The sequence below is a fragment of the Nothobranchius furzeri genome, chromosome 16 (assembly GCF_043380555.1).
Source record: "Nothobranchius furzeri strain GRZ-AD chromosome 16, NfurGRZ-RIMD1, whole genome shotgun sequence".
Classification (NCBI taxonomy): Eukaryota; Metazoa; Chordata; class Actinopteri; order Cyprinodontiformes; family Nothobranchiidae; genus Nothobranchius; species Nothobranchius furzeri.
The window spans coordinates 51,829,179-51,901,267 of record NC_091756.1 but is presented as its reverse complement, the minus strand read 5'-3'; the positions used below and the strand labels follow the sequence as shown (position 1 = coordinate 51,901,267).

Here is a 72,089-nt window from a genome sequence, read left to right as displayed (position 1 = left end):
GTGAACTCATTAATGTTTAGGGTTGGGCATCGAGCATCGATTGGAACCGGTTCCAACTTTTAGTTTTTCCCAGAATCGTTCAAAGTTTTTTATTTCGATTCCTAGAATGCCGACCGGAAGAGGAATCCGCGGCCGATCTCCGTGAAAAATAAACGTGATCTGCAAATTGTGATCAACGCTTTTCAGAGCTGATCTCACCAGCTGTCTGTGTGCAGCACCGAGTCCCCCCTCCCCCCACCCGGATATAAACAAACGTGTCTGCCGAACTTTTACTCCGTAATGTAAACTTTAATTCCTGCAGTGTGGAGGAAACGTGTTAAAATATGTCATCACGGTGGATTTAATAGAAGCTTTAAAGAACAAACTCTGGACGGTGTGAGGAGTTTGTCTCACTGCAGAAATAAAAACACACACGCAGCGTCAGCAGTCAGACGCAGCCGCTCACCAACACTCATGTGTGTGTGTGAGCGTCAGAAGGCTGAACAATAACCTGTAGAATAATTAAAGTCATCATGTTAGAGCAGCTTCTCTGTGGTGGACCACACCAACTTCTGCCACAATAAATAATAATAATAATAATAAATCACAAACAAAGTTGTGAACATTGTAATTTCCATTCTGAACTATTTCTGTTGAGTTTTAATGTTTAAAATCTGTTAGATTGTTACTGACAGCAGCTACATTAAGTTTCACTTCCTGTTCTGACTGAATGCTGCTGCAGCATGGAGGTGTAGTTCTCAGTCATCCTGGACATGATCATCCTGAGAGTTTTAGCTGAAAACAGCTGGACGTTCCTGGACGTGTTGGAGACATTTAGCCTCTCATCCCAGAGGCTTCTTCCAGACTTTGGTTGTGGTCAGAAACAAACACACTGGTTGTGCTGCAAGTCTTTTTCTTTTTTTTTCTCCAAAACATGTTTTTGTCTAAATGAAGGTGATGTTGTTCATAGAATAAAAATTCATGTTGAAGTTAAGATGATTTCATCAAGTAGGATCTGTGGTTAGCTAACTCCTGTAAAACACGTCATGTCTTGAAATAATCAGAATCGGTAATCGATAGGAACTGGAATCGAAACGAGGAATTGGAATCGGAATCGTTCAAAATCAAACGATGCCCAGCCCTATTAATGATGAAACACATCAGATATTTTAGGATGTTTTTGTATTCTATCATATTGTTCAATAGTAAAGGACAAATCAACACAGATGTCCATAAACGGACATAGAAGAGAGATCTGATTGAACAAGACTGAAGTTATTGTCTTTTTGAAATAAATGGTAAATGACCTGTATTTACATAGCACGTTCTTAGGGTTCTACAACCCCCCAAGGTGCTTCACATTACAATTAGTCATTCACACACTGATGGGGATGAGCTACATTGTAGCCACAGCTGCCCTGGGGCGCACTGACAGAGGTGAGGCTGCCAAGCACAGGCGCCACCGGTCCCTCCGACCACCACCAGCAGGCAAAGTGGGTTAAGTGTCTTGCCCAAGGACACAACAGCAGCATTCTCTGGTGGGAGCCAGGATCGAACCTGCAACCTTCCAATTACTGGACAACCCAGTCCTTCAATCCTATATCCTTCCTATCTCCTGAGCTAGTAGCTAAGGAGATAGGAAGAATATAACAAGGATAGGATGGAGGTTATTGATCATCTTGGCTCCAGAGGAATAAAGACAAAGACCCAGGTTAGAAATCTTGGTGTCATAACTGATTCAGACCTGAGCTTCTCTGGTCACATTAAGGCTATAACTAGATCAGTGTTTTATCACCTTCATCAAATAGCAAGACTCAGGGGTCTCATGTCCAGACAAGACCTATAGAAACTCATTCATGTGTTCATCCACAGCAGGCTGGACTATTGCAGTGGTCTTTTGACTGGTCTTCCCAAAAAAAGGTGTGAAGCGACTGCAGCTCATACAGAATTTTTCTGCTAGAGTCTTGAGAAGAACCAAGAGAACCGAGCACACCACTCCTGTTCTTAAATCTCTACACTGGTTACCAGTAAACTACTGAATCTATTTCAAAGTGCTTCTACTAGTTTATAAATCACTCAGTGGCATGGGACCAGAATACATGCTGGATCTCCTTCCTGTATAAACGCCCAGCAGGGCTCTGAGATCCTTAGGCTGGTAGAACCTCGGATCAGAACCAAACAGGGTGAAGCTGCTTTTAGCTACTATGCTGCTCACAGATGGAATCAGCTTCCTCATAACCTCAGATGTGTCCCAACGCTGGTAACTTTTAAACCAAAATTTAAAGCCTCCATTGCCTTTGAATGATTGTTTCTTGTGCTGCACGTTCTGCACTGTAACTGCTCAGCCTTTAGCTTTTTCTTTTATCTGATTCTTAAATCCGAATGAAAACTGTTGTATTTAATTTGATCTAAACTTATTTGTGTATTTTATTTATGATGTCATGCTGATTTTGCTGTTCTTGCTCCTGTGTATGAAATGTGCCATGCCTCCCAAAGAGCTTCTAATATTGACAGTGTTGATTGTTCGTGGTGACATAAAGATGTGTATGACTTCATATTACATCTGACTGGAACTGCCAGGCTGCGCAGTGGTTAGAGCTGTTGCTTTGCAGCGAGAAGGTCCTGGGTTCGCTTCCCGGCCTGGGATCTTTCTGCATGGAGTTTGCATGTTCTCCCTGTGCGTGCGTGGGTTCTCTCCGGGTACTCCGGCTTCCTCCCACAGTCCAAAAACATGACTGTTAGGTTCATTGGTCTGTCTAAGTTGTCCTTACGTGTGTGTGTGTGTGCATGATTGTTTGTCCTGTGTGTGTCTGTGTTGCCCTGCGATGGACTGGCTCTCTGTCCAGGGTGTACTGATTGTCCATTGACCGCTGGAGATACCCCCCCCCCCTCCGCGAGCCTACCTGGACAATTGGGTTCAGAAAATGGATGGATGGATAGATGGAACTGCCAGGTCATTGTACCGGGACACTTCTTCTCTTCGCCATCTAAGAGACCGTTTAACTGTCGTTCTCTCCTTCTCAGGTCAGTGATGCCACCAAACTCCGACCGAAAGCAGAGTTCTGCTTTGGTAAGATGTTCCCACTTTCTCCCACACACATCTCAGTTTGCTCTTGGTTTTTCTTTTCACCCCTCCTTTACTTACCGCCTCTTTACCTACACTGTGCCACCAGTGCGTCCATGTCTTATTTGCTCTGGTCATTGTAGTGTAATGGTTATTGGCTCTTTTATTAAAGAGGAACCATTCTACATATTAATTTGAGATATTAATTTTAATAAATTAATAACCAAATTTTATAGAAATAAGAAGACTCAAAGGTTGTTTTCATCGATAAACTGATGATCATATCCGTGTGTCTGTGTCTCACGCTACATCATACTTAATCTACGTATCCCACAACGGAGAGATTTCAGTTCTTTCCTGGCCATCACTGAGACCCGAGACCTCTAAATCCTTGTTCCCCCATCCTTCCTCGTCATTCCACTTCCGTTTTTTCTTCCCTCCCTCCCTTCCTCCCTTGTTTCCTCATCTGTAGAGTTTATTTCCTCCCTTTTGTCCTTTGCTACTTGTTTTTCCACTGCTGTGGAACAAGAGCTCTTTGTCGCTCAATAAGAGGAAACTGTACAATGACAAAGACCAGATCTTTGTGTAAGTATATACTCACATGTGTTTGAATCTAGATGGGATGTTAATATTGAGCCACACATCCTTTGGCCCCTGAGAAACCAGAAACAAGTTGATATTTTTAGACTCCTGTGAAGCTGAGCGTTTTCCTACCTAGGAGAAGTGACCTTTCTCTTGTCTGGTGTCTCTCTGCAGTTATAAATGCAGGAATGAGGAAGATCTATCTGCAGGCCAATGACCAGCAGGATTTGGTGGATTGGATCAGTGTTCTGAACAACGCCACCAAGATTACTGTGAGCCTCACACACTTTGCAGTACACACCGATCAATATTTGACCCTGTTGTTCTTGTTGTTGGGTGACACGTTGTGCGTTCAGCCTCGGGTTATGGCAGATGGAAAATTGCTCATCAGACCAGAGACATCAAGCTCAGAGCAGGGTCAATACAGCGTAAAGGATGACATCAGGAACGCTACAACCACTGTGTTCTGAAGTCTTTGGACAGGTGGCAGGATTTTAATAAATACATGGTTTGTGAGCAGCTTTATTTTTTTTACTGATGAGTAGAGGGGAAAAAGTCAAATTTAACATTTAAGGCTAAATCTTCCCCGCTTTCAAAGAATCAAGTGCTGATTATCCTACAAAGACCTTTCCTGAAACGATAAGATTTGTCAGAGCTCAAAGTGAAAATAAAAGCAAATGGAGTTTTTTTTCCTGTAACTTGTCGTCAGGTGTCACTGCGTAAATATTTCAAGTTTGCTAATTTATATGACAAACAAGATGCTTTAACTCAAATGATGCAACAAAAAGGAATGGTGTCTGGAGTTCAGCCAGAATCTCTCTGGGCTGCAACATGTTGGAGGTACACATACTGAGAAAATGTGAAATATCCAGTTGAAATCAGACTCGAAACAGGTTCCAGATGTCTCTAGTGACTTTGTGACTATTGTAAGAGAAAAGATGGTTGCTAAGTTTTCCTGCAGTGAACGATTCAGTCTTGAATGAGAAAACTGAGAATTCTTGACTCATTCGCTGCCAGACGTTTCCTGGTCGGTAAAGCCCTTCGCTGCCAGCGTTTCTCACTGTTTTTTTAAGAGTCACAGAACGTTGCGCGCTAGGATGATGTCGACGCCAAAACAAAGCAGAGACTCACCTCTTAGGATGAATCAGCGCGTTTTGAGTGTTATCCGTTCTTTGATAATCCGTTGTTGAATTGTGATCGGCAGAAGCGTTTCCGGTTCGCGCCTCACTTTTTTTACAGCAGCGGCTCAAAGCGATCTCCTAACACATGGATTTTCTGTTTCCTGATCACATGATGTGTGACTTATGCAGATGAAGATCGGCTTTAGAGCTGAGATGTTTGTTCTCACGGTGCGGGGGCTCGTTCCGATGCCCACTCAGTAAAAAAAATGCAAATGACGACTTTAGTCGTTTTGTAGTTCGCTAGGCTATCAAACATCAGAAGTGAAATAAAATTCAAACTCTGAGCTTATCTGGTGTTTTTATGAATTTGGTAATAATGTCCTAACTATTTAAAAACAGCTGAGTGGAGGCATGAAATTAGTTAAAGGTGTGGAACTCCTCTGATTATAATCAGTGACTCTGAGTTTCACATGCAGGCTGAACATGAAAATAGTCTCCTACACCTATCTCCTGCATTAGCTTCTGATAGAAAATAGACGGTGAAACTCTAGGATTTGAAAATCCTGACAGATCTACGTCACACTGTCACTTAACATTCATGGACTCACCCATATTGACTGACGACGGAAGTGCTGTTGGTTTAGTGTTCAGGAAACAGCAGAGAACATCTCGACTAGTAGAAGCTAACCATTAGCAACTTAACCACACAGCAGAACTCCTTCAGGCTTGTGTTATTTGTAGAGATAAAACATTGTTGCAGCGCAAACAGAGTCAGTGGTAGGGTCATTAGCCAATCAGAGGCGAGATGTACAAATATCAGGAAATAAGACTCCAAAACCTGTCGTGTTCAGCTCACCTCTGATGTGTTCCAAGTTCCTGAAACTGGCACACCTGGGCTTCTTCCCTCAGAGTAGGACTTACAAGGCATTCATTCCTCCTAGAGACCACTGCAAATGTATTGATTAAACGAGTGTCCCACACCTTAAAGATCAGTCCTAATCTGTTGTCATCGTAAATGAAACCAACCCTACAGATTACCAAGTGGGGCGGCCATCGCAGCACAGCAGAAAATCCCTCTGGTTCCCAGTATAGAGATGATCTACTACATGTTTTCCTCTTGTCATGATTCAGGTGCCAAAACCTGGAGAGGGTCATAACACCTACGTAGAGACTCCTCAGGATGTTCCTGGTGCCATAAAACAAGTCTCTTACAAAACCGAGATCATAGGTGGGGTTCCCATCATTACAGCCACACAGGTGAGTCTGTTCAGCAGCAGCAGGTCCAGTCTTGTCTCTGCTGGTATGCAGCTACAGATCTCACTCAATAAACAGCAAACATATTTGATGAAACAGACTTTTCTTCTAGCTGCTGACTGTTTATTAGTTATCTACATAAACTATAAATCAGTTGCCTCTCCAGGTGCATTGTGGGTTATGTGTGTGATGTTCTGTGACAAAGATGAGACATTATTACTCTGGGTTTACTGCTTAAATAGTTAAGTTATTTCACAACAACATCATCTTGTGACACAAAAAACAAACAACAACGTAAAACATCAGTTTTTCTGTAAAATGCTTAGACAGGATGAATTATGGGATAGTTGCCATGGTGCATTCTGGGAAAGAAAACTGCTACATTTGACTTTGGGGTAATTGATATATTTTTAAATTGTGCTAAACACTTTTGATATCTGATCTCAAGAGGTTTCTAACATTGAAAAGCATGCTGAGGATGGAATTTGTGATGTGTGTGTGTGTGTGTGTGTGTGTGATGTGTGTGTGCGTTGTAGGAGCAGCCTGAAGGGCAGGACGCATTGGATCGAGGGAAGCGGGCTCAGGGCAACTTCCTGTCTAGAGGAGCAACAGATCAGAGTTTTATAAAGGCTGGATACTGTGTTAAACAAGGAGCTTTGGTGAGCGAGCGAGCTAATGTGCTTGCGCGCACGCACACACACACACACACACACACACACACACACTTTTATTTATATGTTTGTGTGGACCTCCAATGACTTCCATTTATTTTAGTAACTCCACTATGCCTTTTCCTAACCCTAATCTAAACTAACCTAAACTCAAAGCTAATTCACACCATATCTCTAAACCAAGCATTAGGGTGCTTAGCATTGTGTGGACCAGCAAAATGTCCCCACAATGTGGAAATGTCTACACACTACAGGTTAAAGTCAAAATGTGTCCACTTAAACATATAAACACACACACACACACACACACACACACACACACACACACACACACACACACACACACACACACACACACACACACACACACACACACACACACACACATACACACACACACACATACACACACACACAGAGGGAACCTTTGATGTTTTTCTGTTATTTGTCAGATGAAAACCTGGAAGAGGAGGTACTTTGTCCTGGATGAAAATGCTTTCAGCTACTTCAAATATGACCAGGTGAGAGAATCAGATGTGCTGCTGCTAACACGAGTGTTTAAACCTGTAATAACACCAGCTCCAGATGTGATCCAGCTATTCCTCTGGAGCCATGTTACAACATTACTATGATGTGTTTGTATTTTATATGTGAAGGAGTGTGTGTGTGAGTTGTTTTCCCTCAGGCTGACGTGTCTACACGCGTCCTGAATCTTTCCTCATATGAGCCACGTGTGGACACATTACTCAATATTGTTGCAGCTACAGCCTGTCTGAGCACATGTGGACACACCCTGTGTGTGTGTGTGTGTGTGTGTGTGTGTGTGTGTGTGTGTGTGTGTGTGTGTGTGTGTGTGTGTGTGTGTGTGTGTGTGTGTGTGTGTGTGTGTGTGTGTGTGTGTGTGTGTGCGTGCGCAGAAGCAGTCGTGTAATCTGACTGATGAAATCTGAACATGTTGATGTTTGGAGACAAACTAAAGTTTAAATTTCTGGTTAATCTTTATCAGGGTTGTTTTTGATGTGGTCTGTAATTTATGGTATGATCACAGTAGGACTCCCACATTAATGAATAAAAACATTTAAGGAAATTTGGGATTATAAATCAGGTAAAAGGACTGACTTTGGATTCTTGTGTAGATAATTAACCTTTCAGTTTGATTGAATGTTTTCTGGTGTAAAAAGATCATCATCAGCTATGAGATTTCTTTTTTCCATTTCTTACTGGGGATGTAAGAAAATATTTTTCCTGCAATATTATATCGATATTCAAAAGCTGCGTTTCACATTTTTGGAAGAATTTACATGCAAACATTTGTCTATTTTTTGTGCAATTCAAAGGCTGGCCACTAGATGGCAGCAGTGTGCAATGGGTTTTGGTTTCACCGTTGAAATATAAATCCCTCCGTCATTTATTTATTATTAACTTATATTTTAGAAGGATCAAACCACTTGAGATGAAACACCTCGTTTACGAGTGGGTCCTCCTATCATAGAGAAATGAAATGCAAGAAGACAGAGGCAGTACACTATAGAATGAAACAAACACAATCCAAAAACCATTAACAAATGACAACTGAGAAAATTAATGAATAGATAACTAAAGAAAAACTGGACAAAATAAATAAGAATAAATAAATAAATGTAATAAATCCTGCTTTGGTACAACAAAAAGAAAGTCAGACAGTGGCTTCAAAACAATTACAGATCGGTTTCACATACTCATAGAGAGAGTTTTTAAACAGGCAAAAAGAGGAAGTGGATCTTATATGAGCAGGTAACTTATTCCAGTCCCAAGGAGCTTTAATGCAAAAGGCAAGTTTCTTAGGTGTGTTCTTGCTGTGTCTTTCTAAATCCATGCTTTCGTTCTTTTTTAAACACAGAAACAGTTTGTAAACAAAACTGTTTCTGTGTTTAAAAAAGAACGAAAGCAAAGGCAAGTTTCCCTACTTCTTTTTTAAAACGAGGAAGAACAAAGGTTAGCTGATCATTTATCCTGGTATCATACACAGAGTTGAAGGGTATTAATAACATTTTCAGGTAAGATGGAAAAATCAAAGAATATACATTTAAAAATAAATAAAAACCAGTGAAATTGTCACCTGGCATTTAAAGAAAGCCATGCAAGACAATCATACATTTGACTGTGGCGTGTTCTTAAAGGTCAGTGTAAAACAAAACGACATAAGCTATTGAATATGATATCAAGGGATTGAAGACATGTAACTGTAGAGGTCTGGTAATGGTTCAGATACCTCATGTTAAACATGTATCAGTTTGGACTGTTTATTTAATTTTCCTACAATAAATTAATTGTAAAGAAATCGCTAATATCGCCTGGTAGAATGTATCGCAATATATCGTGATATATCGTATCGTCTCCCCTGTATCGCGATACGTATCATATCGCCAGAATTTCACCAATACACATCCCTATTTCTAACTAAGTTTATTTATCTGTCGCTTGTCCTGCTTCAGGATCGCGAGGCGCTGAGGGTGATCTCGCTGAAGGAGATCCAGAAGGTCCAGGAGTGCAAACAGAGGTCAGAGATTCTGTTGGAGCTGCTGGTGAGCCTTTTTCTGACAGGGTCAACTAAACACGGTTGGGTTCTGTCCTACAGCGAGCTGATGATGAGAGACAACCTGTTTGAGATGGTCACCACCTCCAGAACCTTCTACATACAGGTGACACTTTTCAACTTCTTAGGTCATCTTCAAGTGAGTCAGGTTTTATTTTCTGTTTTAAATGTTTTTGTTGCACATTAAAGGCTGATAAGCAGTTCATCTGTAATCATTTTGATCATAGTAACGCTTTTAAAGAGAAAAACAAATAAAAAACAAAAAACATGGTAATGTTTAAGTTTTTTAAATTCACATATTGAAGTGTCATGTTGAAGAAAGATTACAGAAAAAACTTTTATCCAAAGTTCTACTAAACCAGTAATAAACAAAATCATTCATTTAGGTTTAAAATAAAACGGGTTTTAAATGAAATGAAAAAGTAAAGTAAATTCTAAAAAAAAATTCGCTAATATCGTCTGGTAGAATGTATCGTGATATATCGTATCGTCTCCCCTGTATCGCGATACGTATCATATCGCCAGAATTTCACCAATACACATCCCTATATGTAAATGTGTTCAGATGAACTGCTTATCAGCCTTTAATGTGCAACAAAAGTAAAAGTAAATGAGACGGATCCTTGTTTTTGTCTGATGTCAGGCGGACAGTCCAGAGGACATGCACAGCTGGATCAAGGCCATCTCCGGAGCGATAGTGGCTCAGCGTGGTCCCGGACGCTCGGCCAACACGGTGTGTATGCACACAGGTGGAGGTGTGCAGCAACTGTAGATAAACTGAGAAAGGGTTGGATAACACCAGAATGTCTTCAGGTTTGAGCAACTGATCCTTTAGTGACTTTTAGAAGAAGTCGTGCCTCCTTGTGGCAGAATGTGAAGTAAAAGGTTTTATTGTTGAATTGTTCCGTTTTTGTTTGTGTCTTTCAGTTAAAATTAATATCCACATTCTTTTATATTTACACTTTTTGTAGATTTACACTCTTTCCAAACAATTTTCAGGATTTTTGTGGTTTTATCTTTTTATTGTCTTGATAATGAGAGATGATGATTAGTGTTTTACTGTCCCACATCCTGTCTCACAGTCTGTAAAACCTCTCCCTTATTTTAAAAGAGTCCCCTTCTCTTGTGTGAAAGAACTGAAACTGCAGGTTGTCCTAAGGAGTTGCCTTTTGTATTTGTGCCGTTTAATTGCAGTAATCTGCAAACTGAAAGTTTTGGACATTTCTTCAGATATGAATGCTTCATGATCAGACTCAGAATTTACATTCAGCAGGAATCGGATCCGTTTTGTAATGGATCAAAACTCAACACTTTTGAACTGTTTATCTTGAGGAACCTGTTAAAGTTCAAGGCCGTAATCTGAGCCTGAGATTCACATGAAGGCGATGTACACCCCCTGGTGGTGGGTGGGTGTATGTGTCTCACCTCTATGACTCAGCTGTAAACTGTTATTTTCAGATCCGTCAGACCCGACGGCTGTCCAGCCCCTGTATGCAGAGGTATACTCCGTTCTGCAGCACGTATGTGACCCCGAGTCCCTTCAACACCCCCATCCCTCTCATCCACCGCTTCTCCCCCTTATTTAACCCAAGTTGGTTCCTGGTTCCTCCGCCACATGAGCTCTCGTTAGTTTGTATGTAAACAGAGCAAACACTGCAGAAAGCTGAAAGGCAGGAATGAAGGATGCAAGTCGATTACTTGCTTTGGGTCATATCTCGAAAGCTGCCTCCTGATGGCTATTACTATAATTATTTATATATCATAACCGTATACCAAGTCAGTGACTCAAACAGATAAAGCGGTATCAGGTGGTTCCTCCCCAGTCCGAGTCCAGCTCTTTATACCACATCCTCCTCTCTGTCCGCTCTGCCATCAACTCAGCAGAATTACTCCAATGTTTTTATTTAGATAAGTCTTAATAATGCTACTTAACATTTTAACATGTGACTTCATTTAACCCGACAACCGGTGTCTCCCTCACAACATGTTGATTTTCTCATGTCTTTGTGTCTTTGGTCAAGCTTGAAGGACGCTGGCAGTCAGTCCACCCCTCAGCTTGATTTTACAGAAACAAACTCATCCTGAGCCTTTTCTGTCTGCCTGCTAACCCTCTCTCATGTCTGTTTTTTCTCTCTGTGTGTGTGTGTGTGTGTGTGTGTGCGTGCGCGCGTGCTCATGGGTGGGTACATGTGTTTGTGTGTGTGTGTGTATGTGTGTTGACGTGTGCATCATGTATCCAGAAAGTGAAGTGTGACAGTGACACAATAACCTTACCCCAATGAGTCCTGCCACCCGCTTCCTGTCCCTCCCACTGCTGCTCATCGTCCAATCACCAGCCCCGCAGCCTCTTAGCTTCCTCACCAATGCTGCTTCATCCTGCCCTGCTCCCTGGCAGCTACAGCATCATTCCTTTGTACGTGAAACTGCATGAGACTTACAGCTGAGAGTGGTGTGTGTGTGTGCGTGTGTGCGTGTGTGTGTGTGTGTGTGTGTGTGTGTGTGTGTGTGTGTGTGTGTGTGTGTGTGTGTGTGTGCGAGCGAGCCACTGTCTCAGACAAGTTGTGCAAAACAGATGCAAAGTGACTGTGATCTTTCTGGATACACGTTTTTTATGGAACCACAAAATTCCTGATTAATTCATCAGAATTCCGAATAAGAAGTTTCACAAAGTTTGTTGTAAATAAAATTTGAGTTCTCATATCTAATTTAAACAGATTTCAAATTTGTTTAATGTTTAAAATTTCCCTACCTTTAACTGTGCAACCGCACATTTAAAATAAAAGTCTCTAAGAACTAAAACGACTGATGACGTGTCAGACAGCCCCCTCTCTCCTCCAGCAGTCAGAAAATCGAGCTACATTTAATGAATTTTATTTTATATCGTGTTTTTACTGTAAACTCTGAGTGTCAGAACAATAACTGACATTTACGTGATTAAATGTAATCTGCTGGAGTTCCATGTTGCAGAGATTTGGCTGCTTTACTTCTCCGCTAATATGAAGTGTTCAGAAAGGTCTCAGGTCACAATCTTTCCTTAAACTACTCTTTGGTCACCAGCAAACATCAGAAGGACAATTCAAAGCAGTTTCCTTTCATCTGTTGTTATTTCGATCTGCTCTTGGTGTTTAGTAACAATCAGAATTGCACTTTTAAACACATAACATTTATTTTTCTAAACTTAGTACAAATATTTACGGTTGAGCACTCTTGGTTTTCCACGTCACATTGAGAGATGGACTCGCCCATCTTGGCTTTTGACTGGGGTGCCTGTGGTTGGTTTCGCGTCCAGGAGAGAATAGAGTACATCTTGGCAAACTTCTCAGCAGATTTGAACCAAACAGTTGAATCTTTCTGAGCTTGCTGGTGAGCAAAGAGACGTTAAACTTCGATAAATAAACCAGTTTTTCTGCTATTTTCTTCAAAAGTTTAAATCATCCATCCCTCCGCCCATCCATTCATCATCCCCATCCTCCTTTTCACCTCACTTCCTTTCTCCTCTTTTTGTCTCCAGGAGCACAGGGACCCCCCCACTCCCTCCTCAGCTCCCCTTTCCACCTTCTACTACGACTTGGAACTACAGCACCCAGAATCCTCAGCGGGTGCTCAGCCTGACACTGGACACTCGCCACCAGGACAACTTTCTGGGCCTTCTTCCGTGGAGGCTCAGCAGTGTTCAGCCCGTGATTATGCCATTTCCGTCGGCACGTTCCCGCCTGTCGCTGCAGGAGACGCTTCGGCCCTCCAAGTGACGGAGGATCGGAGACGCTGCAGCAGTGGTGAGGACCAGCAGCAGCATTCTGAAATGGTTATTACCTTTATGTGAGGACGAACATGGTGGTGGTTAATAAAAAAGCATCCAGACAGCTCAGCTGGTCCGTGGGCTCGGCTTCCTGGGACCTCTGCTCTCTGTCTTCCTGAGTTTTTGTACCGGTGTGTGAATTCATGAGAGAAAATGTTCTGACGTGTTTCAGCCAGAGCTCGGTGATGAGAAGATGTTGGATTCATGTTTGAAACAACCAAAGTTTTGCAGCTCAGATGTTGTCGTGATCTGAAGTTAGAAATGAAATCTTTTCTAAAGACAATCCTGCTTCTGTGTGTTCACATTTTAATCCTCATCTTCCACGACTTAACAGAACGCTTCCACGTTTACCAGAGAACATTCAGAACATTCAGCCGATTTATTAAACGTCTGAAATGTCTTTTTAGTGTCACTAACACAACTTGAATGGTTTTAAATCACATTAACTCTCCCACTGTCTTTATGGGTGTGACCCCGCCAGGAAAGTTGACCATTGAGCAGGACTGATGGTTTATCCCTTGGGTCCATGTGGCAGGGGTGAGGAGTGAGCACCAACCTCACCCCTGCCATGTGGACCTCAAGGGATAAACCATCAACCCTGCTCAATGGTCAACTTTCCTGGCGGGGTCACACCCATTAGGACAGTGGGAGGGTCAAAGCTGCAGTCTTTGGATTCACTTCTCAAGACTAAAAAGTTCCTTCATCTGGGATGTGTTTGTGTTTCTGGAGTTTTAGGAAAATAACTGAAGCTAAATATGGAAATGCAGATCAGGGAGAACCTAATCGGACAAAAGCATTTGGCATTACGAGCTTCTACTGAAAGGTTCTGGGTCTTTTAACAATCTCACATCTCCAGGGACCATGCTGTGGGATAAAACAGTTCGGTGAAAAGGAACTGAATCCCTAAAGAACCCAACCTGGATGAAAGCAGCACCATGTAAACATTCTCTCAGATGGATCGGTTTTATTTTCTTCCTGCTCTCCTGCCTTTAGCTTCATGTTTCCTTGTCACGTTAACGTTTCAGCCGTGGGCTCGTGGGACGTTTTTGGACTCGAGCCACTCTGCAGGTTCTTCCCCCTGCTGGCTCGCTGGTTATGGGTGTTTTTTAAGTAATAATATGTATGATATGTAACATGTATGATACTGACGTTTTATAAACACATGACCTCCCACCCCAGTTGTTCCCCGTGACACATGAGCTGGGTAAAGTGCCTGCATCGATCTTTCTAAGAGGAAATTAAAGATGATCCTTTTTAGTGTGTCTGATTCTAAAACCATGTGCTCTATTTATTAAAAGGTATTAAAAATGATTCACGGTGCTTTTTTCTTTGTGGAACTTTCTAAAATAAAACGTCTTCTAGTTCATTAACTCACACAATGGTTGCATCGATGTCTGTTGATGTTGGAATGGTCTCCACGGTTCAGACGGACGTTACTCAGTAAAGCAGCAACATTTAAAGGAATTGTTTGCATTTCTCAGCATGTGTTGTGAATGTTCAGCTAAAACTAGCTCCATAGCTCTGATCAAAGCCATGTTTGTGTTCACTAATGCAGACAAGCTGTGTTGGCCATCTACATACACACTGAATATAAACAGTTAAATATTCTGAATGACTCATGGAATCTGTTTGTATAAGTCTGAAAAACATGAAAGCAGGAAATTAAACAATAAAACTTAGAGATGCTGAGTTGTTAAACACACAAACAGATGTTTCCAGCTGCGTCAGATGCTCTGCAAAACAGACTGAAACTCCACCGCTATGTCATAGATCACAATTGTTTTTCACTTACACAGTTTTAGCGACTAATCCTTTAAAATGGGCTTCATTTCTTCTGCTCAGTCTCTCCTGACAGGTCTCTCTGAGGCAAAAAACAAAAAGTTCTGACTGCATCTTTGTTTTTAAAACACTTTTACCTAAACAATCTGAAGTAATTTTTTACTTTGCTCTGGTGTGGACATATAATTTAAGCTTCACGTACTTGATCCAAATAAAAAAATGTGTTTAGGAAAAGTTACAAAATACAAATATACAAGTGACTTCAAAATCCATAAAAACAAAATGCAAACCGCTGAAAACCTCCATGTCGCAAAAGCAAACTAGTCTTTAGTTTATAGGTAGAGCCAATAAAAGTCAGAAAAGAGCAATTAGAATATTTGACAGTTTAAATGTTATTTGAATTATTTTATTAAATGTAAATCACAATTCTGTAGAACAATGCAGATGCTTGATCCTGATTATTGGACTTCACACACACACACACTCCTACTCCCACACAGACATCTTCTAAATGGCATTTGAGTCTCCAGGAAGGATTCCTTGTCCAACCGGAGCAGACAACATTTCCTCTGAGACTCACGTTTGTTTAGATCAGCTCAGTGTTGATTCTGACTCCTACTACACAAACGACTCACAATAATGATTTTCTGCTCTGATGTGGATGAGAAATTATTTTTGCTGCTTCTTGTCATTTCACTATTTTATTACTGTTGAAAATGCGCAATTAAAAAAGGGCAAATTGTTGGAATTTCACCGAAAATGCATCAGCACAAGAAATCTTAACGTTTTCTGTTAAACGAAGTGTAAACTTGATTAAATAAAGTGAAGCTTTTCTCTTTTCCTCATCCAAAATTTGCTCAGTGAATGCTTCTCACTGTCACAGCAGGAAATGAAACATCTGTGAGAAAACAACAACTCACTCGCACCTTAGAAACCATTATATAACTGAGCTAATGCTAATCACATTGAAACGTTTAATCACTGCCTGCAGCTGGAGCCACTTCCTCATGTTGCTGAGCAAACTCCTAAAAGTTACTGGAACTAGAACTTCTCGCCAAAGCCAGATGTAAAGCTTTTCTTTTTAAAACAACTATTAGCATCAAAGAAATTTGATGAAGACTCATAAACCGGACTAAAGAAGTCATGCTACAGGTTTGAAATGATTATGTTTAGTGATCTACTTGAACAAATGTACTTTTCGTCAACAACTAAATTAATCCTATCAGAGGATCTGATCCCAATTGACACGTTGAGAGCAGGAGGTTAGGACCCAAGGTGCAGGAAATCCAGAACACACAGGCAGGAGCGGTTGAAAAGTAAAAATCCTTTATTTAGGAGGAGAACAAAAAATCCAAGGGGAGAAGGCAAAAGCCCAATAACTAAACTATAAGACCAAAATCCAAAAGCTCACTTTCTGAGTGAGACCCAAAGACAGAGACTGGAGACAAAACAACACTGACCAAGACAATGAACCAACAACCAGAGAGTGACAAGACAAGGCTTATTTACACATGGAGAACAATTAAGGAAACAGGAAGCAGGTGTGTGGAGTGAGGGCTGGAGGGAAGGCAGGTGACACAAATTATCTAAATGGGGAAAACAGAACCAGTGGAGGGCAGATAGACCTAAAACATAAAACTAAACCTAAGACTGAGGGAAGGACACACACACACACACACACACACACACACACAAACACTGAGCAGGGGACAAAGAGGCTGGAGCTACAGAACGTGAAGGAAGACCTGGAGGGCTGCGGATGAATGAATGACACAGGACCTGGGAGGAATTGACTTTAAAGGGCTACAAACATAAGACACATAACTGAGACTCAGACACATGACACATGAGGGCGCTATGAGACACAGAAGGGAATCTAGAGAGGGATGGAGAAACATCAGGAGGCACATAAGGAAGGGGCAGACGCAGACCATGACACCAATAAAGCCATTTAATAAACAAATTACCCTGATCAGTTCTTCTTGAGAATAAGACAAGACTTCCTTTAACAGTTAAATGTCTCACAAAAACCCCAGGAGAACCTTCAGAACCCCAAATGTCTCTGAAACTCATCAGTTGGTTCTGTTCAGTCTTTCACAGTGGGCTGGTTTCTGTACTGGTCCTCGAGAGCTGAAGGAAAGTTTCCACTAGGGTGGATGATAAAGTTCTATTCTATTCTGTTCTATTCTATTCTTGTGCACAATAAAATGAAAGCCAGTTTAAAATTCAAACAGACTTATTTTAATGCTTTCCACCCATGAGGATGTTTCACCAGCAGAAACATTCTCAAGCACAGATGGATTAGCCTGGCCAGCCAGCCCCATGCTTCCTTATGGGAAGCATTCGTTCTCTGTGTGTGAGTTGAACAAATGAGTCTGGCAGGCCAGGCTATAGATAGATGTAATTACTCAGACCACATGTTGGCCTGCAGCGACACGACAACAGGTCGGCCATATCGGGAGGGGAAGGTTTTGGGTCAAACAGCAGTAGCTGCACTTTCAGCAGGTTTTAGTGTGGTTTTGCTTTAAAACATTTCCGAATGACATCACAGGAATGAAACGTCCGAACCACCCTGTGATCTGAATATTTAAACATCTCATCATTGTTTTCAGATTTGTGAAACTGAACAATGTCGGACCTCCTCACACTCCCGCTGCATCCAAGAGTCACAACAGTTAGTGAGTTTTTGCATCACTGACACAGCTCCCCTTGAGTGTGCTTCCATGGTGATGAGGTGACAACAGCAACACACAGATAATGAGAAATGGAAATCCCCTCCAAATCACTCCGTTTACTGAGCTGTATGAGAGCCTGGTCCGCCCTCAGGGTTCCGAGTCAGAATCAAACTGTGGACCCGTGAGAGGCTGAGCAGCTCATTACATCACTTCTGTGTTTCATCAACTCAAACTGTGAACAGTGTTTTCTTTTAAAATATCTCATTTAAATTTTTATCACTCACATTTATTCTAGTTCCTTACACACTCCCTTCAGGGCCTTGGACTCTGGGTGGGTTCCTTGGACTTTTCTGCTGCTGAACACAACAGATTAGTCTGGGTTGGGTCTGATGGGAAGGCTGCATCAGACTCAGAGGCCAAACAGAGGGATCTGACATTAGTAAGTAGATGCACAGATAATTAAAGGTCAACTTCACTGAAAAAAAGCATTTCTGATTATAATCAGTTGCTCTGAGTTTTCCATGCAGGCTGAACATGAAGCTAGTCTGCTACTCCTGTCTCCTGCATTAGCGTCTGATAGAAAACAGACAGTGAAACTCTAGGATTTGAAAATCCTGACAGATTTACGTCAGACTGTCACTTAACATTCTCACCGATCTTGACTCGTGTTGGGGGAGCTGCTGTTGGTTTAGCGTCAAGCTCCTCGGTGGCAAGGCTCCGGGGGGTGGATGAAATCCACCCGGAGTTCCTTAAGGCTCTGGATGTCATAGGGCTGTGTTGGCTGACGCAGCTCTGCAATATTGCGTGGACATCAGTGGCATCTCCATGGGATGGCAGACCGGGGTGGTGGACCCTTTATTTTAAAAAAAGAAGGGGGGGGGGGGGGGTGCAGGATGTGTTTCAACTACAGGGGGGTCACACTCCTGAGCCTCCCTGCAGTTCTTCTCGGGAGAGAAGGGTCCATCAGATTGTCAAACCTCAGATTCAGGAGGAACAGTGTGGTTTTTATCCTGGCCGTGGATCACTGGACCAGGCTCTATACCCTTAGGGGGGTCCTGGAGGGTGCATGGGAGTTCGTCCAACCAATCTACATGTGTTTTGTGGATTTGGAGAAGGCGTTCAACCGAGTCCCTCAGGAGGCCCTGTACTTCAGGAGTGTGGGGTACCAGACCCTCTGATATGGGCTGTTAGGCCCCTGGATGACCAGTGTCAGAGATTGGTCCGCGTTGTCAGCTGTAAGTCGGAGATTTGGACTTTGGCAAGGCTGCCCTTTGTCATCGATTCTGTTCATAATTTTTATGGACAGGATTTCTAGGAGCAGCCAAGGTGTTGAGAGGATCTGTTTTGGTGGTGGAGTTCACAGCCGAGTGTGAAGCAGCTGGGATGAGAATCAGTTCCTCTAAATCCAAGACCATGGTCTTGAGTTGTAAAAGGGTAGAATGCCTTCTCCAGGTCAGGGATGAGGTCCTGCCCCAAGTGGAGGAGTTTAAGTATCTCGGGGTCTTGTTCATGAGTGAGGGAAAGCTGGAGTTTGAGATCGATAGGTAGATAGGTTTTTGATGTGTCTGCAGTGATGCGGGCGTTGTACAGATCTGTTGTGGTGAAGAGAGAGCTGAGTCAGAAGGCAAAGCTCTCGATGTACCGGTTGATCTATATCCCTACCCTCACCTATGGTCACAGGCTTTGGGTAGTGACTGAAAGAACGAGATCAAGTGGCTGAAATGAGTTTTCTCTGCAGGATGTCTGGGCTCCCCCTTAGAGATAGGGTGCGAAGCTCGGTCATCCGGAAGGGGCTTGTAGTAGACCTGCTGCTCCTCCACATCGAGAGGAGCCAGTTGAGGGAGGCTTCCGTGACCTTTAAAGAGCAAGTCACCCCCAAATCAACTTTTTTTTGCTGATAAACTACATAAATGTGTGTCTAATTGTGCTGCAGACACGTGTAGTCAATAATTTGGTACTTCAGTGCATCTTAGTTAAAATTTAAATATTCTGCCTAAAACTGTCAGTGTTGCGCTGTTGTCAGGTAAAAGCTCTGCACTGCATTTGAATTTAAATCTGCCACTGCTATTGGCTAAGAGGTATGCTATGATGTCATCTGGTACATTATGATGCCACAGTGCCGTTGTGAGCCTGTGTGTGTGTGTATTTGTCAGTGGCTCAGCCCTCTCGGTCTGCTAGGCAACAGCATTTGTTGCATTTTTCAAACATGAAGAGGGAGTGAAGTAAGTTTCTTGTAGGGGGTGACTTGCTCTTTAAAGAAATAATTTACATTTAAAAACTATAGTTTTATTCATGTGGTTGTTGAGGTACAAACATGTTCTTTAGATAAACCACACTCAAGACAATACTCGGACTGTCCTTCCCCAAAAAGTAAAACCAAAACAAAGTAATAACTCAGAATTGAGTCTTTTTTAAAATAAATATTTCTAAACAAATGCAAATATTGATTTAAGTCAACTTATGGTGGTTAATGTTTAAAAAAATTCAAAGTTGAGTTATTCAGGAAGTCTTTAACACGTTACATAACAAATGTTTAAACTGAAAAAAATAGGAACCATTTCAAAACAAATGTTTCCACAGCCAGGATTTAAATTACTGACCCAACACACTTCTTTCAGAACATCGGGAACCATTAGGATCCAGGAAATGTCAATTACTGGCATAATAATCACATTGTGTCACATGTGACGTCATAGAAACTCAGAACAATCAATAGTTTCCAAAACAAAACTTCAGCAGTGACGTGTCCCTCCCCTGAGACTGACGAATGAATGTTCAGCTCAGAGACACGAGGCCAAGCACCGAGACTAAATGCTTTACATTTTTAACAGTTGTGATAATAAAATGACACAAGGACACTGAGGAGAAGGAATATACGTGCATCATGGCCACCTCTTCTCGCAGTCAGTAACAGACTTTCTCATCATCGAAGAAACAGTTGCTCTGCAGCTCAGCAGGAACCAGCTGCAGCGTCAGACCGATGCAGGAGAAGTTAAAGTGAGACATGTTTGTGTCTGAAAGACGGATCAAATAATGAGTTAGTTTTGGTAGTTAGTTCTTAGAGCAGCCTCTGTCTGGAGAAACAGGAATCCTTTCTGCTCAGACGGGTAATCCCACTGGGATCTGCAGAGGTGCCGAGAGACACGGCACCATTGTCCGTCAATCCAATGGCTCTCCAATAGACACACATGGACGGATGGAGTAGAGCGCAAATTTTAACTTGAGGGTGAACACAATGGAGAGGACATGTCTGTGATTGGTCAACCCAACAATAACAATTGCGGCAGCGGAAGATGCGCATTCTCCATCTCCTTCGCTCCAGTTGAATTCTGTGTAATAAAAGCTTTTGTTCCATGGGATCTAGCAGTTCCAGCTCAATGAAAACTTGCTCTCTGTCGGCCATTGCTCCTTAGCAGATTGGCGCTTCGCTACCCCAGCTTTGTTTTTCAAACTTAACAAAACAGGATTACAGTGATCCTTCGCTACTTCGTGGTTCATTTATCGCGGATTCACGACTTTGCGGATTTTTTCTTTGGAGCCTTATTCAAGGGAAATTTGCCGATTTGCGGTATTTTTCTATGCGAAATATCAAGAAATTCCTGTTTTTTTCATCAATTTCATCATAAAATGCAATTTTTGTAATAAAAAAAGCAAGTAAAAAAATTTCTTGAGTTATACCCACAAAAAGAGAATGTGATCATATGATCATTCAATATAGTACTGTACTGTAAATATGGTGTCCCTACTTCGCGGATTTTTACCTATCGCGGCCAGGTCTGGAACGCATCTACCGCGATAAACGAGGGATCACTGTAACAACAATTTTAAATATCAACACAATAATCTAGAGTTTCTATTTAAACCCTCTAGATATTTGCATTTGCAAACTAAAGTAAATAAAATGTCGTCAACCAGACTTCACTGTAATGGTTCTCAGACCTGACAGAAAAGGTCTATGCTCCCTGATGTCCCAGTTGAGAATTGCTTTTCAACACTGACACACCATCAGGAAATCAATCACTCAGTCATGTTTATTTGTACAGCACTTTCCACAACCATGGAAGGTGACCAAAGTGCTTTACAGAACATAACAGTAAAATATATCACATAAAACCAGCGCAAGTAAAAACTCATAAAACAATAACATACAAGTAAATACAACATATAACTAAGCTAAAGAGAATGCTAAAAAGAGATTAGGAGAGCCACCAGAGGATAGCTACTGATAAAAAGCCTGTTGGAAAAGGCTTGCACTTGAACAAAGACAACTCCTTGGTCAAACACAGGTCATCGGGGAGTTTGTTCCAGGCTGCTGGAGCCGGGACTGAAAAAGAACGGTCACCCCAGTGCTTCTATCTAGATCGAGGGACTTCCCTGTTGACCTAGTGGACCGTGTTGGCAGACGTATGGACAAGGTGTCGGAGAGATAGGAAGGACCTAGCCAGGGGTGTCCAATCCTGGTCCTGGAGGGCCGGTGTCCTGCATGTTTTTGTTTGAACTCTGTTTCATCACACCTGATTTCAATCAGCAGCTAATTAATAGGCTTCTGCAGAGCCTGATGAGATGCTGCACAGGTGTTTCAACCACTGAATCAAGTCTGTTGGAGTAGAAAAACCACAAACCCTGCTGGATACCAGCCCTCCAGGACCAGGATTTGACACCCCTGATGGATACATGTGAATGTGAACAGTATGATTTTGAATTTTATTCTGAAAAACACCGGTAGCCAGTGCAGTTCTAAGAGAATGGGAGTAATATGACTCCGCCTAGGTGTGTTAGTGAGGTGACGGGCTGCAGAATTTTGGACTAGTTGAAGACAAGCGATGGAGGACTTGGATAAACCGACATACAGGGCATTGCAGTAATCGATGCATGAGTTTATAAAGGCATGAATGACTTTTTCCAGGTCAGAGTGGTTTAAAATTGGTTTCAGCCTAGAAACGGCCCCAAGTTGATAAAAACTTGACTTGACTACCGCATTGATCTGTTTGTCGAAAAGCATGTGTTCATCGAAGGTGACACCGAGGTTTCTAACATTTGAAAGTATAAAAGGAAAGTGTGTCCGTCAGTGTGTGTGTGTGTGTGTGTGTGTGTGTGTGTGTGTGTGTGTGTGTGTGTGTGTGTGTGTGTGTGTGTGTGTGTGTGTGTGTGTGCAAACTTGCTGAATAAACTGGGCCTTTCGCACAACAACAGCTGGAGAGATTATAAATGTTGCTTTTGCTGTGATGTTTGGTTGAGTCTTGTCAGAACTCATCTCTGTTTATCATAACTGAGGTTTGTCATTGTCTACAGCTGGAAATAAATGAAGCATTTATACATTTTCTAAAGATATTTGAATAAAAAGATGTGATCATCAAAGCACCCCCCTCCCCGCCCCGCGCGCGCGCGCGCGCACACACACACACACACACACACACACACACACACACACACACACACACACACACACACACACACACACACACACACACACACACACACGCCACAGAGCTCCACCAATCGCCTCGGTGTTCATCTCGCAGCTGTATAAACAGGAGCAGCCGGTGCGGGTTTCCCCACTGTCTGCTTCGTCCCACCGGTGATGCTGCTGTGGCCTTTGCTCTAACCCCACAGCTCACTTTAAAACCTCCAGACCAGAGTTCCGCAGTTCTGACAAACTTTCATCAAGCTGCTGCTTTCAGTGGGACGGTTCCGCCATGCATTCCCTGTTCGTCTGGTGCGTAACGGCCCTGCTCGCCTCCTCCTGGTCCCTGTCCGAGGTGCGGGTGGTCAAGCGCTTCGCCATCGGTTGCCCGGAGATATGTGACCGGTCTCAGTGTCCGCAGATTCCCGCAGACTGCGTGGCCGGGAACGTGCTGGACCGCTGCAGCTGCTGCCCGGTGTGCGCGTCCGGCGAGGGCGAGCAGTGTGGCGGCTCAGGGGACAAAGAGTGCGCAGAGGGAATGGAGTGCGTGGTGACCGACGGCGTGGAGGTGTCTTCGACAGTGAGGCGGAGAGGTAAGACCGGAGTATGCATGTGCAGCAGCGGGGAGCCGGTGTGCGGCAGCGACGGCGTCTCGTACTGGAACATCTGCGAGCTGAAGCGCGTCAGCAACAGGGCCATGAAGCTGCAACAGCCGCCCGTCATCTTCATCCAAAGAGGAGCCTGCGGTAAAGGTGAGCGCTGCGTGCGTGAAGAGAGAGGTCAGAGTTCATGAGGTTAAACGAAGCCCTTTTAGACCTTTAACTAAACGGTTTACTGTGTATGTGTGTGTGTAACAAATTTCAGACAAAGAAAACCTGAAACACTCAATCCATCTTTCAAAAGACGCGTTTATTTAGTGAGGAAAAGGCAGGACCAACCTTCTGTGTGGAAAAGTTAACACCCCTAAACCATCGACATGAATGTACCCTAAACCCAATAACTGGTTGTAACATCTAACGACTGGATCCAACCTGTTTATGAGTCCCACTGCGGTGGAGGAATTTTGTTCACTGTTCATCATATGGATGCTTTTATTCAGTCATATTGGAGGACATTTATTGCATGAATGGCCTGTTTAAGGTCAAAGGTCAGGCATACTCCTTACAAATTTTCTGCTAGCAGAATTCAGGGTTCCATGAATAACATCAAGTGGTCCTGAAGCAGCAAAGCAGCTCCATACTTTCACACCACCACCACCATGCTTGACTGCTGCATGTTGCTGTTATTTGGTCTTTTGCTTCTGGTCAGCAGAGGACATTTACAACCCCCCCCCACCACCACCCTCAGTTGCAGCTGAGTGCAACTTGTTGCTTTTTGAGCACTTATAGCCATGGATGTAATTTTCACTTTAGAAGTGTGTGTGTGTGTGTGTGTGTGTGTGGGGGGGGGGGGGGGGGGGGATAATCTTTACAGTATGCTCTAATGGGAACAGGCTTCAACACAAACAGTTGTTTTTCACTTGGTACTAGAGCTCAACCAGAGTAAATATAATGTAGCGTAATATTGTCTTTGGATGGTAAAAAGGGCAGGGGTCAAAACTTGACTTTGGAAAAAGTGGGGGGACATGTGTCCCCCCCCCCCCCCCCCCCAAAAAAAAATAAAATTACGTCCGTGCTTATAGCTTATGGGCAGACAGATTCCATTACAGTGATTTTTAAGCTTATACCGGTCTAGTAATAATCATGTGTGAGTGTGGCTAGAGGAACATTATAGATAAGAAAACAATCCTTATTAATTCACATTTATAAAATGGGGGCAATTAGTTTTTCATACAGGCTGGTTTTTATTTGCTTTTTTCTTTTAATAAATGAAATTATCGTTTAAAACTATAGATATTCAGGTTATGTTTGTCTGATATTAATTTAAAAATTATTCATTGATTATTTTTGCTGATCTGAAATATTTAAGTGTAACAAATAACCGCTGAAGTTTGGAACGGGAAACTACTTTCTTCACTGTGTAGACAAATAACATTCAGGACGTCCATTAAAACCAAAGGATGTAGTTGTCTTCCTTCAGCTGTGAGCTCTGCTCAGCTACAGTTTCAGTCACATCTTTCAACAAATATCAGACATTTCTCACATATTTCCTTCCTCTCTCCATCTCCATGGCATCTCCCCATCAACTGACTGGCGCCCTGAACTTCAACAAACTCTGGATGAGTGTTTTTTCCCCTCTCAAATACACACTTTATGTTATCTTAACATCTTCATATCAGTCCAAAATCCCTGAGATACAGGGGCTCTGCTGTGAGGACGCTGATCTGCTGAGGCAGGATGATTCTGAAGTGGAGTCAAACAAGGTCACAACTGTTCTCCACCTTCTCCTTCTCCTCCTGAGAATCCCAAACATCCCAGCCTCTCCTCTGTCTTCCTCATTGATTGCCTCATTAATCAGTTCATCCACAACGTGTTCATGAGTCGTTTCTGATCCAAACCACCTCTCTCTGAAACAAAGTTAAAGACGATGCCAGCGACTCACCTGGTGAACTGCTTTTAAACAGACACAGATGAAGATCAGACACTTATTTAAAGAGCAAGTCACCCCCTACAAGAAACTTACTTCACTCCCACTTCATGTTTGAAAAATGCAACAAATGTTGTTGCTTGGCAGACCGAGAGGGCGGAGCCGCTAACAAATACACACACACACACAGGCTCACAATGGCATTATGACATCATAATGTACCAGATGATATCATAGCATACCTCTTAGCCAATAGCGGTGGCAGATTTAAATTCAAATACAGTGCAGAATTTTTCCCTGACGACGGCGCAACACTTGACAGTTTTAGGCAGAATATTTGAATTTTAACCAAGATGCACTGAAATGCCAAATTATTGACTACACGTGTCTGCAGCATGATTAGACACTCCTTTATATAGTTTATCAGCAAAAAAATGTGATTTGGGGGTGACTTGCTCTTTAAATCGCATGCAGACTGGTATGATTTATTTCTGCTCCATGTGCAGACTTGCAGACCCCGTTAGCCTGACAGACCCGGAGTTGACAGAACATGGTTTCCTGCTCTGTTAGGAGCTGAAGCTGTTTTTCCTGAAAGCCAGAGGGTTTTCTAGAGAAGATTGTTGCCATCCTATGTTATCATCCTGCAGGTCTGCAAGCAGTTGTTCTCTGAGTCCAGGGCTCTTCTGCTCCTCCCTGTCTGGATCTGTTACTGACACAAACAGCTGGGTGGTGATTTTCTATCCGAACAACTCCTTTCATTGAACTTCAAAGCTGCATCAGCTGGTAAACTCCCAGCAGCCCAACGCACGCGTTTCTTCCAGACGCACAGCTGCGTGGCATAGTCTGAAACTGTAGCTGCAGCTCTGGAGGTCCAGTCTTAAGTTTTTTGGGTGAGCTGTAGACTCCAGCTGGGGAGAGCCAGGACCTGGACTGACATGAGGCAAGTTAGTCTCCAGGAAAACTCAAGTCAGGGTGTCAGTCTTGTTTGTTTATATTTAAAATCTGACCTTAATGATTTGTCCTTTGAACTTTTGATCCCAAACACAAACGGATCATGTTAGAACTTAAGTAATCCCATCTGACTGCGGCCTGGAGCTCACAGGCAGAGCAGGAAGACTGATCCATTAACCGATTACAACATTAAAAGATTTATTTAAACAAAGCTGCTGCATGGCCTTTGATTTGTTCCTCTAGTGTTTAGAAATGTTTGGGAAAAGAAATCAGCAGATGGAGACAGAACAGTCTGGTTTAATGTTTATTGCAGTAATTCTAATGGAGGCGCTTCAGTAGAGTTCAGAGCCGGTAATAAAATATATTTTTAATGTGATTGGTCGAGGTAACTAAAACTATGCTTATTGACAGCAATAACTTAGAGTATTACTTTAAAAAGTATTTTAGTATCTATGATATTCAAACTAACAGTGTTATCTGCACTATTGTTGGATTGCTAGAAGCCACGATAAGATCTGAAGCCAGGTGGTCTCCATAGGGACTGAGCTCAGGGATTTTACTGTGATAAGATCTCTGGAGTCATCAGTAGAATGATCACATTCAGATCTGCGACCATGAAAACAACCAGAGACGTTTCTTCACCGGTGCCTTTCTGTCTCATCTGTGAAAAAAACAAAATCAAATGTTTATTAAATTACATCAGTGGTTTGATAATGTATGTTTGTATTTTAGGCTCATTAAAAACTCTAAATGGATCTCAGTTTTAAAGTGCATCCATCCATCCATCCATCCATCCATCCATCCATCCAGAGATCTATCTGAACAAATATCAAACCATCACTTTTAAGTCTAAGTGTTGTTTCTCACTGACAGCGAGACCATCAACCCTGAAGAAAATGCTCTTTTTGTAACTTTTATTTAACTTTTCTAGCTTTTCTATTATTTCAGTCACCCAGTCGACATCTTAGCCCTTGATAGATCTCATACTCCTTTTACCCATACCAAATAGCCTTAGGACTTCTCCAAGAGAGCACAAAGAATAAATCTCATGTTAAAGAGCTTAAATTGCTTTTATTTGGTCTGAGTTATAGTCTAATAGTGATTATGTGTTTGGGTTTGCTTTAAGAATGCTAAGAAGAGATAAGATGCTTTGAGGCACCAAAAGAGGGAAATGCCTTATTACTGGTCCCAGTAGACGTAACTGGAGATGAAAACTTTCACCAGAACATCTGGCTGAGAATGAGAACGGTTTTTACAGATGAGGTACCTTTGGATTCAAATCCACATGGGTTTAAATGAGGTGGTGGGGCAGTTACACATGAAGTTTTGTCCTTTCCCTCTATCTCATTGTATCTTCTGATGCTCTGAGTCACTTCCTATGTTTTATCAGCATCTGTGGGGAAAAGCAGACAAGCTGCAGCTGTTCATCAACTATACACAACATCTGCATCTGTTTATAACAGCAGCCACAGATTAGTTCTATTTGCATCCATTTTAAACCCAAAGATGATTCTTTATGCGTTTTTAACCCTGTTCTGGCCCCACAAACGAAGAATTTTCTTCTCTCCTTGTAACCATCATTAATTGTTTTCTGTATTTCAATCACAAATAAAAAAAGTCCAGTACAAAACAAGAAAACAAAACAGAAGAAAGTCAACAGAGAAGTTAAATAGTATTAACAGATCTCACGAAAAATGTGTTCACTTAATTCACTACAAAACAAACACAGTCCAGTAGTTTAACCCTAATCCTAACTGCGGTTTGTGCTTGTGCACCAAGCTACAGCTCAAAACACCCATCCTTTTTGGAGTCTATGGAGGAGGTGCTAGAGAGCGCTCCTACCAGTGACTCCCTCGTTCTCCTGGGGGACTTTATCACTCATGTGAGCAACGACAGTGAGACCTGGAGAGGTGTGGTTAGGAGGAAGGCCCCCCCCCCCGATCTAAATCTGAGTGGTGTTTTGTTGGACTTCTGTGCTTATCGTGGATTTTCCATCACAAACACCACGTTCAAGCATAAAGGTGTCCACATGTCCTCTTGGCACCAGGATACCTTGTCTGTGAAGCAGTGCAATCTCTTTCTCCTCCCGTAGAACCAGCCCATATGGCGCGCCGCCCAGCATACGACAGTGGAAGCAGTCTACTCATGGATGCAGGCAGAGGTCCAACCTCTGCCCTGCTGTCATTCAAAGGCGTTGCTCCCTCTCGTTGTCGCTGCACGCCAGGGATGAACTGCTCCTCCTGCGATCCGACCCGTTCTGTGCTACGTCCTCTTCTATTGGTGCAGTCCCTCTGCCTTCTTGTTTTTTGTCTCTTTTCCCTCCCGCAGTTCTGCAGCTTCTTCCTTTTATCAGCCTGCCAACTATGCACACCTGGTGTGCTCTCACAGTCACGCCAGTCATGTCAACAATGGCAAAACAGTCTAACCTAAACATGCACATAAAACCAGCAACACACAATAAAAGCATGCAATAACACAAAACTGTTAAGAAATTCAAACAATTATTAAAAGAATTTAAAGCAACAGATAACAAACATTCCACTGTGTGACATCCCCCCATATTTTAACTGTGACAGTCCCTGATACATCACTCCAGTGGCCTATAACGTGCATGTGGCTGGCCAAGGTTAGGCCTTGCGGAATGCTGAAGTTCTGGCAGTCCTTCAGGCTGCAAAACAGGCACGTTGGGCATAACACAATAGAATAGAGGCTCAGTTATCGTCTCAACCACCGGACTACTGAAACAGCTCTTCTTAGGGTCTCTAATGACCTTCTGACTCACAGTGATGCAAGGGATTGTTCTGTTCTGGTCCTGCTGGACCTGGCTGCAGCCTTTGACACTGTTGACCATCACCTGCTACTGGAGAGACTGAGAGACTGGGTAGGCCTATCAGGATCTGCTCTGGAGTGGTTCTCCTCTTATCTCTCTGAGCGCTCCTTTTCTGTGGCCGTCTCCAAGTTTAGGTCCTCCACCACCTCTCTTACCCATGATGTCCCACAAGGTTCTGTGCTGGGGCCTCTACTCTTCCTCCTCTATCTGCTTCCTCTTCAGCACATCCTGAGCTCCTTCAAAGGAATCTCCTACCATCTTTATGCAGATGAAATCCAACTGTACATCTCCTTTAAGCCCCATGAGATGTCTAAGCTGCAGATGTTACACACCTGCTTAGACTCTATCAAAACCTGGATGGCTGGGGGCTTTCTTCAGCTGAATGAAGATAAGACTGAGATCCTCATCTGTGCCCCAGACATGCTGGTTCCCAAAGTCAGAGACTCTCTTGGTCAGCTTGCTTCCCACACCAAACCTTCCGTCAGGAATCTTGGCATGACCTTTGACCCAGCTCTCACCCTGGATTCTCATGTCAGTTCTCTTGTTCGCTCTTCCTTCTTCCATCTCAGGAACATTGCTAAGCTGAGTCCCATTCTGTCCCGCTCTGAACTTGAGACAGTTCTCCACACCTTCATCTCCTCACGCTTAGACTACTGTAACTCTCTTTTCACGTGTCTGAGCAGAACCTCCCTGAACCGTCTACAGGTGGTTCAGAATGCCTGTGCTCGTCTTCTGACCAAGTCCTCCAAACACACCCACATTACCCCGCTTCTCCTCCAGCTTCACTGGCTGCCAGTCAACTTCAGGGTTCATTTGAAGATCCTGGTTCTGGTCTATAGGGCCCTACATGGACAAGCACCATCTTACATTGGTGATCTTCTCTGTCCCTACACCCCCAGCAGGTCCCTGAGGTCCAGTGATCAAAGCCTACTGGTTGTACAGCACCAGGCTAAAGACCAAAGGTGACAGATCATTTGCTGCTGTGGCCCCCAGACTCTGGATCTCTCTCCCCCTGAGCCTGAGATCAGTGGACTCAGTGGTCTCCTTCAAAAAGCAGCTGAAGACTCACTTGTTCAAGCTGGCTTTTGTATGACCTTCTTCAACCACTCTCTCTTTATTCTGCTCTCCCCACCTATTCCACCTTCCTCAGGATCCACTGATTTCCCTCTTTCCTATTCACTCTCTCTCTTTCTTAACATTTTTCTTTTAAATCGCAATTGCTTATTTTTGTTCATTTTAAATATATTTTTAAACATTTTCTAAGTGCTTTTTTATATTTTTACAATTTTTTATATTTTTTGTTTTTGTGAAGCGCCTCGTGATTTTTATCTTGAGAGGCGCTATAGAAATGATATCTTCTTCTTCTTCTTCTTCTTCTTCTTCTTCTTCTTCTCACCTCATCTACCGTTTGGGTATTAAATACTGAACTTAAAATGGCGTTGGACTGTTTTATTAATCTTGATGTTTATGATTCTGGTCGAATCACAGCTGACAGATTAAATAAACACAACAGAGACTCTGCCACGCTTCAGAGGTTCTGATTGGATTTGCGACAGCAATGTGTCATGTAACCTTAGTGTATCAGCGTGTCTAGTGGCTAGAATAAGTCATTTACTTATATAAACATATTGGTCATAATATTGTGATTTCACAGATCGGTCACATGGTATTATTTGACTAACAGTTGTTTTGATTAGCTTTTATTGAAAATAGAGTTCTTTGGTTTTTAATAAAAGAAAAGAAAGCAGTCTTCATCTTCTGTCTTCATCGCTGGAATGTAAACAGTTTAGAAGTGAATGCGTGACCTTGAGGCTGTTTCATGCACTCTGGCACTGCATCAAAGGGACTGTGGAAAAGATTAAATAACCTTGTCGAAACAGCTCCTTCATCACGTTACACAGGAGAGGGAGAAAGTTTAAGTAGTTAGCAGCAGTGTGCTAGATGATGGCCCCCTCCATGAGGCCACCACAGCTCAGAAGAACATCATTGTAGCTTCTTCTGGGGAGAAAAACACTTAGAGAAAAAATAAAGTTAACAGCTGAAGTAGCAGGAAATAATACAGTTAAAGAGCAGATTGTAGAAGAAAGTAGTAGAGTGTGAAAAGTGGTCAGCGTATCCTCCAGCAGTCTAAGCCTATAGCAGCATAACTACAGAGATAACTCTGGATAACCTAGCCTTTTTAGATGGAGGCATGTTGGAGGCAGGGCAAGGGAGAGCCGTCTTTACCGACTGTACACTCCACCTCCCTCTACTCCCCCACTTGTCCAGATCTAGGCTAACATCAGATATTTAACCATAAGCCCTATCAAATAAAAATGTTTTGAGCCTATTCTTAAAAGTAGACAAGGTGTCTGCCTCACGAACTAAGACTGGGAGCTGGTTCCACAGGAGAGGAGCCTGATGACTAAAAGATCTGCCTCCCATCATAATTTTAGATATTCTGGGAACCACCAGTAGACCTGCAGTCTGAGAGCAAAGTGCTCGGTTAGGAACGTATGGAACAATCAGGTCACTGATGTATGATGGAGCTTGATTATTAAGAGCTTTATATGTGAGAAGGAGGATCTTAAAATCTATTCTGAATTTAACAGGTATCCAATGTAGGGAAGTTAAGACAGGAGAGATATGATCTCTCTTTTTAATTCTCATCAGAACTCTAGCTGCAGCATTTTGGACAAGCTGAAGACTTTTAGCTACATTCTGTGGACTTCCTGAGAGTAAAGAATTAAAGTAATCCAGTCTTGATGTAACAAATGCATGAACTAGTTTTTCAGCATCACTCCTGGAAAGGATGCTTCTAATCTAATCTAATAGGGAGGATGCTAAAGATTTTGTTTCTAATAGAATTAATTTTACTTGTGAAAAATCCTATGAGGTCATTACTGCTGATGCTAAGGGAATATGTGGTTCAGAGCTATGATTCTGTGTAAGTTTGGCAACTGTACTGAAAAGAAATTTAGGATTATGCTTATTCTCCTCAATTAACGCTGAGAAATAGGCAGTTCTAGTTTGTCGAAGCTTATTTTTATAAAGCACAAGACTATTTTTCCAGGATAGGTAGGTCTCCTCATGGTGCGTAGAGCGCCATGTTCTCTCCAATTTTCTAGAGTTTTGTTTTAAAGCTTGTAAATGAGAATTAAACCAGGGAGCCAACTTCCTGTCCCTAATTACCTTCTTTTTTAAAGGGGCAACATCATCTAATGCCACACGTAAAGAGGAATTAACATGATGAACTATAGCATCAATTTGTGAGGGGCTAGAAATGAAAATATTGCCCTCTGCTACGTCCCTCTATTCAAGTAGAGTAATTAAGTATCTCGGGGTCTTGTTCACAAGTGTGGGAAAGATGGAGCTCGACATTGATAGGCGAGCTTTGGGTTAGTGACCAAAAGAATGAGATCGTGGATACAAGCGGCTGAAATGAGTTTTCTCCGCAGGGTGTCTGGGCTCTCCCTTAGAGATAGGGTGAGAAGCTCGATCATATGGGAGGGCCTTGGAGTAGATCAGCTGCTCCTCCGTATTGATAGGAGCCAGTTGAGGTGGCTCAGACATCTAGTTAGGATGCCTCTTGGACGCCTCCCTGGTGAGGTTTTTTGGGCATGTCTAACCGGGAGGAGACCTGAAAGGAGACCCAAGACACGCTGGACAGTAGTCTCTCAGCTGGCCAGGGAACGCTATAGGATTCCCCTGGAGGAGCTGGCCCAAGTAGCTGGGGAGAGGTAAGTCTGGGCCTCTCGGCTTAGGCTGCTGCCCCTGCAACCCGACTATAAGTGGCTGAAAATGGATGGATGGAAATAAAAATAATTTGTTCCTGTAAGGATCTGTTGCTGGTGCTGCTAAGGCCATCTTGTTTACCACTGCTGAACTTTGCAAACGGACAAATTCAGATAGAATAAGTAATCTCTTGTTTTTTATATGAGCTGCTGTAGACTTTTGAAAGAGATTATTATTCAGAGAAAACCCGACATGCATCTGTTTATAGCCGGCACTGTGGTTGAAACATAATCATAGATATCGAATTTAACAGTCTGACACTGTGCTTCCTCTGTTTCAGGTCAGCAGAACCCCGATAGTCTTCGATACAAATACAACTTCATCGCTGATGTGGTGGAGAAAATTGCTCCAGCTGTTGTTCATATTGAACTGTTCCGCAAGTAAGAAATCCTCTTTAGAAACATGGCTGAAGCACAGCAGAGAGGGATGAGATCTTTATGTTATAGTTCATTTGTTTCACTTCACTTCATAAGTTTTGCTTTGAAAAACTTTAAAAACCAAGTTCACTCATTTTTTTTCCCAACACATCTGCAATGGTCTCTGATATAAATGCCTTGAGAGTTGATCTCTATGGAAAATAAAGCTGTAGCGCTTCTGTTTCAGAAACCAGAAGTGAACAGAGGTGAGCTGAATAAGGCAGGTTTTGGTGTCTTATTTCCTGATATTTGGACACCTTGTCTCTGATTGGCTAACTCCACCACTGACTGTTTGCTTTGTAATGTTAATGTTTTATCTGCACAAATAACACAAGCCTGGAGGAGTTATTCCATGTTGTGTAGTTGCCAATGCTAACAGTTTGCCTCTACTAGCCAAGATGTGCTCTGCTCTCTCCTGGATGCTAAAACATCTTTCCCCTGGCACGAGCCAAGATAGGTGAGTGCATGAATGCTAAATTTCAGTGTGACTCAGATCTAAGTGGCTTTTCAAATCCAAGTTACCCCATCTAGTTTCAAGTGTGAAGCCCTTTGGAGTCCTCTGAGTCTGAACGGCACTTTACAAGTGCGGGTCATTTATCTTCATTTATATGTATCCTTTAAGTGGCAGCTAATGCAGGGAATTGGGGAGAATACCAACACTATTTCCACATTCGTCCTGCCCGTGTAATGCTGATTGATCATATTTAAAAAATAAATAAGAAATGTTTTTTCAGTGAACTTGGTCTTTAAAGCATCCATGCAGAGTTTTCCATTCGTTTAGGATTTATGTATGGAAGTACGGGAGACAGGGTTTAGGTGCAGTGTATTTGGTCTGCCTCTAGATGGTGGCCTCTTAAAAAACTCAGATAAATAAGTCAAGTTTTTGCATTCATTAGGTGAACAGCGGTTTAGTTATTCTTAAATAAATTAGAATCCATGAGTAGTTTTAGATGATCCATTCTCTCCTTATGTCACGTTTTAAATCTCTCCTTGTCTCTGTGCAGAATGATGTTTTCTAAACGTGAGGTGGCTGTTGCCAGCGGTTCGGGGTTTGTTGTGTCCGAGGATGGACTGATTGTCACCAACGCCCACGTAGTATCCAATAAGCAAAGAGTGAAGGTACAAACAGCAAGAGTAACATCCTATATATGTGAATATACTGTATAGTTTTGACACACCCCATTGACAGCTTTCAGCAGTGGGGTGGAATCTACGGTTGTCTTTCAAACTGTCTCGTTCATGCTATTGGACAACAAACAACGTGATGCAACAGCGCTACAGATGTCAGTCAATGGGGCAGTCTGCCATACTCAGTCGAAGAAGATGCAAATACATCCTATTTCTATTTAAAGGCCTTAAGTATCTCTATCTGCTTTTGACTCAAAGAAAAGTCCGAAGTTGATGTCAATCGGTTTCAAATGAGTCGGCTCCATCTTTTTTTTTTGCTCAAAGTAACATTCTGCCCATCAAACTGATAGAGCTCTGTGATTGGCCTGTCCTCAGAGTAACCGGGGTTGCGGTAGTTACAGTGGAACATGGCTCGACCAACATGCAGAGAAAAATCACTTTGCTTCTGCAAACTAATGGTGTAGATTTCTAGGCTAGTTACATTAAACAAAGTACTGGAAATACCCAACAACGGACCAAAATGTCTTCAAGATTTAATTAAAACAAATGTAATTTATCATAATTGTCCTCACTTAGATTTTTTCCCAGGAACTTTCATTGCTGAGAAAAACATTTTAGTGAGTTTTGCACATGTTACATACAAGACATAATATTTAAATTGACAATGTGTAGTTTTAACCATCAATCTCTGGAAACATCCATCGAAATGTTGTTGAAAATGAACTAAATGTTTAGCCTGGCCTGCCATACTCCTCATCTGTTTAATTCTGCACAGAGAAAGAGTCTGGTAACTCACAGGCAGAGAGGCACTTGAGGGCGGGACTAGGCAGCTCAAAAGTAACCAATCAGAAAAAAGACTGAAATGCCAACTGTACCGCGCGATGCTGTCTGGCAACGGTGCAAACATCTTTTATTTTTTTAGAAGAAATGCTTTTAGTGCTTCTACTCGTGGGTTTAAAGACATTTGAGTCATTTAGAACAGAGAAAAGAGCTGCAGCGAACTCCGCCGCTGTCTTTGTTGTTTATGAGAAACTGAGCGTCGCTGTGTGTGACGTCCACGACGCTGTAGTTGTTTTTTAACTGTAGTCAAAAATGGAGTCTGGCGACGGCACAAACATCTTTCTTCATGTGACAGTGTGAGCATCCTGTCACAATGTCTCGATAGATCATGCGCCCTGGCTGCTTGGCCAAGGGGATGTTCCTTTGGCTGACTGGTTAGAGTGTATGACTCTCACCCGGGAGTCTGGGGATCGAATCCCGCCCGGGTCCTCGTTTTTCCACCTTGCCACATTCAGAAACAAGGCTTTTAGCACTTCTACTTGTTGTTGTTTAAAAAGACATGTCCAAGTCATTTAGACCAGAGGAAAGAGACGCAGCAAACTCTGCTTCAGTCGCCATGTTCAACAAACTCAGTGTTATGGTGTGTGACGTACGCTACTCAGCGCTGATTGGCTCGGTTAGAATTCTCACGGGGTGGGGTTATTTGAATAGGAGAGTTCCCAGCAGGGTTGTCACGGTAACTGGTGTAGCGGTAAACCCCGGTAAAAAAAGTTGACAATAATAATAACTGTCCTGTTTTTAAAAAAATATATTATCTCAGTGGATTACCTTGGCTGCGGTGTAGGCGCGGTGACCCTTACCAGCCACCGTATCATCTGCTGAAGTTGCCGGTGGCACATACGCACTTTTTTGTTTGCAGCCAAAACTTTCTTGAAGCTAAAGCTGAAATAATGGCCAAAGGAGGAGACGGCAGCACTCAGGACATTTATTATCCCTCACAAAGTCGGAAGTATGGGCATTTTTTGAATATGTGAATGGTAAACGGTAAATGGCCTGTATTTGATATAGCGCCTTGTAGAGTCCTGGAACCCCCCAAGGCGCTTTACAACACAATCAGTCATTCACCCATTCACACACACATTCACACACTGGTGAGGATGAGCTACGATGTAGCCACAGCTGCCCTGGGGCACACTGACAGAGGCGAGGCTGCCGAGCACAGGCGCCACCGGTCCCTCCGACCACCACCAGCAGGCAAGGTGGGTTAAGTGTCTTGCCCAAGGACACAACGACAGTGACAGACTGAGCAGGGCTCGAACCTGCAACCTTCCGATTACGGGGCGGGCACTTAACTCCTGTGCCACCGTCGCCCCGACGATGGACAGTTGATAGAAGACGGCTATCCTGTTTGCAGCATGTGCAGGAAAAAGTGTCTGTGAAAGGCAGCAATGCTTCAAATCTCATGACACATCTGCGTGACCATCACCCACAACTCTGCAGTCAACACAAGGCAAGTTAACGTTAGCGTTTTAGCTAAAATGCGTGATCCGAGGATTTGGGTTGAGGGAGAATGCAACGAGTGGCTATAAAAAAGCAGCTGTAGTGCCCACTACCTGCATATAAACCGTGTCGCGGACACCCCCATGTTGAAATGACGCTATGCATTACGGGGCTCCCAGGGGCAGATAAGAGTTGGTCTCTCTCCGAGAATAATTATGAATTTAACAATGATTACTGCCTGATGACATTTTCCCACATCTGCAAAGCTCACTGGAAGGACACAAACCGAGGACAATATTTTCCTGATATAGGGTTTATTACTCAAGTAAGGGTAAAAAAAAGTATCTGATTAGAAGGCTACTTGAGTACTGAGTATCATCTGATCTAATATTTTTAAAATGATGACATCAAACAGTCAAAAATAAGAAGTTATGGGCAAATATTGGTATTTTAAAGACTAAAGGGGAAAAATGTAAACAATTAAAAAGCATAATTACAAAATAACACATTTTAGGCTAAATTTAGACACAAACTGAGGACAATATTTTCCTGATATACAGGGTTTATTTAGTTGTCTGAAAATGTAACACGTTTAAAAAAATACCGCGATAATACTGAAAACCGTGATAATTTTGGTCACAATAACCGTGAGGTTAAATTTTCACACCATGACAACCCTAGTTCCCAGACTTTTTCTCTGTGCAGACTTAAACAGAGGATGAATCTGGCAGGCCAGGGTACTAAATGATGCCCAGTTCTGAAAAATATTGGTGACTTTTAACATATAACCATAAAAATCAGGTCTAAAATACACGGGAGTGGGTCTAAGTCTCTGGGCGACGCCATTTTAGATGCCATGTTTCCTTTTACGGGAGCCTGTGAGGCCAAAAGCTTTTGCCGATTTGTAACAAGCAGTTACAAAACTTTGGCCATTCATAAACGTTGTTTTACGCATTTACCTCTTCGCTCATTGCCGGCGATGAAGGGGAGTCAGATGTGTTTGTAATTTTGCTGGCGGTTGCACTCCAAAGGATTTTTGACCCTAATGGCCATCTGTTGGTAAGGTCTTACTCGAACACTGATTGCTTGCAATAGTTTAGGTGTGTACTGCCCCCTATCGCCAGAGAAAATACACACAGTCACTTCAAACATTGCGATCTTTAAGATATTAATCAAATTAATGTCAGACAACAGGTGTTATTGAAATATGAAGGTTAGAATTTTTTTCTTGTGTTACCTGGTACATTTTAATATCCCTGTGTAGCTTGATGAATAGTCCATCTTTGACCTAAAATGCCCTGCTCTATTTGCTCTGCCCAAGCAGAAACACAAGTTTCTGACACAAGCCTAATCTACAAGATATGGGCCAAGGCCACTCATGCTCTGCGCTCTTATCTAAACTGTTGCTTCCTCGGACAGCACAAGAAAGAAGGAAGACCAAGAACTCTATTAAATAATAATTAAATAACAATTAAATAACGTCTGTTAGTCCAAATAATCATGTGAAGCTTAATGTTCAATCAATCTGTGAAAGAAGAATATTAATTACTTGATATGATAGTATATAATAAGTAATATAACTTTAAATATTTACACTAGACTGATCACACGTAATGCTAAAGTCACGTGACACATTTCCTTTTTCTGATCCAATCAGAACCTTCCAGATGTGACGCGAGGCGTGGTTTTGTTGGTGCTTGTATAATCCCCTTTTGTTGGCAAATTCTGATTCAACAGTAAATCAAAACATCCATATCATAAAACTATGCCCCACGTCATCTTAACTTCAGTTCAAAGCGTTCTAGAGAAGTTATCGGAGTGGCCAATCCGTAACTTTCCTCTTAAAGCCGAAAGAACCCAACGACAAGCTGGATTAAATCTGTTGCATGTTCCACCTGCTGCAACAGTTCCTTCAGAATAAAAGGTGAACCATCACGACCCCTTAAGGGTCTCGCTGATGCCAATAAACTGTCGTGACCTGGGAGTAACTCAAGACTGGAAGGGTCGGCAACCGCTGCATATCTACAGGCTTCGTTTCCAGACAAGGTCCAAGCTGGACCTCGACACCTCCTGATCTAAACCGACAGAAGGCGTCTCAATGTGTGTTATAATCTCCAAACCAAAGCTGAGAGCGAAACACCCTTTCACTCCCACTCAGAACTAAGTCTCTCCGGATTTGCTGGTTCTGAACATACAGTTGTGGTCAGAAGTTTACATACACTTGTAAAAAATATAATATAATGGCTCTACTGAGTGTCCCGTTATTTCTAAAACTCTGATTTTTCTCTGATAGAGTGATTGGAACAGATACTTCTTTGTCACAAAAACCATGCATGAAGTTTGGTTCTTTAATGTCTTTATTATGGGTTAACAGAGAAAAGTGATCACATTTGCTGGGTCACAAATATACATACAGCAGTGCTAATATTTGGTTACATGTCCCTTAGCCATTTTCACTTCAATTAGGCACTTTTGGTAGCCATCCACAAGCTTCTGGCAAGCTTCTGGTTGAATCTTTGACCACTCCTCTTGACAGAATTGGTGAAGTTCAGTTAAATTTGATGGCTTTCTGACATGGACTTGTTTCTTCAGCACTGTCCACATGTTTTCAATGGGGTTTAAGTCAGGACTTTGGGAAGGCCATTCTAAAACCCTTATTCTAGCCTGATTTAGCCATTCCTTTACCACTTTTGATGTGTGTTTGGGGTCATTGTCCTGTTGGAACACCCAACTGCGCCCAAGACCCAACCTTCGTGCTGATGATTTTAGGTTATGTTGAAGAATGTGAAGGTAATCCTTCTTCATTATCCCATTTACTCTCTGTAAAGCACCAGTTCCATTGGCAGCAAAACAGCCCCACAGCATAATATTCCCACCACCATGCTTGACCGTAGGCATGGTGTTCTTGGGGTTAAAGGCCTCACCTTTTCTCCTCCAAACATATTGCTGGGCATTGTGGCCAAAAAGCTCGATTTTTGTTTCGTCTGACCACAGAACTTTCCCATTGTAGCGTTTGTGGGCGTTTGTATCCAATGAGCCCTATTTACCTGGCCTAAGAGAAGTCACCAGCTGTAGTCATTCATAATCACTCACAAGAAGTTAAGAGGCCATGCTATGAAGCTCAGTTCACTGACACGTTTCTAAGTCACCAAAATTGCTAGTTCATGTTGCTGTATGTATATTTGTGACCCAGCAAATGTGATCACTTTTCTCTGTTAACCCATAATAAAGACATTAAAGAACCAAACTTCATGAATGTTTTTTGTGACAAAGAAGTATCTGTTCCAATCACTCTATCAGAGAAAAATCAGAGTTTTAGAAATAACGGGACACTCAGTAGAGCCATTATATTATATTTTTTACAAGTGACACACAACTTCTGACCACAACTGTATTTCAAACACACACACACCATCCTCAGTCTCACTCCACCTTAGTTACATCATACACATAGTGTTTAGAGTTAGTTGGCCTTGTTTTAAATTGTTTAGAAATAAATCTTCTTAAACTTTTAATCTTCTCTCTCTCTCTTTTGACTCTGGGTTAATATGAAGTGTTATCTAATCCCTGCAATAAAAAGATCTGATCTTCTACTTAAAGTAATATTCAAAGATCCATCAAATTGATTTCATATTTCCCATGGAATCTTACATTTTATGGGTCATTTCTTAAGACGTGTAATGGAAAGAAGAGTATTACATTTTAATTAATGACCAGAGATATTAATGGTCCATACCTGGCATGGACCCCATCTCTGGACCTGGGCTTTTAAAATCAGAAGAGTGTTCTTTTTATTACAGGGAAATTTAAAATACACTTTGCATGAAATGAGAGACAAGAGAATAGAGAGAGACCTCGGAACGTCTTCGTCTTCGTCTTCGTCTTCCTCCGCTTATCCGGGTCGCGGGGGCAGCATCCCAATTAGGGAGCTCCAGGCCGTCCTCTCCCCGGCCTTGTCCACCAGCTCCTCCGGCAGGACCCCAAGGCGTTCCCAGACCAGATTGGAGATGTAACCTCTCCAACGTGTCCTGGGTCGACCCGGGGGCCTTCTGCCGGCAGGACATGCCCGAAACACCTCCCGGGGAGGCGTCCAGGAGGCATCCTGACCAGATGCCCAAACCACCTCAACTGGCTCCTTTCGATCCGGAGGAGCAGCGGTTCTACTCCGAGTCCCTCCCGAATGTCCGAGCTCCTCACCCTATCTCTAAGGCTGAGCCCGGCCACCCTACGGAGGAAACTCATTTCGGCCGCTTGTATCCGCGATCTCGTTCTTTCGGTCATTACCCAAAGCTCATGACCATAGGTGAGGATTGGGACGTAGATCGACCGGTAAATCGAGAGCCTGGCTTTCTGGCTCAGCTCCCTCTTCCCCACGACAGATCGGCTCAGCGTCCGCATCACTGCAGACGCCGAACCAATCCGCCTGTCGATCTCCCGATCCCTCCTACCCTCACTCGTGAACAAGACCCCGAGATACTTAAACTCCTCCACTTGAGGTAGGACCTCTCCCCCGACCCGGAGGTGGCAAGCCACCCTTTTCCGGTCGAGAACCATGGTCTCAGATTTGGAGGTGCTGATCCTCATCCCAGCCGCTTCACATTCGGCCGCGAACCTACCCAGCAAGAGCTGAAGGTCAGAGCTGGATGAAGCTAGGAGGACCACATCATCCGCAAAAAGCAGAGACGAGATTCTCCTGCCACCAAACTCGACACACTCCACACCACGGCTGCGTCTAGAAATTCTGTCCATAAAAGTGATGAACAGAACCGGTGACAAAGGGCAGCCCTGGCGGAGTCCAACCCTCACTGGGAACAGGTCCGACTTACTACCGGCTATGCGGACCAAACTCACGCTCCTCTGGTAAAGGGACTGAATGGCCCTTAACAGAAAGCCACCCACCCCATACTCCTGGAGCGTCCCCCACAGGGTGCGCCTGGGGACACGGTCATAAGCCTTCTCCAAATCCACAAAGCACATGTGGATTGGTTGGGCAAACTCCCATGCCCCCTCCATCACCCTTGCAAGGGTATAGAGCTGGTCCACAGTTCCACGGCCAGGACGAAAACCACATTGCTCCTCCTCTATCTGAGATTCAACTATCGATCGGACCCTCCTCTCCAGTACCCTGGCGTAGACCTTTCCAGGGAGGCTGAGGAGTGTGATCCCCCTATAGTTGGAACACACCCTCAGGTCACCCTTCTTAAAGATGGGGACCACCACCCCGGTCTGCCACTCCCTAGGAACTGCCCCCGATGACCACGCAATGTTGTAGAGACGTGTCAACCATGACAGCCCTACAACATCCATAGCCTTGAGATACCCAGGACGAACCTCATCCGCCCCCGGGGCTCCGCCGCTGTGTAGTTGTTTGACTACCTCAGCAACATCTGCCCCCGAGATCGGACAGTCCATCCCCAGGCCTCCCAGCTCTGGTTCCTCCTCGGAATGCGCATTGGTGGGATTGAGGAGCTCCTCAAATATTCCTTCCACCGTCCGACTATAGCCTCAGTTGACGTCAGCAGCTCCCCATCCCCACTGTAAACAGTGTGAGCGAGTTGCTGCCTTCCTCTCCTGAGGCGCCGGACAGTTTGCCAGAACCTCTTTGGAGCCGATCGATAGTCTTTCTCCATGGCCTCACCAAACTCCTCCCACGCCCGAGATTTTGCCTCGGCAACTGCCACTGCTGCACCCCGCTTGGCTATCCGGTTCCTGTCTGCTGCCTCCGGAGACCCACAGACCAGCCACGCCCTGTAGGCCTCCTTCTTCAGCCTGACGGCTCCCCAAACCTCTGGTGTCCACCAGCGGGTACGGGGGTTGCCACTACGACTGGCACCGGCCACCTTACGACCACAGCTAGCAACAGCCGCCTCGACATTCGCAGAGTGGAACAAGGCCCACTCGGACTCAATGTCCCCCACTGCTCTCGGGACGTGGTCAAAGCTCTGCCGGAGGTGGGAGTTGAAGACCGTCTTGACAGGTTCTTCTGCCAGGCGTTCCCAGCAGACCCTCACTATGCGTTTGGGTCTGCCAGGTCTACGCGGCATGTTCCCTTGCCATCTGATCCAACTCACCACCAGGTGGTGATCAGTTGACAGCTCCGCCCCTCTCTTCACTCGGGTGTCCAAAACATACGGCCGCAGGTCAGATGATACGACTACAAAATCTATCATCGACCTGTGACCTAGGCTGCCCTGGTACCAAGTGTACCGGTGGGCATCCTTATGTTCGAACATGGTGTTCGTTATGGCCAAACTGCGGCTTGCACAGAAGTCCAATAACAAAACACCGCTCGAGTTCAGATTAGGTGGGCCGTTCCTCCCAATCACACCCCTCCAGGTCAAGCTGTCATTGCCCACGTGAGCATTGAAGTCCCCCAGCAGGACAATGGAGTCCCCTGATGAAGCACTATCTAGCACTCGTCCCAGGGACTCCAAAATGGGTGGGTACTCTGAACTGATATTTGGCCCATAAGCACAAACAACAGTCAGGACCCGTTCCCCGACCCAAAGGCGCAAGGAAGCTACCCTCTTGTCCCCCGGGGTAAACCCCAACACACAGGCAGAGAGTCTCGGGGCTAACAAAAAGCCAACCCTAGCCCTCCGCCTCTCACCCGGAGCAACTCCAGCAAAGTAGAGTGTCCAACCCCTCTCCAGGTCTCGGGTTCCAGAGCCAATGCAATGTGTCGAGGTGAATCCGACTATATCTAGCCGGTACCGCTCAACCTCTGCCACAAGCTCCGGCTCCTTCCCCGCCAGCGAGGTGACGTTCCATGTCCCAAAAACTAGTTTTCTTGTCCGGGGATTGGACCGCCAAGGCTCCCGCCTTGGTCTGCCACCCGATTCGCATTGCACCGGACCCTTCATGTTCCTCCTGCGGGTGGTGGGTCCACAGTTGGACGAGCCCATGTATCCGGTTCGGGCTGGGCCCGGCCGGGCCCCATGGGCGAAAGCCCGGCCACCAGGCGCTCGCTCACGGGCCCCAACCCCAGGCCTGGCTCCAGGGTGGGACCCCGGTAACCCTCCGGGCCGGGTACTCCGACTCTTCGTTTTAACTGCCATGAAAGATCCTTCGAACCGTTCTTTGTCTCACCCTTCACCTAAGACCAATTTGTCATGGGAGACCCTACCAGGGGCACTAAGTGCCCCAGACAACATAGCTCCTAGGATCATTAGGGCACTCAAACTCCTCCACCACGATAAGGTGACGGTTCAAGGAGTATTACATTTTAATTAATGACCAGAGATATTAATGGTCCATACCTGGCATGGACCCCATCTCTGGACCTGGGCTTTTAAAATCAGAAGAGTGTTCTTTTTATTACAGGGAAATTTAAAATACGCTTTGCATGAAATGAGAGACAAGAGAATAGAGAGAGACCTCGGAACGTCTTCGTCTTCCTCCGCTTATCCGGGTCCGGGTCGCGGGGGCAGCATCCCAATTAGGGAGCTCCAGGCCGTCCTCTCCCCGGCCTTGTCCACCAGCTCCTCCGGCAGGACCCCAAGGTGTTCCCGGACCAGATTGGAGATGTAACCTCTCCAACGTGTCCTCGGAACGTTTAAGAAAAATTTATTATCTAAATTATTTTAAACAATTAACAGGACTAACTCTCTAGTGATGGATGCGAATGGAATGGAATGAGGTGGAGTTTGTGTTGGTACGATGTCAGTTCAGAACCTCCATCTGGAGAAGCGAGTCTGAGTGGGAGATGTTGTTTTGCTCCTAACTGATCGACGTTTGAACCTTAGTCAGAAAGGCATGAGACGCTATCTGTGCCGTTCTACATTACCCATCAGGGACTCCCGTGTTAGATCAGGCTGCCAGGTCCACGGACCCTCATCTGGTACTGGAGCCGAACGAAGCAGTGTCCTCAGCACAACAAGCCAGTCTATGGATAGTCTCCAGGTAAAAACGGCAGGTGTTTCACAGCGCCACAGGGACCCCCCTTTGGGTCAGCGAGTTCAGCTTTCACTCTGAAGGAACCGTTGTTTGTTGGTAACAACGACAGGATTTTCCCAGCTTGGCAGTTCTCAGCTTAAAAGTAAAAAGTACAGGTGGCCGGTCCGGACTCCACTTAGCAATGATGAACATCAGATGATTTTGAGAGCTGGCTGAATACTGAACTCAAAATGGCATTGTTCTGACTTATTAATCTCGATGTTTTCGTTTCTGGACGAATCCCAGCTGACAGACTAAACAAACACCACAGAGACTCTGCCACGCTTCAGATGTGAAGGTTCTGATTGGATTTTGCAACCGAAATGTGTCATGATTATTTATCTTGTGAATCAGCTGTCTAGTGGCTACAATACATCATTTCCTTATTAAACATTAATCATAACATTGTGATTTCACAGATCGGTCAATGGTTATTATTGACTAACAGTTGTTTTGATTAGCTTTATTAAAATAGAGTTCTTTGGTTAATTAAAAGAAAAGAGTTCATTCTTCGTTCTTCTGTCTTCACTGCTGGAACGTAAACATTAGGAGTGAATGCATGACCTTGGGCTGTTTCACGCACTCTGGCGCTGTGTCAAACAGAACAGCTGTTAGGGGGGAGAAATGGCTCCTTCATCACGTTACAGATGTAACTAACGAATCGTTACAACTGTGTGATCATTTCTGTCTAACAGCTACTAGATAGAATGACATTTTTTCTATGACCTTTTAGGTTGAGTTGTTGCTTTTTAATTCATTTTTAATACTCTTGCTGCAGGTTGAGCTGAAGAGTGGAGCCACATATGATGCAAAGATCAAAGACATTGACGAGAAGGCCGACATCGCACTGATCAAAATCGACGTACCGGTGAGCAGAACGGGCAGTGCCCTTCGTAGCTTATTTTTCACTTTTCTTGTTGTTTATATTTTTCCCTAGTAAACAGTTTAAGTTACAAAAAGTTAAAGGTTTAAAACTTGATGTATTCCGCCCATTAGAGAGTCATTTAACCCTTTGATGCATAATGGTCACTACAGTGGACAGGTATTCAAAATTGTTATTTATTTATTTTTGCTATTAAGCATAGCTGTTGAAGACTTTATTGCACTTGAGCCCCTCCATCTGGACTTCAGTAATTCAAGCCAACATATTTCATGTTCAGAATGCACGCTGTCCACTGAGGTGGACATGTAATAAATTCTTTGTAAATTAACAGAACATTACAAAAGATATTTGTTGAAATTTGTTTCATTTGCACCTAAAAATGAATGAAAAAAATTGTTTAAAAAAATCATGGTTGAAGATTTCATAATTCATGCATAAAAGGGTTAAAAAATCTTACATGATCACAAATTTGCTATTTCTGCTATGTCATCATAATCAGATATATTACATATGTTTGGTTTGTTCAGAGATAACTGTATCTATTGGAACACAAAAACACAAAGCAATTAGATTTGATTTAATTTGGTTTCCAGAGTCCCATCTGAGATTCATCCCTTCACTCAGTGTTTTCCCACCTTGTTTGTCTTTGTTAACTCCCAGGTTCTGTTGTAACTTTCTTTGTGTCTCCTTATGCTAAACCATCCCTTGTCTTGGTTTCATTTCCCAACACAAACAGCATAATTCCCGTATTTATTCCAGATTTCCAGAGTTAGTTTGTGAATTTTTCCTGAGAAGGATGTCTGGTTTTTATTTTAGTTTGAAGAGGTTTTCAGCCACCACAGTTGAGTTATGTCATGACTCATCAAACTTATCATCTGTGAAGCAGGTAAGCAGAAATCCAAGTCTGATGATGATTAAACAAACAGGTTCAGACAGGAATGTTTTTTATTAACATTTATGTGGTATGAAATCACTTTAGGACTTTTGGAGCATTTCAGAGTTTCTCCTGTCTGGTTTCATTGGTCCAACTCAACAAGACAAATTCGGTACAGCTAGTTTTAACATAATCCATCTTCTCCACTTAGTGCCTTCAGAAAACCAAATAAAACACAGAAACACACTTGCTGCTTACTCCTCTCTAGGGTCGCTGAGAGAGGGTGTCTGTCTCCAGCAGTCACCCGGGTACACCCTGGACAGGTCTCCATCACAGAGACACACAGGCCACCCAAACAGCCACAAACCCAACAATAAGGGACAATTTGGAGTCACAAATTAACGTGCCATGCATTTTTTTGGCTTGTGGGAGAAACTGGAAACTTACACGTGAGAACATGCAACTCTACAGAAAAGCCACAGTCAGGATTCGAACAAGCAACATTTTTACTGCAAGGTATTACTGCAACGAACTGCACCACCATGCAGGCTGTGAAAATGAAGTCCAGCTGCAGACCAAAGGGTTCGCATAACTCTGATTTGAACTTTTCTCAGATTATTGAGAGGGAAATATCTGTTAAATTGACTGTTTAAAGCTGAAAATGTAGAAAATGAATGTGGAAATAATCTCTGATTAGTTCAACAATTAATCAGACAAACTAAATGTTAATTCTTAGATTTTTTAACAGATTAAATTATCAGGTATAAATCAAGTTTTGGGACCCATAACTCTTATTACATATTTTCTTAAACCCTGAAACTTCTGTTTTGTATGACAAAAACATAGTTAAATGACAAAGCTTTTCCAGAAAATATGTTTAAAAAACAACCAAAAAGCATGTTTCTTCAGTCTTTTGCCAGACATTGAATTTCTCTTGAAAAATTTTAACTGATCTCATATGCATCAACTTTGTTGTTTTTAATGGAGTTTTGAGATTATCAAATTTATTCAAGCACAGTTGTTGTGATTGAAAAGAAAGAAGGAAAACAATGTTTTATATAGCGCTTCTCAAGATATGAATCATGAGGCACTTCATAAAAACAAAAAAATAAAAATATGTATAAAAAAGATTAAAAAAAAATGTTTAAAATTACACACACAATAAAGATGTGACGGGATCGTGATGAAGATCACACCAAAGCCAGCTTGAACAGGTGAGTCTTCAGCTGCTTCTTAAAGGAGACCACTGAGTCCACTGATCTCAGGCTCAGGGGGAGAGAGTTCCAGAGAGAGTGTGTGTGTGTGTGTGGGGGGGGGGGGGGGGGGGCACAGCAGCAAATGATCTGTCACCTCTGGTCTTTAGCCTGGTGCTGCACAACCAGTAGGCTTTGGTCACTGGACCTCAGGGACCTGCTGGGGGTGTAGGGACTAAGAAGATCACCAATGTATGAAGATGCTTGTCCATGTAAGGCCCTAAAGACCAGAAACCAGGATCTTGACATGTAGCTCTACCAAGTGATGGCTACATCAGGAAAAAGGAACACGAGAAACTAGAGAAGTACCAGGGCCTTAAAGAAGAACTTGAGAAAGCCTGGAGAATAAAGACATCAGTGGTGCCCACGGTCGTCGGGGCATTCGAGGCAGTAACCCCCCAAACTAGAGGAGTTGCTAAAGCATATCCCAGGAATAACATCAGACATCTCAGTCCAGAAAAGTGCAGTTCTAGGAACAGCTAAGATACTCAGAACAAGACTTACCAATGAGAGAACATCTGAGGGTGCTACCCACACATTCAGCTGCTGTTCGTTCCACATATTAATGATCCTCACAAGTTCCAACTCTTGGTAAAGGCGACTAATCAGGCTTTCTAACAATAGAACATTTATTATAAAGAGGCAAACAGATTTAGATCAGTGTACAGTTTTCTGTTGATGTTTTTCTGAGTCCAGATGTTTGGGAATGAACTGCTGAGTATGGTGGTTTCAACCTGACACTTTGTGTAAGTGGAGCTTGTCTCTGTGATTACCTTGAAACCACCTCTCTGAGGGGTGAACTCTGCTAACAGCTTGAGCGGGTGAAGCCATCAGACGTGTAGCTGCTTGTTTAAAGCTTCTGTGGAAAGTTAATGAAGCCAGACTTGATTTCTATAGTGTTTTTTCTCTCATCTGTTGTTATTAAACAGCTTTTTCACCATGTACAATTATCCAACTTACTAAAAATCAGGAGTTAGGGGGTATCACATCAGTGCAGAAACCAGAAAGAAGGAGAAAAAAAATAGATAATTCATGCTGGCAGTTTTGTTTGGATGACTCATTTAACACATTTGCAGTGGTCTCTAGTAGGAATATGTGCCTTGGAAGTCGTACTCGGGGGGTGAGGGGAATACTGATGCACCATTTCCAGGAACTAGCAGCTACCCACACGACATGACTACAAAGACATCCCAGTGGGCGCTGAAGAGTGTAACAATCGCCGCCATATTAGATAGGTATCTAATTCTCCAAACCCAACTGGAGTCAACACAGGGTGGGCAGTGATGTTATAAAGTTAGCTGTGGTTTTGCTGGGATGCTCACTCAAGGGAGCATGAGCAGACAGGGGCTACTAGAAGCTTTTTCAGTCTTGATCTGTTCAGTGAAGCATTGTGGCAAAATTCCACCTCTGCCCAGCAATGTTCTGTGTGCACATGTCCACCACAAGAACTTAATCTGATCTGCCTCAGCAGGCCGAGACACCTAAACACAGGCAGTAGCACGTGACCTGTGATTAATGACGACTAGCTGCTCAGAGACTGTATTCCATCATGTTCTTTCTTATTTGAAGGATTTATCCGTCAGTGAATTCCTCTGAACTCTGGTCCAAAACTTGAACAGTCTGCTCTGCATTATCTGCTAAAGAAAGTATTACAAACCTCTATATTTATGTAACCTGTTGAAGTGAGGCTGTATCAGAGGTCAAATCTACCTCATAAGCATGTTAAAAGGCGTATTGTTTGTGATTTTGTTGTTTTTATTAACAGTTTTAAAAATGTTTAAACAGTGAACTCCAGCCCAAATTAGCTATTCGTCTTGCAGTTCTCCTAAAGAGACGCCACAAAAGGAGGCAGAGAGGCGTAATGAGAAGGGGAACATGAGTGGTGACCTGTTCCTGTCTTTGGTCTTTGTGTCTGCTGGTTTGGTTGACATGTTGGTGATTACTAAGTGCTGTTTCTGGACTTTGTAATTTTACCCAGACATAGCGCTGTCATTCTGGAAACCACAGAGTGGGAGGTGAGGGGGGTGGACCACCTCAGCAGGGTTGGATTAAAACTCCAGAAGGTTTGAGTTGTTTGTGGATCAGAACGAGTGAACAGAGGTTTATGTTCGGCTGATGGAGGAAAGCTCAGATTTGAACAGCTCTCTGGATCCATTCAGAACCAGAACATTGTGTAAGTTTTGGATGACTGGCCTCATTTAAAATTTGATTAATGATTGGATTAATAGACTTAACAGTTAAAATTAGGATTTGAATTATTTTAATGACTTGATTTCTCTTGTCACCAAGTCTTCCACTTAAATGGGTCAGAGGAGCCAAGATTGTCCTGACCCTCCTTCAGCATGTCCCTGGGGTCTCCTCCTTTGAAGACATGCATTAATCTCCAGGTGTTCAGGAGACCCTCGAGAACATACACAGCTGGCTCCTCTTCGATGTGGAAGAGCAGTGGCTCTACTCTAATCCCTAAAACATATGCTTCTGCATTAGTGCAGGGGCATGCAACGCCATTATCGGTCCTTGCGAGGGCACTCCAGCATGCTCACAAGGACAGGTGGAGTTGAGCCCACTTTTCTAAACATGTGTCCAACGAGCTGGAGAATGCAAGCTGGTCAGAATGCTGCTTTGTCAACAGCACCGCCATTGTCCCCTCAAAAACATAAAGAAAGCCAAAGATATAGTATTTAGTGGCAGACATGGATCAGCTTGAAGAATACCTCGTGGAAAAACTCTAAAAATATGAATGTTTATTCACTCATGACTGGAGGAGAAAAAGGATACGCAGCAAGTGTTTTATTTGTGGAGGGAAATGGCGGGAAACGTGGGTTTAGAGGTAGCGAGCGCATGAAGGGGTGGAAGAGAATGAGGGACAAATTTTCCTGTGCTAAAAAGTATCTGAAATACAAAAAACACTATATAAACACAACTATTTATTGGACTGGATACTAGACAGGATACCGCAGAACAGTGCTATGCCCTCTGTTGTCTTGGAGGGGAATTGCTTCGCATCATTCCCCAGGAGATGTGTCTCTCCCAAATGGAGCTGATGTAGAAGCATAAACTAGAGTGACCCCAGGTTGTAACATAGAATGACCATTAAACCAAGAGCTTCGTCTTCCACTTTAGGTCCCTCTGGACCACAACAAGAATCACAGCAGATGCTGCAAAGATCCACTTGATCATGTTTAGCTGAGAAATTATAGGTTTATGATCATTTTGGTAAAATATGAACATACTGCGTCATGCATGATCACATAAGATAATGCAACGTTGTGCATGATTTGTTATTGCTTACTGCACATGCTGTGAATGTCTCTTAACAACTAACACATAAGTTATTTGTTACGTCCTCTATTGGTGGATATGGAGAAGGACGGGGAGTAACACAGAGGCATGTGCTTCAGTTGTGGAAATTGTAAACATTGATTTATTAAAAGGATTTTAAAATGACAAAAAGCTCCAAATCTAAAAGTACTTAAACACATTGTTAAAATGGCCAAGGGTTTACGTTTAAAACAGACATCGAATGCTCCCAAACATTCACAAAACAAAGTCCACTGACTTAAACACAAGTTTGGGAGCCAAGAGGTAACCAGCACTCTGGTCCCTCGTCTGTTAAAAACCTCTAAAAGCTCTTAAGCTTCACTAAGCTTAAAGAACTAAAAACCCATTTAAAAGCCATTAAAACACAAACAAATGGAGCACATGAGAGAACTGGCACAGATCCAGTCTCTCCCTTCCTCCTGGCAGCTCTCCCTTGTATGCTGCTCAGGAGGTGATCAGCCCAAGTGAGTGCAGCTGTGCAGGTAGGAGGTGGAGGCAGCACTGATTGTCCTCTGCAATGTCAGATTTCTGAGGCAAACAGCAACAGCCGTAACAATTATTGATATTTTTGAGTCGTCAAAGGTCAGTTAGCTGCGGCAGCCATCTTGGGTTGATGCCAAAATTCAGTTGTAAATGCGACAGCAGCGACTGACTGTTGTGTGAGACTTTAATTTAAATTTGTCACACACACACACACACACACACATACACACACACACACACACACACACACACACACACACACACATACACACACACACACATACACACACACACACACACACGTGGGCTTCCAAAAAATGTCTGCTTCAGGCATCACATTTTACTTTGTTTCATTACATGTCTTAACCCATTCACACACACGCACGCACGCACACACACACACTGATGCAGCAACTTGACCTGGATGGTGCGGACGTGTTGAATGTACCTGTGGGTTCAGACACGTTTCTCCTTCATGCCGGTAAAAGTAATCAGAGATTAAATGTTTTGTCTGCAGACATCTTCACTCTCCAGACAATGAACTTGTTTACGTTTGTCACATCAGTCTGCATTGGTTTCTCTCATCAACTAAACCTTTGCTGAGCCTTTATGCAACTGAAAATCATGTTTTCAGCACAAGTGTTCTGTCTGCGGCCAAAATTTTACTAAAACTACTGAGAAGGATTCTGGAGCACGGAGCAAAACAAACACTTTAAACTTTTTGGAAACTTTGTGCGCCACAATGTTGGCTCTGATGGGGGGGGGGTTCACCTCTAGCCCTCTGCCTCTCTTACTAAACAGAAGCAAAAGTAGGTCAGTGTGCACTGTTAAGTAACCTGCCTGGAGGCTTGTTATTTAACAGAGGAAATTGACTACACATGTGTACCTGCAGCAGCCAAATAAAATGCTTGGATTTGCAGACAAACAAGTGTGAGTTGCGATCCTGGAGGTGTGGAGTTAATGAAAGTTACTAACATCACAGATGTTCTTAGATGTTCTTTGTTTCAGTCCTCCTGCTCCATGCCTGATGGCATAATAATGTGACTGTCACTGAAATAAAAAGGCCAAGTTCACAGAGAAACCGTTTTTACTTGTTATTTTTGAAATATGATTGGTCACTCTGAGTTTAACATGCAGACTGAACATGAAAATGGTTCTCTACCCGTATTTGCTGAGGCTATTTGTTAGCCACCCATAGAACATAGATGGAAAAATCTTGCTTTAGAAAAGCCAGTGACAAATATACACCACAATGTCAAGATAGCAATCATGGCATGACTCATCTTAGCTCGTGACATGGAAGGCTATGTTGATGATTTAACATCCAGAAAACAGCAGAGAATGTCTCAGCAAGCAGAAGCTAACCATTAGCATTAGCAACTCCATCACACAGCAGAACTCCTCCAGGTTTGTGTTATTTGTGGAAATAAAACATCAACGTTGCAGAGCAAACAGAGTCAGTGGTAGAGTCGCATTGCTGTTAGCCAATCAGAGGCCAGATGTCCAAATATCAGGAAATACCTACCGTCTTCTACTCACCTCTGCTGTGGCTCACTTTAACTTCTGAAACAGGACCGCCAGAGCATTTTTCTGCCAGAAATCGACTCAAAGGCATTAATTAGAGACCATTGCAATGTGTTGTTGTCTAAACATGAACTTAAAATGGTTATCCATGCCTTTATCCCCTCCTGTCTAGATTACTGTAACACACTCTTCACATGGTTTAACAAAAGGCACTTAACCACCTTCAGTTGGTCCAGAACTCTGCAGCGAGGCTCCTAACCGGAGCAAACAGAAGAGCACACATCACTCCTATTCTGATGTCTCTGCACTGGTTACCCGTTAACTTTAGAGCTCATTTTAGGATCCTGACTATAACTTTCATGGCTCTACATGGTCAAGCTCCTCCTTATATTACTGAACTGTCAAAGCCTTATGCTCCAACCCGAGCCCCCAGGTCCACCAGAAACTTCTAGAAGTTCCAAAGACCAGATATAAAAGTCGAGATGATCACTTTTTCCAGGCTGTTGCGCCCCCACTTTGGAATGAACTTTATAACTGTTCACCTTTAAGAAACAGCTGAAGACCCTTTTATTTAAAGCTGCTTTTACCTAAATCTTTGTGTTTTGCTCCTTTTTAACTCAAATTTATAATCATCTTTAATTTGTTTTATGATATTTATGATAATTTTATAATTTCATGACTTTGCTTTTTCTGATTTGAATTTATTTTATGATACTTGCTCTTTTGTTTAAAGATTATTATGATTTTATGACATTATTACGTTTTTGTTGATTTCTGTGAATCTCTTTGTGACTCTCTTTCTGTGATAAGTGCTAAATAAATAAAAATGTACTTACAATGTGTTTGAAAGAACAAGTGAACTTGTTCTTTAACTTTAAATTGTAAAATGTAATTAAAGCTATTTACTGAATCATAGCTGGTTAAAAGCTGAAGCCCATTTCGTCCATACTATGTGGCTAAGTCTCATCAGTTTTCTACATTCTGGGATTTTCTTGGTTTTTATCAAATGAAAAGGAGTCACTAAGATTTTGTTTAAACATGAACTCAATTAGAAGGATGGAAAGGCTGATAATAAATCACATCCAGCTGGCTTTTTCTAGACTTCCTTTTCAGCTGTTTGTCTGGACCTCTAAATTACTCACACACAGTAAGGACATCATTTTCTGCAGCTGTACATGCACACACACTGGCAAGGCAGCGAACAGCAGAAAACGTTTGTGAAGATACTAATTTCATATAAAAAATAAAACCGCAGCAGACAAAACCCTGACAGGGCACGGACAGCCGCCTCTCGTGTGTGGGTGGGATTAGAAGACAGAAATGATTTTTACTGTTGGTAAACCTGCGTCACCGTCTATCTGCAACCACGTTTCTGTGACCTGGTTTCAGACCAACTGATGTGGAGGGGTTCCTCCCTCATGACTGGGTGCTTCATCATTTCTCAGTGACACCGCCCTCTGGGACAACCGATTTTGGTTGCCCGTGTAGGTGATCTTATTCTTCACATTTCTACTCAGAGTTTATTAATGTTCTCAGCAACAGACCAATAAATGGGTTTTCACATTTTAAGTAATATTAGAGACTTTATTATTTATGTATTATTAATTATCTGCTATTTTCAATTTAATCAAGTAAATCAACTTTCCTCTGGGATTAAAAAAGTATTTTTGAATTTGAATTGAATTGAATTTTAAAATGTTGTTATTGCCTTTTTAAGAGTGATGTCCTAAACTATGTCAGCATAAGATGCTCAATTCAGATCGCTAAGTTTTATTCAGAGAAGAATTGAGGACTGAGCTGAATTTGAGTCATAACTGAACCATGCCTTTGAACACTGGAACATTCTGCTCCAGAGTCACAGGGAAGCTTGTAAATTTGCTCCATCTTGGCTGGAGTGTTGTTCTTTTTTTATTATCAGCACATTCTGTTAATTCTCAGAAAAGTCTGCAGTACATTCATTTGCCTTTCTGTTCCTGCTTGTCATCACTGCTGCTGATTTAGAGGCTGGGGATTTGTTTTTACCAGATGCTTCACCCAGTTGGAGAACAGACATGGCTCTCTGCAGAAATGACTTTAAAACAACACAACCATCTTTTACAGGTTTAAGTTGGGTTTTTTCCTGCTTCGTGGGAGTCCGTTCTTCTTTAGTGCTTTACTTTTAATTTCCCCTCACTAATGTAGAAGAAATGTTCTCCTGGTCACATGTCAGAGATGCATTAGTTGCATGAATCGTTTTGGAACAAGAACCCAGCACCTTTTGGAGCCTCTAATTCTGAACTTTGCTGTTTGTTTGTTTGTTGGAGCAGATGAAGCTGCCGGTGCTGCTGCTTGGTCGTTCTGCAGATCTGCGTCCTGGAGAGTTTGTTGTGGCTATCGGCAGTCCCTTCTCCCTGCAGAACACTGTCACCACCGGCATCGTCAGCACCACCCAGAGGGGAGGCAAGGAATTGGGCCTCCGCAACTCAGACATGGATTACATCCAGACAGACGCCATCATTAACGTAGGTGAAGACAGACGATCACAATCCCGAAGACTCGTGGTTTAAAGAAAAATAATATGCAGTTGTGATATTTTAGTTGTCATGATGCAAACAACATTCCCCATCTGCTGCTGTTAACACATAGGGGAGTGGGATTCATCTATTATCCCAAAAAATAAATTTTGAGTATGCAGTTTGTGTGTTTGTTTAGTGGAATTCTATGAGACATCCATAATCTTTGATAAGCTGAGCAGCCCTGTTTAAACAGCATTTTCAACCATACAGTGATTACTCCACATCATTTCAAAACCGATGAGGAACCACTAACATAAAACGATGTTCTGGGATCTTTCTGGTGAGGAAGGAGAGTATAGCTGGTCATTTCTGTGTCTTTTTATCAAATAAACGTGTAAAATATGTATCTTTACTTGTCTGAACCAAAAAGCTTTGGAAAAGACAAAGTTTTTACATTCTTTATGTGTTTTCTTGCAGTACGGCAACTCAGGAGGACCACTAGTCAATCTGGTGAGTTTAAATTTGTGAAGAGAAGTGAAGTAGAAGTTTATTCGGCCAAATGTTTCACAGGTCACAAACAGACAACACATAAGCCCTCACGCTCAAAGCTCAGATTTGACCGAAAAGGGTAAAGGCTGAAGAATAACTTCGACAGTCATACAAGCATACATTTATATCCATACAAACACTACATAGAAGGTCAGATCCATCAGCTAAGCGAGAGATCATGAAACAGATGTCAGAATTTGTTATCCATGCATGATATTTTCTCAAAATTTTTTCAATGAGCTTGATTTTTTTTACTGTGTGTGTTATTTTTTATTTAAGTGTCATTTTTATTTTTTTCTCTAAGATTATCTGTTCAATATTTCTGTGGCCATAATGACAAAACATTGTATTGCTCATCTATCTTTTAAACACTTTTGAAGCACCGTCCACAACAGAACTAAGTTATTTTCTTCAGTGTACTTCATATCGGAAGCTTAGAACGTAGATGATGTTTACTGTTTTGTCAGTAGAAACCTAATGGAAGTGGGACTCGTCTAAACAAATGTGTATGGTGACTTTAAACAACATTTGGATTTGGTTGTTGCCTCATGTTGACCATAGCTCAATAAACTTCAAAAGGGCAAGACATTCTGTAAAATATTTGAGTTTCATCTCTCCCCTTTGGCTGTGAACCCCTTATAAGATGAAAAACATGTTTGTTTTTTTCATTATGAGGTGGTGAGTCCTCCCTGAAATCTGGAAAACAGAAACAGAGTGTATTCCATATGATATTAAAGTTTCTTAACCAGCACCAGAGCTCCTATAAATCTCCATTAGAGAAAGTAAAGTGTTTATGCAGCACTGAGCACTCACTAAAACATGTTTTATGAGCTCCATGTGGAAGTTTGGCTAAAACTGAAGAAGTGGCGTGTTATTTTTCTCCTGCAGGATGGGGAGGTGATAGGAATCAACACTCTGAAGGTCACAGCAGGAATCTCCTTTGCCATCCCGTCAGACAAGATCAGACAGTTCCTGGCAGAGTCACATGACCGGCAGGCCAAAGGTTTGCCCAACTTCTCACTTACACTGTTAGAGAGTATGCGGTGCATTGTTAGCCTAGTGAACTAGACCAAATTCTTGCTTTGCAAAGTTTGGTCTAGGCACGCTCCATTGGAACCTCCACAGCTCCTACCAGGACTCTGGCTAGCCAATCCCAGCTCTCTAGAGGGGTTTCAAACACATAAAGAGCTGTGATTGGTCCATAATGGTGGGCCAATCATAGTGCTCTATCTGCTTAGTGAACAAATCACAGAGCTTTATCCGCTTTGTGGGCCAATCAGGGCACTCTATATGCCTGGTGGGTGGGATGATGCAACAGAGTGAAACAAGAGTATGGCACATTCATTGTCCAGTGGAATGCGGAGATCATTTGAAAGACAACGGTAGAACCCGCCCCACAACCGAGAGCCGTCAATGGAGCGTGGCCAGACTAAATAATACATTTATTTAGTCTGGCTTGCCAGGCTAGTGCATTGTAGCATTGACAGATAATTTAACCTGTTTTATAATTAACTACAGTTCATTAGGCACTTGTTTCATTTTGTGTCATGAGTTTCCTGAAAGGTTAAAAAAATCTGCAGAAATAAGCAGCTAATTCAGCTGTAAATTAAAAGGTATTTTGAAACATAAATCCATATTTTTCTAATGATTGACTGATTTTTTTAATGAGCACAAAGCCAGACTTGTGGAATTTGTCAGTACATCATTTGTAAAAGCACGGGTTCCGTAATAACAATAAACATTTACAGTTTATAACATATAGATAAGGCTGGGTATTTGTAATGAACAGTGTTCAGGAGGGTATCTGCAGTGGGGAAGATGTTTTGGATGCAGTCCTCCTGTACCGTCTCCCAGAGCGTAGTAGATGGAAAACGGAATGTGCTGGTGTATAGCGCCTTTCAGAGGACTCCATTAGCTTTTAGTGTATCATTCATCCATTCACACACACACACACACACACACACACACACACACACACACACACACACACATTCACACACTGATGGCGCTACAATCACTAGCGGAACAAACCAGAGCCGGGCTGGGGGCGGAGCAAATGACTGGGCCCTTTAAACCCAAATAATAAAGGTCATGATAGCAGCGGCGGCCCATGTATTTGGTAGCTGGGCCTTCAGTGCCAATTTACTGATCCAATATGCTCTTACAATGGTGGCAGACTGGCCAGCTGAATTCTGGAGAAAAATGGCTTGTGTTGGCCTTCCCCCTACCCCACCTGTCGGAGATCCCCCAGGCTGCGGGAACGTCCAGCCTCCCACATTGCTTTAAGTGGACCGGTATGGCCACTTTTAATTTTGAGTTTTCACAGTCATTTATTAGTTGACATCTACAAGATTTCTGATATATCTGTCCGTCCCCAAACATTAGCCATCCACGGTACACCCAGGGCCGCCCCTCCCGATACGTCGCACTCGAGCTCCATGAGGAGCCACATTTTGCACACAAGACGCATCACTCGGTGCACTTACATGTCCACCAGAAAACCAAAGTATTGCCCTAAAAAGACTAAGGTTGTTTTTTTTAAATGCATGTAAATGCTTTAGCCTGGCTGAAAGTGAACTCTTTCTAATCGAGCTGAAGCACCCAGGTAATACGGTAGCAATCCGAATACACTCTGCATGTAAACGCGTCAGCCGAGCTAATACAGGTTAGCATCTTTACTCAGCTCTCATAATTTTGAAACACTTAAGACTCAACTAGATTTCTAGGCCACATTAGAACTGGCTCAGCTCAAAATCTACAACACCAAGACTCTTCAAATTTTAGCTAGATTTTAAACTAGAGTCCTTAGTTTGTGATTTGTCAAAGTTTTGATTTGTTACAGTTCAATAGGACACAAGTCTCGGATATTTTTTCATCTAGTCCAGCTCAAAACTTGACAAACTCTTCAAATCTGGACTAGATTATTCTACATTATAGCAAAATCTATAAAACAGTTGGTAATTTGTGAAACCTTTAGTAGATTAGTGTAAGTTAAGTCAACTTTTTTCAATTGAGTTGGATTATCATATTGCCATATTTTTTCAATACTATAGGTTTATAAACAGCAGGCTATGTTTAAGAGTTCTGACTGGTCACCCATGAAAACTTAAAAGCAGATTAAAGATACAGTGAGTGGAAAAGCCTGCCCTACCTCCTGAACTACTGCTGCCAAAAGCTAAATTAGAGTTAGACGCTAAAGTGGCCATCTCCATCACGAATAAAGATGGGCGAGTCCATGAATGTTAAGTGATAGTGTGACTTAGATTTGTGAGGCTTTACAAATCCTGGAGTTTCACAGTCTGTTAGTAGCTAATGCAGGATATTGGTGTAGACTTTTTTTCATGTTCAGCCAGCATAAAAAAGTGCAAGTGAGTGAATCAATAGAAAAAGTTTTGTGTTCACACTTTTAAATGTACTGGCAAGACTTGTCTAGGATCTTCCAGTGATCCATAACCGGTAAACGCAGCAGTGGCTGCACTCAGGTAGAATTAGGGACTGATTTATTGAAATTTGGCCACAAAATTCTTACCTTTGATACAGATGCAAATTTTCTTTAAGGTGATACATCAAAAGTTGCCTACAAGTATTTGAAAAAATGCAGATAGATTTTTTTCAAAACAGAAATAAGCCTTTGCCTAATGAATTTTCAGTTCTGCAACTCGGGCAAGGCATGAACCATGGTCCTAGTTCCATCGGGAGGACATGTCCATTTAGTCACGGCAAAGTAGCATTGACAGTCTGGACACTTAAAGGCTAAAAACCCTTTAATTTAAAGCTGCTTTTACCCAATGTATTTTTATTTGCAACTCAAGTTAATGTTTCCGAAATTTTATGACTTTTCTGATGTTAATCCATTTCTGTTTTGAGACAGATTTATGACTTTGTTTAGATCTATGGTAAGCACTTTGAGATTCTACATCTGTGATAAGTGGAGTCAGAAATCCACATTGATCCCCCCCCAAAAAAAAATCCCACACACTGGACTTAATATTCACTGGGCAAAAACAGATAAAAGGCTCTTGTCCTCCATCTTCTGGTGATGCATAACTGATCAAGTGAGCTGCAGATGTGGCTGCACTCAGAGAGAGTGAGAATTAGAGACTGCGGTTTAAAAAATTGGCTAAAAGACATGTATCTTTGAAGATAAAAAGCTAGTGTTTATGTTTATGTGTTTAGCAGACGCCTTTACCCAAAGCGACTTACAATTTTTTATTTTTTTTAACCTATAGGGCATGTTGTGATCTGTGGGGGAAACCAGAGTACCCGGAGGAAACCCACGCATGCATGGGGAGAACACGCAACTCCACGCAGAAAGGCCGCAGCCGAGTTTCGAACCTGCAACCTTCGTGTTGCGAGGCAACAGTGCTAACCACTGTGCCACCATGTTTAGTTGATATATCAAAAATTCACTGTTAATGCTCCAAGTATTAGACAGAATGTAAATAGAATGTTTATTCACAACAGCAATCAACCTACATGGTCAAATTAATATTCAGTTCTGAAACTCAGGCAAGGCAGGGATCATTGTCCTGGGTCCGTGGGGAGGACGCCAAGGTGGCCACCTAAACGTCACAGGAGGACGCGTCGGTCTAGTCACGGGATGAGTAGCAGGTTGAGGAGGAACTGTCACAGGGGGACGAGTAGGAAAGGTCCTGATAGGACGGCGAGTTGGAAATCGACAAGGATCAAAACGGTCTGGAGATTCACAGGGCCAAATATTTGACACCACTTCTCTCCGAGCTGGTTCCAGTCCTACAAGCTGTGGTGCTGCAGCGTTCTGGTCGTTACTGGTGTTGTTGATGGTACTGCATTCAGCAGCTGTAGAGTTCCCACATTGTAGAGGAGTCACATTCCCACTCAGTGCTGCCTTTATGTTGGTTTCCCTTTTTACTTTAAGATAAGCAGTCATTAGAACAAGAACTTCTCACATAGAACACAGTTTAACTCTTGACCTCAACAAACCCAACTCAAAGAGCCTTCACCCAACTTCACCATTTGTGCAGCTTATGGTTCAGAAGCACGGGAAGCAAAGCCTAAATTTAGACTTCCCAGTAGAGTTTTACAGAAACTGCTCAGCTTTAGCACCTTTCTCCAGAAAAGGAAACAACTTCTTTGGAGCTGAATCATTTGGAGACAGGTCTATAATCCAAAACCACCAAGTTGGTGTCAGAAGCAAACATTTACATGACTCTAGAACTGGTTTCCTCACCTTCCTGTTTAACCTGCAGCTCATCACCAGCTCTAGCACTTGTTGATCCACCTGATGATCAAAAATACATCCAAAATAAAGCTTTTTTTTAAAAATCTGATATTAACAAAGCTTTTTAAACTAAATGCTAAATTTCAACTCAAACTTTCTAAATTACTAAAATTAAACCAAACCTTCTAAGAACAACACACTCAGCGCACAAACAACCAGAGCTCCACCCACTGCCATGGTTCTGGTGTGAAACAACCCAGCTCACCTGGCAGGTTTACAAACACTCATCATGTGTGAAACAGCTGTGGATCATCAGCTGTGATTGGCTTTTTCTCAGAGAAGTCTGCAGACTCCAGTCCAGCTGGTGGCAGCAGCACATCTTTAGAAGTGAATGCTTCTCCTGTGAAAGTGTGTCATAAAGCCACAGAACAAGTGTTTTCTTTGTTCCATTCCATAAAAATGTAATCAGAAGACCGTTGTAAAGTAACAAAAAATGTCAATGTTTTCTAAATCAGCTCATTGCTTTGTGTTTTTCAGGTAAGACAACTCTGAAGAAGAAATACATCGGCGTGAGAATGATGAGCCTGACTCCAACGTGAGTTCCTGTTTTGACACAAGAATGAATACATTTTGCTTCAGTGAGACTGTGTCTGAGTTCTGCTGTTTCCTAAGGCAGATTCAGTGAGATGAAGATGATGTGCTTGTTTCTTCTCAAATGAATCCGAAAGCTTCTAACTGACCAGGTTGTGACAAGGGTTAAAGTTAGCCTGGCCTGCCAGACTCGCCCTCTGTTTAATTCTGCACAGAGAAAGAGTCTGAAAACGCACAGGCAGAAAGGCACATGAGGGGCGGGACTAGGCCGCTCAAAAGTAACCAATGAGAAAAAAGACGGAAATACCGACTGTACCGCACGACTCTGTAGTTTTCTAGCTGTAGTGAAAAAGCATCTGGCAATGGCGCAAACATCTCTTATTTTTTTTATAGAAGAAATGTATTTAGCACTTTTACTCGTGGTTTTAAAGACATTTGAGTCATTTAGACCAGAGGAAAGAGCCGCAGCGAACTCCGCCTCTGTCTTCGTTGTTTATGAGAAACTGAGTGTCGCTGTGTGTGACGTCCGCGACGCTGTAATTTTTTTTAGCTGTGGTCAAAAATGGAGTCTGGCAATGGCGCAAACATCTTTCTTTAGAAACAAGGCTTTTAGCGCTTCTACTTGTTGTTTTAAAGACGTGTCCAAGTAATTTAGAACAGAGGAAAGAGACGCAGCGAACTTCGCTTCAGTCGCCATGTTTGACAAACTCGGCGTTGTGGTGTGTATCGTATGCTACTCAGCGCTGATTGGCTCTGTTAGAATTCTCAGGGGGTGGGGTTATTTGAATAGAAGCGTTCCCAGACTCTTTCTCTGTGCAGAATTAAACAGAGGAGTTGTCTGGTAGGCCAGGCTAGGTTAAAGTGTGACCTCAGCTTTAGATACCTGCTGCCAAGTCAGACCCAAAACACTGCTAAAGATATCAACCATGTTCACAGAATACATTACATGATTTTTTTTTGGTGTAAAACAAAATGGAGCTTCGTTAAGTAAATGTGTAACCATGATGACCGAACAATGCAGTGTTTTCATTAACATTCACTCTGTTGAAGCAAGAAGGGTCCAAGTTTAAAATTCATCCTGTCAGGTTTTATTAAATCAGCGGAGCGTGTTTAAAGCTCATGTTCTGGGTGTTTGTCCTCCATTTTCCCTTCAGGCTGGCAAAGGAGCTGAAGGAGAGGCAGTCGGACTTCCCCGATGTCACCTCAGGAGCTTACGTCATTGAGGTCATCAGCCGAACTCCAGCTGAGGCGTGAGTGTTGGTTATTCTACATTCAGCTCCTTTAGTGAGTCAGATTTTCTCTCCATCTCAGTCACAATTGGCATATTTGTCTCCTTGGTCAATGACTGAGTTTATTAAAGTAAATGCTGGTTGGAGGCAGAAAATAGTTGGAGTCAGGAAATGTTTTTGTGGGTCACATGACAAGCTTGATGAAACCAAACCCCAGCACTACCAGACCAGAGAAAGCAGCAGGTAAAGTTTGGGTTCTTCTTGTGTGGTTTGAGTGTTACTTTGATTCTAACATCTCTGAATTCTCTAACAGAGCTGGTTTGAAAGACGAGGACGTCATCATCAGCATCAATAGCGAGCCCATAACCTCTGCCAGCGACGTCAGCGCTGCCATAAAGCAAGACGAGAAGCTGCGAACTGTGGTGAGGCGAGGAAACGAGGACGTGATCCTAAACATTTTCCCTGAGGAGATTGACCCTTGACCTCTCAGCTGTTGGACCTCCATCTGAAGCTGAGGCAGTCAACCAATCATGAGCTGGCTCACAGTTACTGTCAGCCAATCATTTTGAGATAAGATGGGGGAGGTGTGAGGCCACTGGTAGAACTTGTAATCATCAGCCTCATTTTAAAGCCGTCACACACCCTCTGAGAGGTTTGTTACTCTGATTACTCTGTGGACTGAAGCATCACATTTTCATCATGTTAGCTTTGCTTTCCTCTAATCTGAATTCTTCTTCAGGCATCCTTTATAATGTACTACCGCCCCCTGTTGCTGCAGAGAGGTTACTGCAGGTTGTTCACTGTGTATAAATATGTTGATGATGGAATCTTTTGTAATAATTATTTTGTCCACGTTTGATGACGATGTTACCAAAAAGGGAAAATAAACATAGAAAAGAGCTTTCTTTATTAATTTGATCAGTTTGGAATTATCTGTTCATCACTGCTTGTGTCCGGTTAGAATATGAGGTCATGAAATATGAAACATATCAGCATTTTATTTTCCAGTGGTCTCAATATGAAACTCAGACACAATTTTATTTGCCTATGATAAACTGAGTGGGATATTTAAGATGGCGTTTAGGAATCTCATGAGATATTTGTCACGTTGAATGCAGGAGGTTAGGACCCAAAAATGCAGAACACCAGATCACTCGAGGCAGGAGCGGTTGTAGAAAGTAAAGTCCTTTTATTTAGGATGATGAACCAAAAAAATCCAAAAGGGGCAGGAAGCCAAAACCTAATATCAAAACACCGACAAAAACCAAAAGCTCACCTTCTGAGCAGAGACACCTAGGGGGGTGGGATGTGGGATGTGGGAGACGATAAAACAACGTTGATAACAACAATGGACTGACAAACACTGAGAGACACAGACAGGGGTATATACACGGGGCTGGGTGATTAGGAGATGAGGAGCAGGTGCGTGGAGAATGTGCACAGGTGAAACTACTGAACTGAGGGAAGAAGCGGAAATAAGCACGGGAGAAAACCATGTCTAAATCCTGTAAACCAAGGGTACTAAAATAACCCAAAACTAAACTTAAACACTGTAGAACAAAGACACAGGGAAATCTAAAAATAAGTTAACGAATGATCTAGGTGGGGAAGGGACACACACACTAAAGGAGACTAAGGCCCTGTCCACACGTAGCCGGGGATCTGCCAAAACGTAGATATTTTTCTACGTTTTGGCCTGTCATCCACACGAAAACGGAGTTTTTTCACACAAAAACGGATCTTTTTAAAAACTCCAGCCAAAGTGAAGATGTAACTACAGGGGTCCAACAAAGAATGACCACACATCATACTGATGTCTTCGGATGTTTATTTTGCTCTCTCTCTCTCTCTCTCTCTCTCTCTCTCTCTCTCTCTCTCTCTCTCTCTCTCTCTCTCTCTCTCTCTCTCTCTTATTGTCTTCAGACACCGTGAAAACTGAAGAAACACAAAGTTTACACCATAACTGTTTGAACTTATCAGTCTCTCATATCGTTGTCCATAAACAGTCTCGAGCAAGCAGAACAGAAAGAAAATGCGCAATAATGAATCACAAAAAATGTCCTCTCATTACCAGTGTAGAACACATACGCAACATTATACAAACATTACACATGAAACTATACCGTGTGCGCCTCTTGGACCACATGCAGAATGACATTAACATCGAGGCTGTAGACGCATCTGTAGCCATGTATCCATGCTATGGTTGCGCTCTCAAACAAACTCTGATCATGTGACCATTACAAACTCTACCTCATACAAACTTTACAGCACGTTACATATTTAACAAACCCATATTTTGTAATCACATATTTTAGACATGTTTTTTATTCAATGTTACACTTTTATCATCTTATCTAGTAATTAAATGAACCGAATTAAGCATCTCTCTATCACAGAAACATTTGAAATAAACAGCTTTATTTTAACTGTCTCAGGGACATTTACACTCCCACCAAATTACTAAGATTTATGAACTGTTAATAATTTGAATAAATCTAGAAATTTTCAGAACCAAACAGTACTTAATTGTGACAATCTTGCAAGTCAAGTCTAATACTTTAACCATCCCATATACATTTACAGAAGTTCCACTGGAACATTTTAATTACTCTCTATTAGGACCACTAATTTATGTATAGGGCGTTCAAGAGTGGATGGTTTATTGAGCCTTTCACCCTCTTTCGATAGTTTTCTATTTCCTAGTTGTATTCTGGCTTTCCGAACCAGACCGTCTTCATCTTTGAAAGCATCTTCTTGTGCTAATTTTATAAGCACATGACTTGCTTTTCTCCTATCTTCCACATTTATACCCTTTGTTGCATTGGCTCTTTTGGCTAGTTGCTGAATCCTAGCAACTACATTTACTGCTGTATGCCATTTTGAGAACCTTTTGAGTCTCTCCAAGAAGTTCCTGTCCACTACTACCTTTGTTTGTAGTATTTGTGTTGTTTTGACCTCTGGATCACCTACCAGAAGGTCTGGAGTTGAGTCTGGTGTGACAAACCCTCCAAAGGAATATCATACCATCTTTATGCAGATGACATCCAACTGTACATCTCCTTTAAGCCCCATGAGATTTCTAAGCTGCAGCCGTTACACACCTGCTTAGACTCTATCAAAACCTGGATGGCTGGGAGATTTTTTCAACTGAATGAAGATAAGACTGAGATCCTCATCTGTACCCCAGAAAAGCTGGTTCCCAAAGTCAGAGACTCTCTTGGTCAGCTTGCTTCTCACACCAAACCTTCTGTCAGGAATCTTGGCATGACCTTTGACCCAGCTCTCACCCTGGATTGCCATGTCAGTTCTCTTCTTCGCTCTTCCTTCTTCCATCTCAGGAACATTGCTAAGCTGAGTCCCATTCTGTCCCGCTCTGAACTTGAGACAGTTATCCTCACCTTCATCTCCTCACACTTAGACTACTGTAACTCTCTTTTCACGTGTCAGAGCAGAACCTCCCTGAACCGTCTACAGGTGGTTCAGAATGCCTGTGCTCGGCTTCTGACCAAGTCCTCCAAACACACCCACATCACCCCGCTTCTCCTCCAGCTTCACTGGCTGCCAGTCAACTTCAGGGTTCATTTCAAGATCCTGGTTCTGGTCTATAGGGCCTTACATGGACAAGCACCATCATACATTGGTGATCTTCTTAGTCCCTACACCCCCAGCAGGTCCCTGAGGTCCAGTGATCAAAGCCTACTGGTTGTGCAGCACCAGGCTAAAGACCAAAGGTGACAGATCATTTGCTGCTGTGGCCCCCAGACTCTGGAACTCTCTCCCCCTGAGCTTGAGATCAGTGGACTCAATGGACTCCTTTAAAAAGCAGCTGAAAACTCACCTGTTCAAGCTGGCTTTTGTTTGACCTTCTTCAACCCCTCTCTCTTTATTCTGCTCTCCCCACCTATTCCACCTTCCTCGGGATCCACCGATTTCCCTCTTTCCTATTCACTCTCTCTCTTAACATTTTTTAAATCACAATTGTCTATTTTTGCTCATTTTAAATATATTTTTCAACAATTTCTAAATGCTTTTTTATATTTTTACATTTTTTGTTTTTGTGAAGCGCCTCGTGATTTTTATCTTGAGAGGCGCTATAGAAATTATATTTTCTTCTTCTTCACCAGGGAAAATCGACCTCAAAGTGCCTCAAAGTTCAATAAAAGTGTATGCTATCAGTGTGGACAGGAAGGCCACACCAAGCCTGTGTGCCCCCAAAACCCAAGTTGATTAAACCAATTGTTTTTTGCCACAGCAGATGGTGAGAAGAAAACCTGAAAAACATAATTCCAAGAAAATGACCACTGTGACCATAAATGGGCAGAAAATAGAAGCTTTATTGGATACAGGAAGCACTCAGACTCTGGTTCATAGGAAATGCATACCATTCAGTGACTTGGGCATGTCTGAACCAATAACAGTTTGTTGTGTGCATGGGGATGAGAAATCTTACCCCACAGCTGATTTGTGTATTGGGGTACAAGGGGCTACTTATTTGCTGAAGGCTGGTGTGGCAGACAATCTACCTTACCCTGTGGTTTTGGGGGAGGATCTGCCTGTCATCTATGATCTGTTGAAGGAAGTGGAAAGCTGTAATGCAGCTGTGACAAGGGCTCAAGCAAAATCTCAAAGTGACCAACTTAAAACTCTCAGTACTTTGCCTTTCTTTGACTCTGACGTGGAAGGACGACCTGGGAAGACTCGCAAAGCACGTAGTCAGAAAAGGCATGAGAAGTTGGAATATAGTGTGCAAAGAGGTCAAAATGAAGAATCTCCAGATCTGCTCTTGGGGTTTACGATTCCTAATGATATCAGACAAATGCAACAAGATGGTTTGACCCTGTCAGCTCTTTTGCTGAAGGCTAAAGGTGAAACTGAGGTAGAATGTGACACCAAGAAAGGGCGATACATCCTTCAACATGGCATTTTGTACCATCACCATGGCCAGCTGAAACGATTTGTGGTCCCTAAAGCAGCCCGGGAGACCGTGCTAAGGTTGGGCCACTCAATTCCCTGGGCTGGCCACCTGGGGAAACATAAGACCACTCAATGTATTAAACGCAATTTCCTGTGGCCTGGTTTATGTTTAGATGTTGCTCGGTTTTGTAGAAGCTGCCCTCAGTGTCCAATCACTTCAGTTAATGTTCCCATTAGAGCACCACTGCAGTCGCTCCCAATGATTTGTACACCGTTTGAACGCCTTGGAATGGATGTTGTTGGTCCTGTGGAAAAGAGCAAAGCAGGAAACCGTTATATGCTGGTCATCACTGACAAGATATCCAGAAGATTTTCCATTAAAAAACATCAAAGCAAAGGCTGTGGCTTTCTCATTGATTCAACTATTCTCAAGAGTTGGGTTTCCACAAGAAATTCTTGCTGACCAAGGGACTAATTTTATGTCAACCTTGTTGCAGCAGGTTTATAGGTTGCTGGGCATCAGGAGCATGCGGACAACTCCATATCATCCACAGACGGATGGACTGATGGAGCGTTTCAACGAAACTTTGAAACAGAGGCTTTGTAAGTTTGTCAACAGTACTGGATCTGATTGGGACCAGTGGCTCACGTATCTTCTCTTTGCCTACAGAGAGGTCCCTCAGGCTTCTACTGGTTTCTCCCTGTTCGAGCTCCTCTATGGGCATGGGCTCCGCCGCATCATACTAACGTGTGATTGGTTGTCCTTGCTGTCGCTCTACCTTGTAGCCATGGAGACGACAGACCGGTGTTTTCCCTGCGGACAGGAGTCTGCGTTCATCTAACTGTAAGTTTTTTTCTGCCTGCTTCACGTCAGCTGGATAGATTTTAATATCAGAGCTTTTGTTTATGTGCGTTTGAGTCCGTGGTTATTGTGTGTGGAGCAGAGTCAGGTAGCTGTATGTCTGGGACAGAAAATGAGACATGAGAGAGACTTCTCCTGAAGTGTTGAAGAAACTCACAAAGAATCACGGATGTTTCTCACTCTAGATTCTCCGGGTCATAACTTCTGAATTACTTATCGAATAAAAATAATTCAAACGGTTTCTAAAAGTATATAAAACGAGCTTTCCAACGAGGTATTACATGATGTAATTCATGTTACTCCAAAAATCGCTATTAGAAGGAAACTAGTTTTGCAGCGTCACAGAAAGAAACGGGGCGATCCGCGACGGGAGAGCGAGAACCGAAAGGAGGAGATGATCTGATCATCTTCATCAGCAGCTTTTATAAAGTTATGGAAACAAACATCACAAATAAAATCCACCTGGTTGGTCAGGTGTACCAGAAGGCTGTTTCTGTAGATGGTGACATGAGGAGGGACAGATTAAAGTCACACTGGCTTTTGTTTGAACACTTAACTGTTTACTAAATGATTCAGCTTCATTCCAGCATTATTTATACGCACAATAAATATTTATTTAGCTGAAAATATAATGTTATCAGTGCAGAATTTTATTAGTTGACTTTTTGTAATGAAATGTTTAGATTTAAACTTTTATCTGCTTATTGATACACAAACTGCTGCACCTCGAGCCATGACTCCGTTAAACTGATCAAGTTTGCGGACGACACCACCCTCGTTGGGCTCATCTCTGACGGTGATGAGTCCGCCTACAGGAGGGAGGTGGAACGGCTAGCGTACTGGTGCAGCAGCAACAACCTGGAGCTCAATGCTCAGAAGACAGTGGAGATGATTGTGGACTTCAGGAAAGTAACAGCCCCATCTCTCCCCCTCGTCCTGACGGACACCCCCGTCACCACTGTGGACTCCGTCCGCTTCCTCGGAACCACCATCACACATGACCTTAGGTGGGAGCCATCCATCAGCTCCCTGATCAAAAAGGCCCAGCAGAGGATGTACTTTCTGCGGCAGTTGAAAAAGTCCAAGCTGCCGACCCAGATGATGGTGCAGTTTTACACGGCCATCATTGAGTCCATCCTCACCTCCTCCATCACTGTGTGGTACGCTGGAGCCACGGTGAGGGACAAACATAGACTGCAGCGCATTGTGCGCTCCGCTGAGAAGGTGATTGGCTGCAGCCTTCCATCTCTCCAGGACCTGTACGTCTCCAGAACTCGGAGGCGTGCAGGCCGGATTGCAGCTGACCCTTCTCACCCGGGACACAGACTTTTCGAGCCGCTTCCCTCAGGCAGGAGGTTACGGTCCATCCAGACCAGAACCTCCCGCCATAAGAACAGCTTCTTTCCATCTGCCGTTAGACTTGTAAATAGCTTATAATCACACAACCATGCTCGTCTTCTGTACTCGACACTACGTCACGTTATCGGCCATGTTACCACTACCTGCCTTTTTTATAGCTGAATGTTTTATGCTAGTTTTATTATATTTTATTCTACTTATTCTATTTCTGAAATTTATTATTCATGTTATATGTGGCACATTAGTACCGAAACAAGTACCTAGTTTGTGAACTGCTTGTTCATTGACAATGGCAATAAACCTTTTCTGATTCTGATTCTGATTCTGATCTTCATAATGCTGGTAGAAATGTAGCTACAGCTGTGAAGTAGCCCATGAGTGTTATTTTATGATACCTAGTATTTATTTTACTGTATCCCGTTCTCTGGACCAGAGCATTGACCTGTGGTCACAGACAGGCTGCAGTCATTAAACTGGTAATCGTGAGGCCAGGGGTCACACTGTTTTCTGAGTGTTTGCAACACAGTTCTGAGTATAAATACCGGTAGTTCTTTTGACATAGTTTGCTCAAGTCATTTTGAAGTTCCTGTTTAGTAATAAATGTAAAGAAAATTCAAATCTGTTTTTTTTTTTCATTTAAGCTGCAGTTTTACAGACTTTAATAAACATAAACACAAATACAAACCAGACACTGAAAGCTGAGGTTGTTCTGGAAAAAGGAGCAGAGTTACAAACATTTTACACTTTTATTACAATTTTAAAGCCATGAAACAAAAAAAAATACTTGTTATATTTATGGTCATAAGAGGGTTAAATGTGATAAATTTTCCGCCTCCCACAAAGAGATGGTAAAAGTGAATGTGAGCATAATTATATATGTTTTATTACTTTATTATGTATTTTTTTATTATTGACTATTACTCCAAAGAGTTCAAATGAAGGCAACTGGACTTCTTTGGTTTCTTTAAAACATTTCACTTCTCCTCTGAGGAGCTTTGTCAGTTTTAACTGGAATATGGGAGAGTCAAGCTCATAAGCTGTAGCTGTCTGTTATTTAAAGAGCAGAAACTACTCTGAGTACCCCGCCTCTCCATCTCCTGATGAGTCATTAGCCTCTATTGATGGTGAGTCATCGTGTTGATTAGATGCAGGAAGGTGTGACCTAGACTGAAACTGAATGAGATTCAAAAAAAGTTCTAATCTTTTAAACAACGCTGTTGGTCCTCTTGGTCCTTGTTCTGGTTTTCTAAAAGCCTGTGTTTAAAACCTTGGTGTGTTTTTAGATGGTTCTTTTAATCTTTACAGACAGGTGAGTGCAGTGGTCCAATCAGGTTTTTATCATTTAAGGCAGATAGCAAAGGTGAAGCTCGTGTCCTGCCGATTGGACTACTGCAACTCCCTGTATTCTGGCCTGGACCAGTCCTCCCCACACCGACTTCAGCTGGTCCAAAATGCAGTGGCTCGCTTGCTGACTGGAACCAGCAAGTGGGATCACACAACCCCGGTTCTGGCCTCTCTCCATTGGCTTCCTGTCTCTTACAGGATCCGTTTCAAATTTTTACTTTTTGTTTTTAAATCCCTTCATGGCCTGGCCCCAGTTTACATCTCTGAGCTGCTGTCCGCTTACGTCCCTGCCAGAACCATGAGGTCCAGCTCTCAAGCTCTTTTAACAGTTCCAAAAACCCGCCACAAGACTCGCGGCGACAGAGCGTTCTCTGTGGTTGGGCCCAAACTGTGGAACAAGTGTAAGTAAAATTGACCTTGACCTTGACCAAAATAACAAAATGACAAATACAGACAGAAGGA

At 42.8% G+C, this 72,089-nt stretch overlaps 2 protein-coding genes across 6 annotated transcripts in view; both read left to right on the top strand.

Moving 5' to 3' along the window:
• The window catches only part of plekha1b (pleckstrin homology domain containing, family A (phosphoinositide binding specific) member 1b), an 18,887-nt gene extending 5,559 nt beyond the window's left edge, over positions 1 to 13,328 (top strand). The window contains exons 4-13 of one of the 4 annotated variants that reach the window (XM_054749449.2): positions 3,004 to 3,049; positions 3,800 to 3,897; positions 5,878 to 6,003; positions 6,537 to 6,659; positions 7,124 to 7,192; positions 9,146 to 9,210; positions 9,289 to 9,352; positions 9,890 to 9,979; positions 10,705 to 10,745; positions 12,758 to 13,328. In XM_054749449.2, the coding sequence (XP_054605424.2) occupies positions 3,004 to 3,049; positions 3,800 to 3,897; positions 5,878 to 6,003; positions 6,537 to 6,659; positions 7,124 to 7,192; positions 9,146 to 9,210; positions 9,289 to 9,352; positions 9,890 to 9,979; positions 10,705 to 10,745; positions 12,758 to 12,995 (960 nt within the window). In that variant the 3' untranslated portion in view covers positions 12,996 to 13,328. Of the gene's footprint in view, positions 1 to 3,003; positions 3,050 to 3,799; positions 3,898 to 5,877; positions 6,004 to 6,536; positions 6,660 to 7,123; positions 7,193 to 9,145; positions 9,211 to 9,288; positions 9,353 to 9,889; positions 9,980 to 10,704; positions 10,767 to 11,486; positions 11,655 to 12,757 lie in introns of those variants that run through there. The other 3 variants (XM_054749448.2, XM_054749447.2, XM_070545817.1) reach the window with 3 other exon arrangements.
• A 9,666-nt stretch (positions 13,329 to 22,994) lies between these two features.
• On the top strand, positions 22,995 to 64,063 carry htra1b (HtrA serine peptidase 1b). 2 transcript variants are annotated; one of them, XR_011516863.1, is made up of 10 exons: positions 22,995 to 23,655; positions 33,265 to 33,364; positions 34,405 to 34,519; positions 45,522 to 45,611; positions 55,388 to 55,582; positions 56,054 to 56,086; positions 57,014 to 57,128; positions 60,355 to 61,786; positions 61,863 to 61,920; positions 63,071 to 63,166. XR_011516863.1 is itself a non-coding variant. In XM_015962109.3 (10 exons), exons 1-10 carry the CDS (start codon positions 23,196 to 23,198, stop codon positions 63,625 to 63,627), a joined length of 1,431 nt encoding a protein of 476 aa, XP_015817595.3. In that variant the 5' UTR covers positions 23,003 to 23,195; the 3' UTR covers positions 63,628 to 64,063. The 2 variants fall into 2 exon arrangements, 1 of the variants encoding a protein (XP_015817595.3); XM_015962109.3 differs by lacking the exon at positions 60,355 to 61,786 and adding an exon at positions 63,459 to 64,063 and having other exon boundaries at positions 23,003 to 23,655.
• Positions 64,064 to 72,089: the final 8,026 nt, after the last annotated feature.

What these genes read in the sequence shown, in the direction of transcription:
- htra1b (XM_015962109.3), top strand. Translation starts at nt 23,196, where the DNA reads ATGCATTCCCTGTTCGTCTGGTGCGTAACGGCCCTGCTCGCCTCCTCC. An exon ending in TGATCAAAATCGACGTACCG is followed by an intron (nt 45,612 to 55,387) that starts GTGAGCAGAACG and finishes TTGTTGGAGCAG; the next exon opens with ATGAAGCTGCCGGTGCTGCT. An exon ending in ACATGACCGGCAGGCCAAAG is followed by an intron (nt 57,129 to 61,862) that starts GTTTGCCCAACT and finishes TGTGTTTTTCAG; the next exon opens with GTAAGACAACTCTGAAGAAG.